The following is a 60,948-nucleotide window of genomic DNA, read 5'->3' as shown; positions in this document are numbered from 1 at the left end:
AAATATGAACTTTATCTAACAAGATTATTTAAACTAATGAATTAAAATCACAAATATACTTAAACTAAAAGATAGGTTAAAACTGAACTAATTTAGAATTAAAAAAATATAAACTTTATCTAACATGATTATTTAAACTAATAAATTAAAAATAAACTATTTTGGGATTAAAAACATGAACTTTATCTAACATAATTATTTAAACTTAAGAATTAAGATCAACTAATGCATTTAAACTAAAAACGAATTGAAATCAAACTAATTGAGATTAAAAACACAAACTTTATTTAACGTGATTATTTAAAGTAAAGAATTAAAATCAACAAAATACATTTAAACTAAAAACAAATTAAAATCAAATTAATTGGGATTAAAAATACAAAATTTATTCGATATGATTATTTAAACTTAAGAATTAAGATCAACAAAATGTATTTAAACTAAAAACGAATTGAAATCAAACTAATTGAGATTAAAAACACAAACTTTATTTAACGTGATTATTAAAAGTCAAGAATTAAGATCAACAAAATATATTTAAACTAAAAAACGAATTGAAATCAAATTAATTGGGATTAAAAATACAAGCTTTATTTAACGTGATTATTTAAAACAAAGAATTAAGATCAACTAATGCATTTAAATTAAAAATGAATTGAAATCAAACTAATTGGGATTAAAAATACAAACTTTATTCAATACAATTATTTAAACTTAAGAATTAAAATCAACAAAATACATTTAAACTAAAAAACAAGTTAAAATCAAACTAATTGGGATTAAAAATACAAACTTTATTCGATATGATTATTTAAACTTAAGAATTAAGATCAATAAAATGTATTTAAACTAAAAACGAATTGGAATCAAACTAATTGAGATTAAAAACATAAACTTTATTTAACGTGATTATTTAAAGTCAAGAATTAAGATCAACAAAATACATTTAAACTAAAAAACAAATTAAAATCAAACTAATTGGGATTAAAAATACAAACTTTATTCGATATGATTATTTAAACTTAAGAATTAAGATCAATAAAATGTATTTAAACTAAAAACGAATTGGAATCAAACTAATTGAGATTAAAAACATAAACTTTATTCAATACAATTATTTAAACTTAAGAATTAAAATCAACAAAATACATTTAAACTAAAAAACAAGTTAAAATCAAACTAATTGGGATTAAAAATACAAACTTTATTCGATATGATTATTTAAACTTAAGAATTAAAATCATTAACAAACTTAAACTAAAAGATAGATTAGAATTAAACTAATTGGGGATTTAAAAAAATAATATAAACTTTAACACAAAGAATTAATCAAAAACTAAAATTTCCAAAAAAAATCTAGGCTAAATAAAAGTACTATATAGAAAACTAACCTTTGAAGTGAAAGAGAAAATCCTCTCTTGATGATTAAATGATAGCCCGATCTCCGTCCGAAGTCCCTTGCTTTTTTCCAAAATTCCGTGTGCTCTGCCCCCCAAGAAAAATCTCTCCATTCTTTTCCTTTTCTCACCTATATATATCACCCCTCAAGACCTAAATTTGTTTCCAAAAAGGAAAATTCTCCTCCTTCCTTTCTTCTTCTCTTCTGTTTTTTAAATCCTCCAATCAAAAGCAATCTTCCCAATTTCAAATTCCCCTCCAAAACCTTCCAAGGAGAGTCCCATCTTCCTTAAACTCCAATGGTAAGTTTCCTTGCAAAAACATGAAATTTTTGAAGTTAAATAATTGCATGTATAGATAAATAAGTAAATAAATTAAAAAATGGTAAAAATAATAAATAAATAAATAAGTTAAGGAAAATAATATAAAGAGGAAGATAACCAATAAAAAGTGAATGATAATCATAAAATTAAAATTAAAAACAAAATAAATAAATAAATAAAATAAAATAAAATAAAATAAAAGTCTTCGTAGGCCTAGTGTGCCTAAATGGGCCTAAGGTGAGACTAAGTGAGCCTAGGGTAGTGCCTAATGGGCCAAGTGTATCTAAAAGCTATCCTAAAAAAACAAGAAAAGCCTAAGTCTAAGTTAGGGCTGCCAAGGGTCACAATAAGGGATCAAATAATCCCTCAACCAAAATCTCCGAGGTGACTCAGAAAAAGGTAAGTGGTATGAGTAGCCATGGGCCACCAAGGAACTATTGTGGAGCATTGAAAACGAATTTTAAAGACATGTGCTAAAGGGACAAAATTGAGGGTCTACAATAGACCCTCATCACTTCTCCTCAAAACTCACCGCCCGCACTTACATTGTTATTGAGTTAGGTTAGATGGAAAGTCGAAACTTATGTGATCCCATTGGAAAAACATAACAAAAAAGACATGCAAACTAGGTAATCTAAATTGGGGTTTTTGAGAATTAGGGCACCATTTATTGGTCAATTTGTTGGACGACTTTGCAACTACTTGTCACCACTTCACCATTATTTATAATATGCCCACTCGACCTTATATTGGAAGAGTGGACATGAATCTTAGTAGTTAGCAATTGAAATTCACCTTCTAGATAAGCAAGCTCCAATTTTTCTACTCATGTCTACTGTTTTTGGTAAAGACTCCACTAAGGAAATACAACAAAGTGCATGTTAAATTACTAACTTAAAAATTCAAGGTATTTTAATATGTTAATTGAAATTCATCTCTTTTGTTGTTTTGTTTTAGTTTTATTTTTGCACCTTTTTAGCAAAATTAAGTACAAAAATTAATAAATCTATACTATTAAAAAACAAAGAATATGTTCGTCCAAAAAATGTAAACTATTGATAAAATGTCAGAAGTTTGTGACTTATAGATAACTCAATGGTTTAGCTTAAGATAATTGAAAGGAAAAAGTGTGCTTTTATGCACACATCTAAAAATAATCATAAAATTAATATCATTTAGTCAATTACCATTCTTACATTCATATTCATGGATGAAAGATAATAATTGCATTATACCATATTGAATATTTTAGGGAAAAAAAAGAGAAAAAAATAGATACTATTGAACTTTGAAATATCTCCTATTTTCCTATTTTTTGTATCTATATCTTGAACTTCGAGCCGAGGCATCAAATATCTTCAATTCTTTCTCACATCTCTACTTACCATGTATGGTTATTACAAATTCAGATCTCCATCTTATAACCCTCTTTCCTCATAACCTAAAATATTTAAAGAGATATTTGTAGTGATTTTCCTTCCTCTACAGAGAATCCTATTATTACAATGATTCAATATAACAAATATTTTATATATAAAATGGTCTTTATAAAATGGAATATATACCAATAAGGAATTTGTCACTTCACTAAGGAGTTCCTTTGGATAAATAATTGTTAGAGATAGTAATTAGACAATTTAATTTACCCATGGACAATAGTGTCATTTCCAGAGTTTTATAAGAGAGATCTAAGTCTTCTAGGATGAGCATTCACTACAAGGAAAAAGATATATGGTGACATTTATAATAAGTCACTATAAACATAGGGTGTCACTACAACATAGCGTCACCTTATCCACTGACACCATAGAGGGTATCAATTGGTGACGTATTTGGAAGCGACACCAAAGCAGATAAATGGTGACACATTCAGAAGAGACACCATATATTTTTAGTAATGCTTAATTTGATATAGAGTTGTATGAGATATATAAGGTGTCATATTAAATGCATCATCTTTGAGTTATGATGTCACGTTAAATGTATCACCTTTAATTTATGGTGTCACATCATTGTAAATGATTATGGAAGATATGGTTGTTTTTTGTTGATTAGTTTGTAGATTTTTGTAATGCTTATTAATAAATAAGACTAACCTGTGTAAATTGTCCATAAATATAATAATCATATTACATTTAACTTATATTTTCATAATGCTTATGAATTAATTTGTAACATATTACATCATCCAATAATATTTGTATATCAAATGTTCACAAAATGATAGTACATCAAACACATCAAACCCACCAAAACTAAAAAAGAAAAGTGAATACACATTAAAACATGATTTAGAAATATTAAGCTTCCCAACATTCATGTATACTTGCATTTCATATGCATAAAACCGGCTAACCATAAAATGACACAAGAGTTGCATCCAAAAACCCAAAATTCTCAATTCCAAATAAAGTAACATTTATGTCCTATAATGTATGACATAAGAGTCATATCTAAAAACCTAAATCTTGTTGCCTCTTTCTCCTTTCTTTTTATTCTTCATATTGTCCTCCCAAGAGTGTATACCTGCATTTCATAGTTTAATTAGTTTTAGAGTTCTTATTGAAAATAAAAATGTGATGCTATAAACAATAAACAAATCTAAGTATTCTTTTTCTTTTTCCTTTTTCTCATTTTGGTATAAAAATAGTTCGTAAAGAATAAGTAATGTTATACAATATCAATGGAAAATTCAATCATATAACAACTAAGGGATTTACCATGAATGATCACAATACATCAATATGATTCATGATTAGTTATAACACAAAAGTAATCTATTTTTCTCTAATTTCATCAAATTCTACTTGAGAATATGTTTTATTTGTCATCAAACTGAAATCAAATGAGAATAACATTAATATCACAATAATTGAAAGTATGAAATTATGTACAATTCATTAAATGAGTAAAACCTTTGATGCAATAACTGTAAAATCAACAATTATTTCTTTAATGAATCTCATAACAAAGTAGTCATATTTGAACTCAGTATTATTTTTTGACTATTAAATTATTTTTAAACAAAATAACAATTATTAATATATTGGTTCATTTTTAAATACTTTCATAAGAATATATTTTAACTGCAAGTTATTTTAATTTATCAAAAGATTTTTAGGAAATGAGCTATTATCCATTTATTATTTTCTTATTTTTCAAAAAATATTTTCAGTCATTTCATACACGTTTTCAACTACTAAAATTATTGTTTTTATAGAATAAACAAAGAAGCATACACTTCTCCTCCACTCACTAAGTCAACTATTACAATCACCATAATATTTTATTCACCTACCAATATCTCATTCCATTTAGATAACTCTCTCAACAAAATCATTTCTACAATACTTTTTACTCTCCTATGATATTGAATATTTTATTCCATTTAGGTGACTCTCAACGCAAAGAAAAGTAGGAATGTCTTCTTAGGTTAACTAAACAAAGACTTTTTTTTACTTTACAATATGTATAAAAAAAATAATTATTTATTACAAGGAATGTGGTAGAAAGGTCATTTCATTTTTAAAGAATTTTTTAGAATTTCTTAAACATTTACAAAAAATAGAATCTAACAATTTTATTTCTAAAAAAATTGATCAATTCAAAAAAGAAAGAAGAATGTTATTTTTTAAGAAAAGTTAATAAACCACTTTATTCTTGAATTATCTAAACAAAACTTACTAAAAAATATTTTATCCCAAATTTATTTTCAAAACTTTCTTATTGAAAACTATCTCATATATAAATTATTTTATTATCTAGAGAAATTCTTATTTTATTCTTTTTTTAGAGAAAAATTCACTTGTTTATTAAATATCAAAGAAGTCTATTTTTATGTCTATTATATATATATATATATATATATATATATATATATATATATATATATATATATATAAATTCTCTTATTTTCATACAAGAAATTTCCATTTATGCCTAAAATACTTTTAGAAAAATCATTACCAACAAAATTTTATTTTTAAAATTATTTTCAACATTCTTATTTAAAAAAATTATCATTGGATTATTTTCAAAAAGGACAGTCCTAAAAAAATTAACCATTTATAACCCAATTTAAACTCAAAAATTATCCCCAATATTATTTTATATTCCTAAATTATTTTCAAACAAAATAACAATTATTAATATTTTGATTCATTTTTAAATACTTTAACAAAAATATATTTTAACCACATATTATTTTAATTTATCAAAATATTTTTAGGAAATGAGTTATTTTCCATTTATTACTATCCTATTTTTCAAAACATATTTTCAGGCATTTCATTCACATTTTAAAATTTCAAATACTAAAATTATTGTTTTTATAAAACAACAAAGCATGTAAATTTCAACTACTAAAATTATTGTTTTTATAGAATAAACAAAGCAACATACACTTATCTTCCATTTACTAATTCAACTATTACAATCACCTCAATATTTTGTTCACCTACCAATAATTCATTCCATGTAGGTGACTCTAAAAAAAAAAGTCATATTTATAATACCCTTTACGACTCTGATACCCAATATCCTATTCTATTTAGGTGACTCAATACAAAGAAAGTGGGAATGTTTTCTTAGGTTAATCGAAGAAAACCCTAAATAACTTAAGTGCTTTTGGATTAATTGAGTATCATCTTGTAGTAGATGTCAATCTCTATTGTTAGACTTCACCAAAAAGCTCCTAGCACGGTGGAAAAAAGTATCAAATATAGTCAAGTCTTCAATAAAATACTATTTCATGCGAAAAATTACTACAAACTAGTGTATCTCTCATTCTCAATTAGACAAAATTTTTAAAAATAATTCATTTTTCTTGTTTTCATTTGTTTTGGGGCTTATTAGCAATGAAACAAAAAATATGTTAGAATGTTAAACCTAGTTTTTACTTCCCTGGAACTCAATAAAAAACACCATTTACAAAACCCACATCATAGATATACTAAATCAAGAGATATAAAACAATTATACTAACAAAGTTTTTTGCATTAATAAAAAAAATGAAGATGGTAGATAAGAGATTTTGACTTACCGGAGATTTTACGAAGCAAAGAATATCAATTATGGGTTTGCCGACCATGGGTGTGAGAAGAAGGAGAAGAAAACGATGGTTAGGGTTAAGCAATAAGATCTTTTATATTAGTTAATGTATATATGGAAACAATGGACTTTTCATAAATTGTTCCTACTCACTATTTTTAAAAAGGGCCCATTAAGTTATAAAATTTAAAACTTTTTATTTCATATGGTGTCACTTCCAAAAAATGACACCGTAAATATGAAATTAGCATCATCTAACTATCCTAATTGAAGATTTTTTATATGATGTGTCACCTTTATAAATTTTAAGTTCAATGGTGTCATTATTTTAAATGCGACACCATAAATAGTGACATCATATATTATTTTTGTAGTAGTGATTCTTTCCCTCCGATCATGTCCTGAGGAATTGTTATAAAAAGCTAATTATTAGTCAAATATAGGGCACTCACATTAGATGGGAAAATCTGAAGAATACCCTTAAAATGGGTTCATTTTGGATAATCAGTGGACGAGTTATGGAAACAAAGAGAAAAGCATCAAAATTTTACAAGCACATCCATAACAATATCATCAAAGTGCTTATTGTAATGGAAGCCAATAGGACCTACTTTTTAAGCCTTTAAAGTCAAAGACGTAAATTGCAGCAAGACCTAGTTTTTTCCATATCCTATAATTTAGTCCATAAGGGTACTCATAATCTAGACAGGAAATGGAATGTCATTGCAAATTATTAGACTTCATTTCTCCTCGTACAATGAAAAGAAACCTTAGTGGTACCTTCCTTAATTCATTTTGGAATTTTAGGCCCTAAAACAGTAGATAAGTTATGTAAAAGTTGACCATAAGTTTGAATAATTAATATTTAAAAGAGAAGTTATCTTATGGCTGTGGCCCTTAGCATTGACCCCAAGTCAGTAGTGGACAGTGTCCCTCTTGCACTCAACTATCTTAGTGATAGAGGAGAAGAGTGTGGGGTAAAAAAAAATGGTAGAAGACCAGATTGAGTTCATTTGGATGTGATTTTAATCAAAAGAAATTGAGTTCAGTATTTTGCATACTACTTTGTGCTTCGTAATCTTGTGGATTTCTATTTATCGTTATCAAAAAAAGCTACCACTCATTCAGTGTTGGAAGCAATGATGAGTTTTGATTGGCCTGAACAAATTGTTTGAAAAATTGAGGACGTAGACTGGAGGAGGACGATGATTCAGCCACAAAAAAAAGTCTAAATCATGGCTCAGGATTCTGGGTGATCAGCTTGAACAATTGTGCCCATCTATACTTGCACCTTCTTTCTTTCTTGTAAATTTTCCATCATATCTTGTTGCCTCAGAGTTGTGTTGAAAAGATGATATATAGGACACACAAAACAATGCCGAAAATTGGACATTATCAATTCATTTATTTATTTTTGGCGAGTCTTTGAGATGTGAGTAAATATATATAGGTGTTTGTGTGAATTTGTAACAAAAAAGATGGAAAAATATGAAGAAGAATATAAAAGACAGAAGCTGATTAGATAAACTTGGAATCAGAACTTTATATTTCAGAAGGTTGTAAACTACATAGGAGCATTCATTTATTTAAGGAACTTGTAAAAAGCTTGTTCAAGTACGATGCTGGCTTCTTCCCAAATTCAGTTTCCTTTGGAGACGGGCTACATTCAGTTGGAAAACCAGAAGCAGCCACTCTTTGATGTCATAGACAAGCTTAAAATAGGCATGTCTCCATGACTCCTTTACTACTAAGGTGCCACAAACTCCCCAAAACCCCACCACAAATCCTGTTCCCATGTTCATGTAGAACCACTTCTTTTCAACCTCAGCTCCATCTTCATCGTCATCATCACCTTCTCCACTGGGAGGGTTAGGGGTTCCATCATCACCAGGGCACTTAGCTGTTATTAGATGCCCACATAGTGCAGGGTTGTCCCTGTATATTGATGGGTCATCCAGGGTTTGCAGCTGGTTGCCTGTTGGAATTCTACCTGACAGGTTGTTATAGGACAGGTTCAAGTGATTCAAGAGAGTCAAAGAAGCTATACCTGCTGGAATTGGACCAGAAAGCTGGTTTCTTGAGAGGTCCAGAGTTTCCAAGCGTTGTAAGCTCCCAATGTTGTCTGGTATTTTTCCTGTCAAATGGTTCATAGACAAGTTCAAAGTGCCCAACCTTGAAAGATTTGTTAGCCCTCCAGGCACATCTCCAGATAGGCTATTGTTCGACAGGTCTATGCTATTCACAAGATAGAGGATACTTTTATATCGATCTTCCCTTCCTTTCGTCAACACCATCAATTGTCCCTCATATCTCTCAGAGTCAATTTCAGATGCCATAGCACTCAAATTCCCCACACAAAAGGGAATATATCCTGACAGATTATTTTGTGCAAGATCCAATATATGAAGAGAAGAAAGAGTGCACAATTGCAACGGAATGCTTCCATTAAACAAATTTGAACGCAGACGTAGAATCAATAGCCTTGGCATTGTTTGTCCAATCCATTCTGGAATATTTCCTGAAAATCTGTTGCCTCCTAGATCAAGAGTATTGATGTTTGTGCAATTCCGCAAGGCAGAAGGAAGTTCCCCGGAAAGACGATTGTTGCTCAGCATTAAAATATAAGAAACGTTAGAGAACCCAGAGAACTTGGCAGCTTACCAGATAAGTTGTTGTTTGACAAGTCTACTTAATACACTAGATTAGGAAATGCGGGAATTTCTCCACACAAACGATTGTTTGAGATGTCCAGAGTCATTAAACCATTCAGTTTACCCATGGACGAGGGAATGGTGCCATTTAGAGAGTTATGAGAGAGATCTAACTCCGTCAGCATGGGCATTCTTTCCCCAATATCCCGAGGAATCGGTCCAGAAAATGAATTATTACTCAAAAATAGGGAACTCACGTTATATGACCAAAGTGGCAGAGAACCATTAAAATGGTTCCAGTTCAAATAAACGGTGGATTGGGGAGCAAACTTTAATGAGTTTGGAATTCTGCCACTTAATTTATTATAGCCCAAGTCCAGTTCAACCAACTGCAAGTCTAACTTCCAAAACCACTCTGGTATGGTGTCTGAAATTCGAGCATTCCTGAGTATTAGAGTGTTAAGCTCATTTTGATTTCTAAGCCAAACTGGAAACTTAGGACCCACTTGGCATGATCTCAACTTGATGTATTGGAGCTTAAAAGGAGGACTCCAGTCAGAACTGAAATTGATAACCAATTTTAGGTCTGGAGACAATGAATATTTAGTGATGGACAAGTCCTTTAAGTTTGTGAGATTTGACAAATGGGCTTCTGTAAGGACACCTTCCCATGAATTCTCAGAGACATCTATGGCAACCAACTCTGTTAGTTGCCCAAGAGTTTCTGGAATGGTCCCATTCATTTGATTATTGGAGAGGTACAGCTCTTTCAAATTAGACAAATTTCCTATTGAATCCGGAATTGAGCCTAGAAATAAATTCTCCCGGAGCAGAAGAGACAGCAAGTTGTACATGTTTCCTAGTGAATTAGGAAGAAAACCACCCAGATCATTGAATCCCAGATCCAGCTTCTCTAAGCTACTGTTGTTGCACCCAGAAAAAACGTCACTCAGTTCAGTTATTTCCCCATTGAAATTGTTCTCAGAAAGGATCAGTGTTTTCAAGTTGCAGAGACTACCCATCAGTCTTGTTCTTTCAAGAGAAGTCCTGTTTGCAAATGCTTCTAAAATTGACCCTTGAAGATTGTTGGAGCTGAGATCAAGATACACAAGATTTCTCATCCGGAATAACCAGTGGTGTAACGCCCAAGTTTTTTTTAAAGGGTAATTTAGGAAATTCATAATAGTGACATTAAATTAATTAATTAATTAATTTAATAAAATGGAAGAGGGTGAAAAGGTAATTTTACAAATAATACCCTAGGTATAAATAGAAAATTCTCTTTGTTCTTTTTTGAATCGCGTTCCTATTCGCAGAGAGTTTCCAGAGAACGTGAAGTTGAGGTAAAATTTCAAGGTTTGAAGAACAAACCTCTATAGGTAAAATTATAACCCCTAAATTATTATTTTAGATTCATTAGTTAATTTCAAGCACATTAGATATTTTTTGAATTTTTTTTATTCGTTTTAATATCAAATAGTGAAAATTTAAGATTTTGATTTATTTTTGGAATTTGGGAGATCTTAAGTTTTAAAAAAAAAAACGCGTGTGCATTGGTTGCATGCGTGTGGGAACTATGCATCCACTTTTTTTTTTATAAGGATTTCATGGTTGAAATCTAGTTGGTGGATTTTCACATACTCTATTATTAGACTTTGATGGATACTTGGGTATGTAATATTTAATAGAAGCAGGACTCCGTATTGTTAGACTTTGATGGGTACTTGACTATTGAGTACTGTATTATTTAATAATGACAGGGCTTTGTGTTATTAGAAACAAATTGGGAATTTATTAATTTATTTAAATAAAGAATATATTAGTTAAATTATAGATAAATAGTAATAGTTATTCCTCTTATATTTTGTTAGGTGAAGAGTAGATATTCAGGATTATTTTCTCTCTAAAGTTTTTAAGGACTTCTTTTGAGGTAAGGGAAATTAATGCAGTTGTTAAATTTTTTTGAAACTATTTTTTTATATAGATATATACATTATTTGAAAACATTTGAGTTATTTTCTATTTTATGCATAAATCAAACATGTTTTGCATGAAAATTATATTAGAATTTTATATTTTGTTTTTGACAAAGAAATGTGGAGATATTATATGTTGTAAATTTGAACAAATGAAATAAATATTTGACTCTGGTTTGTTTGGCCCTTGTCAACGGGATATAATAGTTGACTTTTGGCCTTTATCAATGAGATATAATAGTTGACCTTTACATTCCTTGGTGGGGAATGTAATTGATTTGAACCCCAACTTCTAGGGGTTTTGGTTAGAGGTTACTAGTACTAGTAGTGTTTGGTTCCGTCCACCTTAAAGGAACAATTTGAGGCTAGCCACCCATTTGAAAAGTCCCACGTAACTGGGCACTCTTTGATGTTTGATGACCAAAGTAAATAAATTATTGGAATGTTTTGATTGAATTTGATATGAAAATGTTTGAATCAGAAATAAATGCATACAGTTAGAAATTTTAAATGTATTGGCAAAAAAAAAAAAAAAAATGAACTCACAGGTTTATGAAAATGATTGATTACAATGTCTCCTATTTTGCAAGTGAATTTGAAATATTTGATCTATGGACTACATTAATGTTCCTTATTGGGCTGTGAGCTCATTCCTATTTGTTGACTACTTTTCAGGTACCTGATTCGTCCCTAGCAGCGGTAGTGGCAATGGCACCATCTGATTCGGGGTTCGATCCCCGGCAACGGCGCCATTTGATTCGTGCCCAATTGGTGTCTCAGCTGATTCATGTCCAACTGGTGCTCCTTGATTGAGGGAGTAATCAACAAAATTTATAACCTATTACACCATATACTAGGATAGCAAAGACAAAGCTACTATAGTATAGTGGCTCTAGGATCGTCCATTGGGATGGGTTTTCACTTCACAAATGATATCAATTCAAAGCTGAATTGGTGCCTTTTCATTTCAAGGTTAGCTTTAAAAGAAAACATAAAGATGTTTGAATGAAAAAGGTTGGTTTTAAGCTAACCAAAAATAGTAACTGATTTTAACTACAAAGAAAAATGTTTCTTGGAGTTCAGATCACTAGGCTCAGGTTCCTCATACAAAAAGGAGAGTTCCGGTCACTTGTTTCTTTTCCTCGCATTAGAGAATTAACATATAGTTCCTTCTCCAACCGGTGTTGTACAGATGCTTCCCATTAATGGGTTCAAACACTAAATCCCTCTCACTGATGCAACTTGCAATGGTTCATGCCTCTCACCTAGCACTTGCCATTCAAGGTGATCTTTAACCTTGGATTTCCCTTCTCAAGCTCGCAAAAGATAACTAATGGATGTCTCCTTAGAGTCCAAAAGCTTACCAAGTGTTGGCAATTCTAGAAAATCCTACCTTCAAGTCACCTTCCAGAGGCTCGCAAGGGGTAAACTAGTGCATTTCCATGGTTGGAAATCACTTGCCTTACCAAGTGTTGACCCAGGTGACTCTAAGGTGTTTTAAGTTAACTAAAAAGATAAAAACCATTAACGGGTCACACTTTCTCTTCATTAAAAACTAAAACAACAAAACTTCCAATTTATGCATTTGGAAACTTACCCGACTTTCCTCACTCCAAGAGACAAAAAGCTTAGCCTCTCATCCTCTGTGGAAAAATCCTCAGAGTTTGGTTGGCTAGAAAATGAAAATGAAAGAGAAAACAAGCATATATGAAAAACAGAGCAAGTGCTCTGTTCTCTGATTCTATATATGATATATCTATATTACATACTTCTCCCAGCGTCCTCTGAGAGTGTTTATAAGAGAGTTTATATAGGAAGGTAATTTACCCTTCCTTGGATACTTCCTAGCTAAGGAATTACATGAGTGGTTGAATACAAGGAGAAAATGGAAATTTAGACACAAAAATCTGAAGAAAAATATCTAAAAGAGTCGGTGCAAAAATATCGGGAAGCTCCATGAACATTTCGCAGGTGAAAAATGGTGTCTGCGAGATTTCGCAGACACTCAAGAGGTCTGCGAAATATTTTCGCATCAACAAGTTAAACTCGCAGGACTGCTAAGTTGGCTTCCACCTTGAGGTGTTTGGCTTCCATCGCGGCGTGAAACTTCAGGAGGAAATCCACAACACTGTACAAAAAGGCTGCGAAATTCTCGCAACAAAAGGTTGATTTCGCAATACTTTAGAGTGATTGACTTGCAGTGGCTATAACTTCTTCGTTTCAACTCCGAATCACTCACCGTTTGAAGAATTGGATTCTTGACTTCCTGAGATTTGAAATGGTATATAGAATGTAGAAAATGGACTTCGGGAAGTGCTCCAAAAGTGCAAAAGAAGACTGCAGCTAGCTTTCCTCTGTTTTCTTCACTCTGTTTTTCCTCTCTCCTTGCTTCTCTCCTTGCATACTTTGAACGACTTTGGCAAAGGGATATGGAGCTCCAAAGCTTGGTTCTTCATGAATTTGAGCTCTTCATTGCTTTTCCATGGATTCCAAATAACTCTCCTCAATCTTGGATTGTTTTGGTGATCAAATTACTAACAAAAACACCAAAACTTACACAATTTGATTAGAAATGATTGCAAGGGTCCTTAACATGTTAATTGAGTTAAAAGGCAATAACTAATACTCAAAAGTGTTTAAAAGGATTAATTACAAGCTACAAAATAGCACTTTTTGAGTAGTAATCACTCCCCCCAACCGACATATTGCTAGTCCCTTAGCAATAGAGGAGAGAAAAATAAAAGTAAACAATACTATAATTTACAACATCATGCTGATAAAAAAAAAAAAACAATTCTCAAGTGGCATGATGATCTAACTTTCACATGGAACATTAAAGAAATAAAACTCAAACTTCAACAAGAGTTATCAAATAACTTGTCTAATCACAATTCTTAAAGAGAAGGCATTATGCAAATTTAAGCTTTAAAATCATTTCCACTTCCAAAGGATCAAACCTTACTCTTCCACAAAAATCTAAGTGTTATTTATTAGCTTCCGAATATAGTATGTTAAACTAATCTCTCCCCCCAACCTAGTTCTTTTTCAAAGCTTAGCAAACTAATCAACCTCCAATAGGCTAAGAACGCACCTCTTTTTTCACAATTTTTTTCATTGTAGGAGTACAAGGCTTAAAGGTATTCTTTTCTAAATTGTCCATGTAATGGGGGTCCATCGATGACTCCCAACCAATTAAGGTTTAGGGCATCAAGTTTTAAGGATCTTTCAACCACTAACTCCTCGGATTTTACCCCGGACTTTTGAGAATGAATTTTAATACCCAAGCACCTACAGTATGTTAAACTCCACCTATCCACCCTTGTAACGAGCATTGAGGTCGGTGACTCCCAACCAATGAAGGCTTAGGGCACCAGGTTTTAAAGATTTTCACCATATACCCCTCAGACCTTGCTCGGGTTTCAAGGCAAGCAAACATTTTTCTTTCTTTCTTTTTTCTCTTCAAAGACTCATTGGCCTTTTATAAGGTGTCCCAACACTATTAAATGAGGTCAAAGGTACCAAGTCTAAAATTTTCCTAAGTCAAGAGGGAAATAGTTTTTCATCTTATACTCGGAACCTATTGTGCACAGTGTGTGGATAGCTTAAAGTGGAAGAACTAAGGTTGACTTCAATAGAAGTTTCAACAATTCATCAACTTTAATAAGCATAATACAAAATCTAAGTCAAGTAAAAAGACAAAAATTCAATTTCTCCAATTTTAGTTTGAAAATTTTTCCTTAATAATCATGGAGAGTAGAATAAAAGCTTTTAAAAATTTTAAAAATTAAGCAAAAAACAACTAAATTACCAAAATAACTTAGCATTATTAACAATACTTACTTCCTCAACTCTCCCCCCAACCGAGCTAAACATTGTCCTCAATGTGACAAAAGCGATTGAAAAATAGGGAGGAAGTGGTACCTCTTGAGTAACATGGAGTATGAGTCATATAAGAGAAACCACATGTTTCAAAAAAAACATAAGAGTTAGTGAGTAGAGGAAATAGAAAAATGACAAGTTTAAACAAAAATGATATCTATGTATGATGCATCATCAGTAATACATCCAATCCTAGAATATAAGACATTAAAACATGGAGCTATGTATACTAATATAATATGTAAAGACCAAAAAATAAAGAGATGATCAAGTAATGGTAAGGTCTTGTGGAACTGATGTGTCTGTGGTGGCCTCTTGAGTGGGTTGGATCAGGACTTTGGCCTCTATTCTGGTAGTCTCCTTAGGTGGCATAGTCTTCTCAGCTGGAGCTCTCAGCGGGAGCTATGGGCTCTGATGGTTTTAGGAGGTCAGAAATGGAATGAGAGGCTTAGTGTGTGTGATCCCAGGGTGCGCAGGGCTCTCCTCTTCATATGCATGGTTATAGGGCTCTATTGGCATTTTAGCAACTTCTCTTGGCTTTGCAAAGTGTTTTTGCAAATCACCCTCCACTTCACAAGTCAATTTCGCAATTTGCAGGCCATTTCTAAGCTTGGAGGTGATTTCGCAACCATTTCGAAGTTTGGAGATCATTTCGCAGCCATTTCAAAGCTCAAAAGTGATTTTGCAGCCCAAAGGTGATTTCGCAGCCGTATCGTAGCTTCAAAATGAGGAGAACTGTGCTGCAAAATGGCACTCGTGTGCCAAAAGTGGTTTCGCAGCTGCGAAATACCCTTCCAAATGGTGTCTCGGTTGCGAAATTCTCGCTCAACTTTGCGCGCTTGTCTTCAAACGACCATAACTTCTTCATTTCACCTCCAAATCGCATACCGTTTGAAGCGCTGGACTCCTGACTTCCCAAGCTTTGAAACGAGATATCGTATGCATAATTTGAGCTCCAGGAAGTGCTTCAAAAATGTGTCCAATAGTAGCAAAATGGAGTTGCGACATTTCCGCTCATGGTTTGCACAGTCATCTTCAAACGGCCATAACTTTTCCGTTTCAAATCCAAATCGAGCACCGTTTGAAGCTATGGACTCGTGACTTCCCAAGATTTCAAATGAAATATTGTATGCATAATTTTAACTTCGGGAAGTGATCGAGATGTGTCCAACAATTGCCGAAATGGGGGTGCGATTGTGAAATTGGGATTTTTCACTTTTTGGGACTTCGCAGCCATTTCGCAGCTGCGAAATGAGGGTCACTGTGCTGCAAAATGGCACTCGTGTGCCAAAAGTGCTTTCGCAGCCACGAAATCCTCTGCGGAATGGGACTTTTGTTGCCAAAAAAAATGAATTTTTTTTTTTTTTTTTGGGTTTCGCAGCCATTTTCGCAGCTGCGAAATGAGGGTACTGTGCTGCGAAATGGCACTCGTGTGCCAAAAGTTGGCTTCGCAGCTGCGAAACACCCTTCCAAATGGAGCTTTCCCTGCAAAATGGAGGATTTCATGCTTTGGTGGTTCGCAGCCGCTTTCGCAGCTGCGAAATGGGGGCTCCTGTGCTGCGAAGTGGCACTCGTGTGCCAAAATTTGCTTCGCAGCTGCGAAAATTTTCACAAAGAGGGCAATTGGGCTGCAAACTGGTTTCGCAGCAAAGTGCCGATTTCGTAGAGGCTGCGAAATTTCGCAGACCCCTGTTTTTCCCCTATTTTCACTCCGTTTGACTCCGATTTTGTTCCGAAAGACTTCCTTCAATTTCTTTACAATTCCTCTTGATTTTGATCATCCAAAAGCCTATATTACATCAAAACAAACTAGAATTAAAGCATTGAAATCAAAATTAAAGCATTGAAATCCAAATTAAAACATTGAAATCAAAATTAAAACAACTAAAAAGTAAAATAAAAAGATATGGACTAGCTAGTCTTTAGAAAGACTAAGTCCATCAAAAAATTTGATCCTTATTTAGCTTGCCCGGATCCCATATGAAGTTTGCATCCTTCAATTGAGACTTGGTTTGTATGATTTTCCCATACAAAGCTTGGAGAAAAGGCGGAGGCATGTGTTTCATCCTTTCTTCCTTGATGACTATCCTCTGTGGTTCTCTATGTACATTAACATCATAGCCATCGTTCTCTATGTTTTTCCCCTTTTTCTTTCCTTTGATTTCCTCCCTCTTTTCTTTCTCTGTTTCACTCTTTACCTTATGCTCTAACTTGCATGTGGGCAGATCAACCTCTTTACCACTCCTCAGAGTGATAACCGTTTTAACTTCCTTCACCATTGAAGATTCTTCCTCTTGAGCCTCCGGACTACATGGATGCCCTTGGAATTTTGATAAGGTTAAGAAGGAGAGTTTTCTTTCTCTTGTACTGTGTTGAGGTTGGCAAGCCTTGAGATTGAATCTTAGAGAATATCTAACTTCTGAGATAGATCATTTTGCATTTCATCCATCCTTTTATTCAAAGTACTCTCCACTCTGTCAATTCTTTGATTGATTTGAGCATTAATGGCTTCTTGCTTTCTAACAAAATCTCCCACGAACTTGCTAAGATTCACCATAGCTTGTTCAAGGCTTGAGGCTTGCTGTGGTGCTTGAGCAGGTTGCTGATACTGATGTGGCTGTGGTTTCCAAGAGAAATTTGGATGGTCCCTCCAATTGGAATTGTAGGTGTTGCAATCACCAAACATTTCCCTCTCGGCTGGAATGGTAGGGCACTCTTCTCCCAAGTGCTCATATGATCGACAAATGGCACAAGGCATAGGTAGCAATGGTGTTTGAGAGATGGCTTGCACTTCTTGCATCTGGTTCATTTCTAGCTCATCCAATCTCCTTTCCATAGCTGCAATCTCTGCCTTCATGTCCATGCCGTCATTCAAAATATACATCTCACCCTTAGCTTTAGGTTGAGACGTCATTCTTCCCATATCTCTAGCATTTGGTTCACCCCATTCTCTTGAAAATTCAGCCACATAACTCAAGAAGTTCATGGCTTCCTCTGCTATGGTATTCAATATGGCATGCACAACTAGCAATTTGTGAATTAAAAACAGAGAACACAAAAGAAAACAAAAGAATAACAATTCAAAGAAAGAAAATTAAGGTAAACTAAAAACTAAATAAAAGGTATACTAAAATATGAACAATAAAGAAATAAAAAGAGTTAGTTAAAGGAAAAGAAAAGTCACCAAACTTGTGATGAAGATCACAAGTACTCTAGAAAGGTGATATCATTGTAAAGTGGCACCATCCCCGGCAACGGCGCCATTTGATTCGTCCCTAGCAGCGGCAGTGGCAATGGCACCATCTGATTCGGGGTTCGATCCCCGGCAACATCGCCATTTGATTCGTGCCCAATTGGTGTCTCAGCTGATTCATGTCCAGCTGGTGCTCCTTGATTGAGGGAGTAATCAACAAAATTTATAACCTATTACACCATATACTAGGGTAGCAAAGACAAAGCTACTATAGCATAGTGGCTCTAGGATCGTCCACTGGGATGGGTTTTCACTTCACAAATGATATCAATTCAAAGCTGAATTGGTGCCTTTTCATTTCAAGGTTAGCTTTAAAAGAAAACATAAAGATGTTTGAATGAAAAAGGTTGGTTTTAAGCTAACCAAAAATAGTAACTGATTTTAACTACAAAGAAAAATGTTTCTTAGAGTTCAGATCACTAGGCTCAGGTTCCTCATACAAAAAGGAGAGTTCCGGTCACTTGTTTCTTTTCCTCGCATTAGAGAATTAACATATAGTTCCTTCTCCAACCGGTGTTGTACAGATGCTTCCCATTAATGGGTTCAAACACTAAATCCCTCTCACTGATGCAACTTGCAATGGTTCATGCCTCTCACCTAGCACTTGCCATTCAAGGTGATCTTTAACCTTGGATTTCCCTTCTCAAGCTCGCAAGAGATAACTAATGGATGTCTCCTTAGAGTCCAAAAGCTTACCAAGTGTTGGCAATTCTAGAAAATCCTACCTTCAAGTCACCTCCCAGAGGCTCGCAAGGGGTAAACTAGTGCATTTCCATGGTTGGAAATCACTTGCCTTACCAAGTGTTGACCCAGGTGACTCTAAGGTGTTTTAAGTTAACTAAAAAGATAAAAACCATTAACAGGTCACACTTTCTCTTCATTAAAAACTAAAACAACAAAACTTCCAATTTATGCATTTGGAAACTTACCCGGCTTTCCTCACTCCAAGAGACAAAAAGCTTAGCCTCTCATCCTCTGTGGAAAAATCCTCAGAGTTTGGTTGGCTAGAAAATGAAAATGAAAGAGAAAACAAGCATATATGAAAAACAGAGCAAGTGCTCTGTTCTCTGATTCTATATATGATATATCTATATTACATACTTCTCCCAGTGTCCTCTGAGAGTGTTTACAAGAGAGTTTATATAGGAAGGTAATTTACCCTTCCTTGGATACTTCCTAGCTAAGGAATTACATGAGTGGTTGAATACAAGGAGAAAATGGAAATTTAGACACAAAAATCTGAAGAAAAATATCTAAAAGAGTCGGTGCAAAAATATCGGGAAGCTCCAGGAACATTTCGCAGGTGAAAAATGATGTCTGCGAGATTTCGCAGACACTCAAGAGGTCTGCGAAATATTTTTGCATCAACAAGTTAAACTCGCAGGGCTGCTAAGTTGGCTTCCACCTTGTGGTGTTTGGCTTCCATCGCGGCATGAAACTTCAGGAGGAAATCCACAACACTGTACAAAAAGGCTGCGAAATTCTCGCAACAAAAGGTTGATTTCGCAATACTTTAGAGTGATTGACTTGCAGTGGCTGTAACTTCTTCGTTTCAACTCTGAATCATGCACCGTTTGAAGCATTGGATTCTTGACTTCCTGAGCTTTGAAATGGTATATATAATGTAGAAAATGGACTTCGGGAAGTGCTCCAAAAGTGCAAAATAATACTGTAGCTAGCTTTCCTCTGTTTTCTTCACTCTGTTTTTCCTCTCTCCTTGCTTCTCTCCTTGCATACTTTGAACGACTTTGGCAAAGGGATATGGAGCTCCAAAGCTTGGTTCTTCATGAATTTGAGCTCTTCATTGCTTTGCCATGGATTCTAAATAACTCTCCTCAATCTTGGATTGTTTTGGTGATCAAATTACTAACAAAAACACCAAAACTTACACAATTTGATTAGAAATGATTGCAAGGGTCCTTAACATGTTAATTGAGTTAAAAGGCAATAACTAATACTCAAAAGTGTTTAAAAGGATTAATTACAAGCTACAAAATAGCACTTTTTGAGTAGTAATCAGTACCCTTAGTTCGGGTGAGGAGTGATGGATAGGCTGAGGAATGATCATCATTAGGATTTGACTTAGGATTTTATGTTGGATTTTGTTTAACTTTTAGTTATGTTCATTTGGATCTTTTGGTATTTGGAAGTTATTTGGATATTGATCCTTCAAATTTTATGTTAGATCAAAGTTGAGTTTTGGAGATTTTGAAATTTGTTATAGTACTTGAATTGTTTAAGTTTGCAAATATTTGGATAATGGATTTTGGATAGTGGATGTTTTAGTATTGAAATTGAATTTTAAGGATTTAAGATTTTGTTCCGCTACTCTGAACAGGTATTTGGTAATTGGTAACTTCCGATTACAAGATAATTGTTTGGGTCAGGTTACACTGTAAGCCTTCGGGTTTGAAGTGTGAAATGACCGTCACGCCTTTGGAGTGGGTCTTGGGGCGTGACAAATGGGGTATTGTGGAGTTGAATCCATTGTTGGAGAGAACAAGTATTGAAAGGGATGAAAGATTGGAAGATGGGAGAGAACGAGGGAGGACGGAAAGTCCACAACTAGATAAATGCAACTCCGAAAGAGAAGGAAGCTTGCTAACAGCTTGAAGCCAATAAGCAGAAGCTCTACTTAGATTGATTCCTTCTAAATAAGGTGTCTTAAAGAAGAAAGACCCGATATCCATTGAAGATCATTCTGGCTTGACTCATCAGGGTATGTGTTGAAATCAAAGTATTCCCTGAGGTCAAGGTAGATTAACCTGGAAAGATTTCCAAGTTGTGGAGGAATTGGTCCACTAAAGGAGGCACCAGAGAGATTGAGATATCTCAGCCTTTCCAATGAACCAATGAACTTTGGGATTCGAGTCCCTTCAAAATTATTCATGCTGAGGTCTAAGTGATTCAAATATTTCAAATCAAGCAAAGAAAGACTGATCTCACCGCCCAACTTGCCAGATGTTCCATCATCATCAAGACTACACAGATTGAGTTTGATGACATGTCCACTCTTGTTGTTGCAGACGACGCCTCTCCATTTGCAGCAGTCTTCCCCTACCCAAGATGAGAGCCGATGAGAAGGATCTGTAAGGCCTTGTTTGAACTTGAGAAGAGCTACCTTCTCAGTTTCAATGCAGCCTCCATGGTGATCACCCTGGCAGGAGCCTGGTTGAAGAGTTACATGGAAAACAAAACCCGAGGACATAATGACAAGAAAAAGAAGTTGAACAGAGGCACTGGTATTAGCCATGTTTGTCTGCGAATTGCTTAGTGTTTCCCTTCAACGATGAAATGATATACCATGAAGCTCTGTATAAAATACAAAGTAAGAAAAAGAAGAATTGTCTCATTGTATTCAGAGTACATCGGTGTGGGTATTTATAAGCTAGGTGAGGTGGTTGGGTGAGTTGGTTTGAGAGTTGTTACATGGTTGTTCAGTTACAACTGTGGGAGAGGAGGTTAGGTTAGAATCTGTTTGGTTATCATCCCCCCTCAAGCTCATAGGCGGGGAGGTGACTGTGAGCTTGCTTCGTAAGCTACAAAATTGGGAAATAGACAAATGTTTGGTTAGAATATCAGCAAGTTGATCAGTGGACGACACATAGCAGATTTGAAGCTCTTGTCGCAACACCTTTTCCCTGATAAAGTGCAAGTCTAATTCGATATGTTTGGAACGAGAATGAAAGACCGGATTGGCAGCAAGATGAGCTGCGCTTTGATTATCACACCATAAGACTGGTGGAGAAGTGGGCAAGAAAAGCTCCTGAAGAAGAGACTGAATCCATACTAGCTTAGCCGTGAGAGAGACTAATCCTCGGTATTCAAATTCAACACTGCTCTTGGAGACTAAGCGTTGTTTAGAGGAGGACCATGAGATGAGATTTGAGCCGAGGAAGACACAATATCCACTGGTGCTTCGGCGATCATCTGGACAGGAGGCCCAGTCAGCATCACTATATCCCTGAAGCTCCATAGAAGTGGAAGTTTGAAAATGAAGACTAAGAGAAATGGTGCCCTTTAAATAACGAAGAATGCGTTTGACAGCCAACCAGTGAACATCAGAGGGCTTAGCCATGAACTGACAAGCTTTGTTCATGGCAAAAGCAATATCAGGCCGAGTGAGAGTGACATACTATAAAGCTCCCACTATACGACGATATTTTGAGGGATCTGGGAGAGGAACACCATCAGACTGAGATAATGTGCGTCCAAGGTTGCCGGGTGTAGGGGCTGGTTTAGAAGCCTCCATCTGAGTACGGTGGAGCAAGTCAGCAATATATTTTTGTTGATTGAGATGCAAAACCGAGCCCTGTTGTTGAGCCTGAATGCCCAAAAAATATGATAAAGGCCAAGATCTCTGAGGGCAAATTTGTCATGGAGATAGGAAATGAAATGGGAAACCAGCTTGGATTACTACCAGTAACCAAGATATCATCCACGTATACAAGAAGAATAAGAATGTCAGAAGCGGTATGATGAATGAAGAGAGAAGTGTCTGCCCGAGATAACTGAAAGCCATAATCAACCAATGCAACTCGAAGCTTCTGAAACCAAGCTCTAGGGGCCTGTTTCAGGCCATAAAGAGCCTTGTGTAATTTGCAAACATAGTGAGGATATTGGGGGTGGACAAACCCTTGAGGTTGAGCCATAAAAACCTCCTCTTGAAGGTCCCCATTAAGGAAGGCATTCTCCACATCTAATTGACAAATTGGCCATTGAAAGGAAACTGCCAAGGCAAGGATGAGGCGTATGGTGTAGGGCTTCACAACTGGACTAAAGGTGTCAAAGTAATCCACTCCTGGAGTCTGGGTGAAGCCTTGAGCAACCAGCCTAGCTTTTATGCCTTTCTACTGAGCCATTAGGGAGATATTTTAACTTGTATATCCAACAGTAACCAACAATGTGTGTTGAGGGCGGAGGAGAAACTAGACTCCAAGTGTGGTTGCGAAGAAGGGCTTGATATTCATGTTGCATAGCCTGAACCCAAGGTTCACTCTTAGAGGCCTGACTGTAAGTGTGAGACTCACTTGTTGTCTGCATAAGAAAGCTCTTTTTCTTATGAATTCCAGATTTTGCCCTGGTCACCATAGGGTGGGTGTTGAGAGGGGAAGGAGAAGAGGAAGGTGTAGGAGAAGGAGTGGGTGCAAATGGGACCTGAAGTAGTGGTGGAAGAGAATCTGAAGTGGAGGTGCAATCGGTACTTGAAGTAGGAACAGGAAATGACACAGTTGAGGGTGAAGATGTAGATAAGAGAGGTGGATTTATTAAGGCAGACGTGAGAGGAGTGTGTTGTGGTAAGGGTGAAGGAGCAGGTATTGACTGAAATGGAAAAGAGGATTCATGAAAGAGAACATCTTTGGATATGTGTAGACAACTAGTGGAGACATCAAGACAAATGTAACCTTTGTGAGCTGAGGCATAGCCAAGAAACACACAAGCAGTAGATCTACAGGAGAGTTTGTGGTGATTATAAGGTCTTAAGGAGGGAAAACATAAGCAGCTGAAAACTCTGAGATGATGATAGTTTGGAGTTTTATGAAAAAGAACTTGTAGAGGAGATTGAAAATTGAGGAGTTTAGCTGGTAGGAGATTGATGAGATAGACTGATGTTTGAAAGGCAAATGACCAATACTTTGAAGGTAGGAAGCTTTGAGCCAGAAGGGCCATGCCTGTTTCAATAAGATGGCGAATTTTCCTTTCTGCCCGACCATTTTGTTGGGGTGTATGTGGACACGAAAACTGATGAACAATTCCATGAGCTTCAAGGTAAGGTTTAAATGCTATGAATTCCCCACCATTGTCAGATTGAATGCATTTTATGGTGGAATTTAACTGGTTTTCAATCATTTTTCGAAAGGTAATGAAAGTGGAGAGGGCTTGGTCCTTGGTGGAGAGAAAATAAATCCAGGTATACTTGGAATAATCATCAATGAAAAGAAGAAAATACCGTGCACCTGATGTGGAAGGAGAAGGAGCAAGACCCCATAAGTCAGTGTGAATAAGAGCTAAGGGTTGGGATGCATGTGAAGATGACAAAGAAGAATGTAAAGAATGAGACTTAGCCAGTGGACAAATTTTACATGGAGCAATTTTATTAATCTGAAATGAAACAGAAGGATTACAAGAGGCTAAAGCCTTGGAAAGAATAGGAGTTGCTGGGTGTCCAAGTCTGGAATTCCAAATTGCACCAGGAGTGAGAGCAGGAACGGAGCTTGTAGACACAAAAGCATGAGTAGATGATGAAGAAGGAAACTCATACAGACCATCCCTAAGCCATCCCTTGAGAAGTGTCTGCTTGGTGACCTGATCTTTGACAAAGAAATGGGTTGAATGAAACTAAAAAAAGACAGCATTATCAGTGCAAATTTTGGAAACACTGATGAGGTTAGTGGAGAGTTAAGGAACATGAAGAACTTGATTTAAGCAAAAGACCTTGGAATGAAAGAAAAATGATTTGTTACCTGTGTTTAGGATGGGTAAGGAATGACCATCACCAATGGTGACCTGATCAGCACCTGAGTACGGTTGAACATGAGAGAGAGTTTGAGCAGAATGACTGAGATAGTGGGTAGCTCCAGTGTCAAAGAACCAAGAATCTTGATGATTTGGTGCTGCAACAAGCATGGCTTGTAATGGAGAAGAGTCTTGTGAAGAAGATACACCATTGGTTCCTTGATAGGTGATGTCAAAACGGTGATAACACTTTACAACGGTATGTCCAAATTTACCACACAATTGGCATTGAGGGCGAGTAGGGAGGTGAGGAGGTCTGTGAGGAGCAGATGAGGAAGATCTGTTAGCAGGTCTATTATGGGGTCTGGTATGAGAAAATGGGACATGCTGGTGATTTCTTGAGTAATGAGATTGGAATCGGGGTTGAGGAGATTGGAATCTGGGGTGATGAGGTCTAGGATGTTGGGTGAAAGGGGCAGCAGCTATGTGGGCAGCCACAAATGGCAGGTCTGCAGATGAGGTATGCTGATGGTTTAAGCGTTGCTCATGGGTAAGTAGAATGCTGTGGATTGAGTGGAGAGAAAGATCGTCTTCACGGGCTGTTAAGGAGGCCACAATAGAGTTGTATTCAGAACCCAGTCCTCCAAGAAGTTGCAAGATACGATCAGTTTCCTTAACAGGCTCCCCAATAGCAGCAAGATTATCAAAAATAGTCTTGATCTTGAGAATGTATTCTAGCATAGGATCAACCCCTTTCTTTGCTGTCTGAAACTCAAGACGAAGCTGTAGAATACGAGCCTTGGATGAGGCAGAAAAGATTTTGTGTAGAGCCATCCAAGCATCATGGGAGGTTTGAAACCCAACGATTTGGCCCATAATATCTGGTGTTAACGTGGAATACAACCAGCTAAGAACCATGCGATCGAAACGTCTCCATTGCACAAAATCAGGATTGAGTTCGCCAGTATGGAGCTCTTGAGGCGGGCATGGCTTGGTGCCGTCGATATATTCTTCAAAGCCATTAGCGTAAACTACATTTTCCATTTGGGTTTTCCAGAGAATGTAGTTGTTACGGTCAAGTTTGATTGGGAGGGCATGGTTGAGGGATAAAGAAACGGGGCTGGAGGCTGAAGAAGAAGGTAAATGAAGATCAGAAGAGTGAGTAGATGACGACATCTTTAAAAAAAAAAATCAAGAAAACAAAGCTGGCCCTGATACCATGATAGAAGTTGTTACACAGATCAGAAAATACAAAGTAAGAAGAAGAAGAATTGTCTCATTGTATTCAGAGTACATCGGTGTGGGTATTTATAAGCTAGGTGAGGTGGTTGGGTGAGTTGGTTTGAGAGTTGTTAAATGGTTGTGCAGTTACAACTGTGGGAGAGGAGGTTAGGTTAGAATCTGTTTGGTTATCAAGATCATCGTTATTGACCTTACTACACGCTTCAGACAATTTCAATAAGTTTTCTTTTTCGTATTTTAATCACGATCACCTTCATTGTTGTGATTTTGATTTCAACAGCTGCATTCTAAGTAGAGTGATCTTCTAGAAGATCAAAGACTTGTATTGGTTGAGGATAAAGCAAAAGCTTGGCTTCCATGTTTCTCTGGTTGGATGTTTGGTTCATAAGTCAGATATTATATGCCAAGTGAATATAAAATTTGAATGGAGATCAATTAGTTAACTGAGTCAAGTGACAATCCATAGACCTTAATATTAGCAGTACTAGTCCAGTTCACGCATTTGATTTTTTCCATTACCAACTGTCAATAATCTACTTATCTTTCAGGATTCACCCAATGAAAACGTCTCCTAAAGTCCATTGACTTATGATTCTGGAAAGGTCTGGATCAAGCAACGACGACTTGTACGACTTCCACAACCTTTCCGTGTGAAGTGAAGCCCTTTACAATTGTAAAGCTCTCGGTGCCTAACTTTCAAAGCTGTTTGAAAGTTTAACTCCCACCAACGGTGAACCCACTTGTGGGGGAGGTGTCAGGTTCAAACCCATTATTACTCATCACTCATAACATTGAAATGGTTGGTATGGTCGATGTGGGATATCTATGACTCATTGTTTTAGTCAAATTTATAGACTCTCAAGATTTCCTCCCACTTACATACTCAGGGTCGTAGGTGGTTTTGGTCTTGCTGCTGGTTTTAGAAACAGGGGTCAACTATAGGTGTTTTCTACAAAATAGAAGAGAACCGGACGCATATTTGGAACATATTGTCGATCCCATTTTTCGCATGCATGCGTCCCTATTTGATAACCAAATTTCGACTCAATGCAAAGTTTATTTTGATGATTTATGATTTTTAACGGTCACTTATTTTATTACTTCTTAAATAATACAATAAAAATAAAAATATTTATTTAAAAAGGACAATTCTGTAAATCAAGAATGGTTTCGAGTTCAAGTTATTTATTAAGAAGGTATAACAATAAACTGTAACATGCTGAACCCAAATAAATACAATCTCTAATAAACAATAATTAATTAATTTATGGATACAATATAATAACATCATTGCTAAGAAGAAAGTGGAAGTGTCTTTGGATTGCACAATTTTATTTGTATAAATAAGATCTAATTAAACAATAATTCTAAAATTTTTTATTTTATTTCTATAAGTTACAAAATAAAATTTGGGCTAAATTACAAAATATTGGAAAATTGATTAGTGAGGTAAATTTTGGTTTTTATTAACATTATGAAACAAATCAATAAATAATAAACAAACAAATAGGGTAATAAAATAAATAAAAAATAACAATTATAATGATAAAGAGGATTTTGATTTATTGTACACAATTACAAAGTTTATAAGACCTTTTTTATTTCATTAATTTTAATATACATGATAATAATAAATGTGATATAATTTATTTATAAAATTAATCTATAAAATAAAGTGATCTTTTTTTTATTAAAAAAAATTATCATAAAAAATAAATTAACATATGTCCAAAATCTGATTTAATTTCCATTGGCTTACAAAATTAATTGACAAAATGATTTTCTTGATTTTATTGATATGAATATACAAAATAATAAAATAAAAAACAATAATTTGATTTAATTTATGGTATATATATAAATATAAAGAAAATCAAATATAAGAATTATACAATTCCAATCTCACTCATACAAATTAAATATGCAACATTCATTGTGCTCTTTGATTAATTACAATACACGAACCGATATAACACAAATAAAAAATTAATTACAATACATTAATACTCTTTGATCAAGAGTATTAATGTTTATGCGACTGCAACTGGTGGAAGAAGGTTCCCACAAAGATGATTTTTGTTTAATTGGGTGTATCCTATCTTTCTTCACATCCCTTTCTATAACATACACTTTTAACCAACTTATTTCTATATATATTATAATGTTTTCCCCTCAGCCTAAAATATTAATACAAACATTTTTTTTTGTAAGTTAAATCTATATATGAACATAAGAAACATTTTCACTATGTTTGATTCCAAGGAAATTTGAGGAAAAATGTAAGAAAAAGAAAAGAAAATAAAAAAAAGTAGAAGGAAAGAAAAAGTGAAAAAAAAAAAAACTAGATTTAAAGTCAATAAATTATTTTTATATGCTATTTCAAATCCATTTCACTTATTTTAACTCTTTGATATAAAGAATAAATAGTTTGAAAATATATAAGTTTTTAACTAATTTTAATTATATTAGATTTTCGTTGACTTTTTTCATAGTACAACCAAACGTGAAAAAAAACATTTTCCTTAACATCTTTTTTCCTTAGTATTTTATGGGAATCGAATATAACCTTTATATGATATCTTTCCCAAAAAAAATATATATATATATATATATATATATATATATATATATATACCAATTAGGAATTTAAGATACTTTTTTATCAATCTTCACCTTGCATCAAATTCTATCAAGTTAATACTTCATTTCTCTATGATATATGTTTTTAAAACATAACTCTACTAATATGCTAATACGAAGGAAACTGCTCAATGCACTTTTGTTTGGAAACTAGTCTTAACCAGATCCTTACTCCTACCATGACTTCCTTATGCATCATGCTCTCCTCATATGTCAAGATCTCTTTTGTACATATATCACTCTCTTATCAAGTGCATGCTACAAACACTCCTTGTTTTCCTTCTAGTAGATCTCTAGGAATTCAAATTGTTTAATCATTTCCTTGCTTCTACATTTTAAGAAGCAATAAGTGTATAAAAGAAATTATACTTATTCCGAGTAATGAAATAAATGTTTCTTGTATTACCTTCCAATGGGAGAATAATTAACTCCACTTTCAACCAAAATTAATTTTGTAATCCTCTTATATGTTTTTGTTTTGTTCTATTTTAACTCTTCTAGAAATCTTTACCTAGCTTTGATGCCATATGTTATGCAAGCTTTAATCCCAACACATTAGTATAATAACACAAAAATAAAACAATCCACATATAAAGGTACAAGATGTTTTAATTTGGTTATGCTTTAATGCTAATATATTAGTGTAAAAAATTAAGGATAAAATAATCCACACATAAAGGTCTACCATATTTTAATGTGATTCAACCAATCATTTTGTATAAATAGATAAGAGAAAATCATTGCAATATATCAAAATATTTTAGAAAATAGAAGAAAAAAAGTACAAATACTATTGAGCTTTGAAACATCACATATTTTCCTGTTCCTTATATGTATACGTATCTTGAACTATAAGTCCTCAATTTACCGAGTATCTCCATGCAACTCTTTCCCATATTTCTATCTATGATGTATAGTTATTATAAACTCATTTCCATCTTATCATAATATTTTCCTTCATGACCTAAAATATTTATAGAGATAATTGTAGTGATTTTTCTTCCTTTATAAAGAAGTCTATTATTATAATGATATATTTTATACAAAATGGATTATAAACCAGTTAAGAAGTTGAGACACTCCTTAGTAAAGAGTTCCTTCATATAAATAATTGTTTGAGATAATTATTGGACCATTAAATTTACTCATGGACAAGGGAATAGTGTCATCTTGAGAGTTTTATCAGAGAGATCTAAGTCTGCTAGGATGAGCATTCATTCCTCCAAACGAGGATGGTACAGAAAAGCTAATTATTAGTCAAATATAGGGCACTCACTTTAGATGAGCAAAGTTCCACAATACCCTTAGAATGGGTTCATTATCTAATTGCTTATTTTAACGTGAGTACAAGGGCAATGGAAGTCACTAGGACTTACTTTTTAAGCCTTTTAAGTGAAGACCTAAATTGCAGCAAGACCTAGTTTTTTTCCATATCCTATAATTTAGTCAGACGGGAGAGGAAATGGAATGTCATTATAAATTATTAGACTTTGCCTTCTCCTCCTATTGGAATTTTAGACCCTAAGGCCAGTTGGTAAGTTGCGTAACATTGACTATAGGTTTGAACAATTAAGGATTAATTATCTTAAGCTGTGGTCCTTAGCATTGACCCCAAGTCAGTAGTGGAAACTGACCCTCTTCCATTTAGCTATCTTAGTCATAAGGGGAGAAAGACTGTGGAAGAAAAAGTAGTACAAGAATAGAAAAAAAAGATTGAGTTCATTTGGAAGCTATTTTAATTAAACCAATTTTATTATAAATTTTTTTAAATAATTTTTGGAAGAATTATTGATCAAATTATTGCACATGAATCACTCTAAATGATTCTCTATATTTTTATAAGTGATTTTAAAATTTTTACTAAACACATAATTTTTATAAGAAAGCTGTTTCCAGTGTAAAGAATAGGTTTTGAAACGTATAAGAAAGCTGTTTCAAGTGTTAAGCATGGCTTTTAACTCGTTTCAAAGTCATTTTCCAAGGAGCTCTACAAAGGTCTAGTCTCTGGATCTTTGTGCAAAACTTCATTATTTTGCATGGTGCTTGGAGTATAGAATGTGTCATAATGTGCTTGGCAGTCTCGTGGATTTCTGTTTCTCCTTTTGAAGCGAGCTTCCACCCATTCAGTGTTGGACGCAATGATTTCTTTTGTTTGACCTGTGTAAATTGTCTGAAAATTTGAGGATGCAGACTGGAGTAGTATGATATTCAGCCACAAAAAAAAGGCTAATCATGGCTCAGGATTGTGGGTGATTAGCTTGAACAATTGTGCCCATGATTCTATATTTGCATCCTATTTTGTTTCTTGTAATTAAATTTTCCATCATAATTTGCTGTCCTCTGAAGAGTTGTGTTGAAAAGATGATAGGACACAAAGCAATGCTGGGAATCGGTAACACATTTATTTATTTTTTGGCAAGTCTTCGAGATGTGAGTATATATATATATGGTGCGAATTTGTGACCAAAAAATAGACAAATAAGAGGCAAAGCGGATTAAAGAAACTTGGAATTCGAAGCCTCATATTTCAGAAGGTTGTACATGAAGCTGAAGTGCTAAACTACATAGAAGCATTCATTTATTTCAGGAACTTAATTTCAGAAGGTTGAGAATGTTGCTCAAGTGCTAGAGTACATAGAAGCATTCATTTATTCAAGGAACTTAATTTCAGAAGATTGTTCAAGTATGATGCTGGCTTCTTCCCAAATTCAGTTTCCTTTGGAGACGGCCTACATTCAGCTGAATGACTAGAAGCAGCCACTCTTTGATGTCATACACAAGCCTAAAATAGGCATGCCTCCATGACTGCTTTATTACTAAGGTGCCACAAACTCCCCAAAACCCCACCACAAATCCTGTTCCCATGCTCATGTAGAACCACTTCATTTCAGCCTCAGCTCCATCTTCGTTGTCATCTTCATCATCTCCACTGGGAGGATTGGGGGTTCCATTATCATCACCAGGACACTTAGCAGTTATTGGACGCCCACATAGTGCAGGGTTGTCCCTGTATATTGATGGATCATCCAGGGTTTGCAGCTGGTTGCCTGATGGAATTCTACCTGACAGGTTGTAATACGACAGGTTCAAGTGATTTATGAGAGTCAAAGAAACCATACCTGGTGGAATTGGACCGGAAAGCTGATTTCTTGAGAGGTCTAGAGTTTCCAACAATTGTAAGTCCCCAATGTTGTCTGGTATTTTTCCTGTCAAATGGTTCATAGACAAGTTCAAGGTGCCTAATCTTGAAAGATTTGTTAGCCCTCCAGGCACATCTCCAGATAGGCCATTGTTGGACAGGTCTATGCTATTCACAAGATAGAGAATGTTTCTATATGAATCTTCCCTTCCTTTCGTCAACACCGTCAACTCGGCCTCATATCTGAATGTTTCAATTTCGGACGCCATAGCACTTAAATTCCCAACGCAAGAGGGAATAGATCCTGACAGATTATTTTGTGCAAGATCCAATATGTGAAGAGAGGAAAGAGTGCAAAGTTGTAACGGAATGCTCCCATCAAACAAATTTGATCGTAGTCGTAGAATCCAAAGACTTGGCATTGTTTGTCCAATCCATGCTGGAATATTTCCTGAAAATCTGTTGCCTCCCAGATCAAGAGTACGGATGTTTGTGCAATTCTGTAAGGCAGAAGGAAGTTCCCCAGAAAGATGATTGTTGCTGAGCATTAAAAAGATAAGGTAGGACAGAGCACCCACAGAAGTTGGCAGCTCACCAGATAAGTTGTTGTTTGACAGGTCTACATGCGACACCAAATTGGGAACACCATTCCACAATGCAGGGATTTCTCCAGTCAAACTATTGTTTGAGATATCCAGAGTCACTAAACCAATCAGTTCACCAATGGACTCGGGAAGGGTTCCACTTAGAGAGTTATGAGAGAGATGTAACTCTGTCAGCATGGGCATTCTTTCCCCGATATCCCGAGGGATTGGTCCAGAAAATGAATTATTTCCCAAAAGTAGGCTACTCACATTTGATGACCAAAGGGGCAGAGAACCATTGAAATGGTTCCACATCAAACAAACCGAGGATTGAAGAGTGAACTTTAATGAGTTTGGAGTTCTGCCACTTAATTGATTATAGCCCAAGTCCAGTTGATCCAATTCCAAGTCTAACTTCCAAAACCACTCTGGTATGGTGTCTGAAATTCGAGCATTCCTGAGTATGAGAGTGTTAAGCTCATTTTGGTTTCTGAGCCAAACTGGAAATTTAGGACCCACTTGGCATGATCTCAGCTTAAGGTATTGGAGCTTAAAAGGGGGGATCCACTCAGAACTGATATTGATAACCAATGTTAGGTCTGGAAGTAACGAAAATTTAGCGATGGACAACTCCTTTAAGTTTGTGAGATTTGACAAATGGGCTTCTGTTAGAACACCTTCCCATGGATTCTCAGAGATATCTAACGCAACCAACTTATTAAGTTGTCCAAGTGTTTCTGGAATGGTCCCACTCATTTGATTATTAGAGAGGTACAGCTCTTCCAAATTCAACAAGTTTCCTATTGAATTCGGAATTGAGCCTACAAACGAGTTGTCCCAAAGCAGAACAGACTGCAAGTTGGACAGGTTTCCTAGTGAATAAGGAAGAAAACCACCCAGTTCATTCAATCCCAGATTCAGGTTCTCTAAACTACAGTTGTTGCACCCAGATACAACATCTATCATTTCAGTTATTTCCCCATTCAAATCGTTCTCAGAAAGGATCAGTGTTTTCAAGTTGCAGAGGCTACCCATCTTTCTTAAACTTTCAAGAGAAGTCCTGTTTGCAAATGCATCTAAAATTGAGCCTCGAAGATTGTTAAAGCTGAGATCAAGGTACACAAGATTCCTCAGCTGGAATATCCAGTGGGGTATTGTGGTGTTGAAACCATTGTTGGAGAGAACAAGCATTGAAAGGGATGTAAGATTGGAAGATGGGAGAGAACGAGGGAGGACAGAAAGTCCACAACTAGGTAGATGCAACTCGGAAAGAGGAAGCTTGCTAACAGCATGAAGCCAATAAGCAGAAGCTCTACTTAGATTGACTCCTTCTAAATTAAGGTGTCTTAAAGAAGAAAGACCCGATATCCACTGAAGATCATTCTGGCTTGACTCATCAGGGTATGTATTGAAATCGAAGTATTCCTTGAGGTCAAGGTAGATCAACCTGGAAAGATTTCCAAGTTGTGGAGGAATCGGTCCACTGAAGGAGGCACCGGAGAGATTGAGATATCTCAACTTTTCCAGTGAACCAATGAACTTGGGGATTCGAGTCCCTTCAAAATTATTCATGCTGAGGTCTAAGTGATTCAAATATTTCAAATCAAGCAAAGAATGACTGATCTCACCGCCCAACTTGCCATGTGTTCCGTCATCATCAAGACTACGCAGATTGAGTTTGATGACATGTCCACTCCTGTTGTTGCAGACGACGCCTCTCCATTTGCAGCAGTCTTCCCCTACCCAAGATGAGAGTCGATGAGAAGGATCTGTAAGGCCTTGTTTGAACTTGAGAAGAGCTACCCTCTCAGTTTCAAAGGAGGCTGCCCTGTGGTGATCACCATGGCAGCAGCCTGGTTTAAGGATTTCAGGGAAAAGAAACCCCGAGGACATAATGACAAGAAAAAGAAGTTGAAGTGAGGCATTGGTAGTAGCCATGTTTGTCTGCGAGTTGCTGAAGTAGTATACCCTAAAGCTCTATATATATAAGAAGAAATGCAATTTCCCCAAAGCTTGCCCGTTGGACGTTCACTGGAAGATGATTAAGTCGCTGACAGAGCATGATTTCACATATTGGAACCTTGGCTGTTGAATCTATTGATTCAAATAGCAAAATAGTATCGTCAAATAATTGCTTGAAATACAAATTTTTGTCGCTAGTCAATTGTTAAATAATTACCTGAAATAATTTTAATTTGATTATCATGACCTCTTTGACTAGTAATTGGACCATTTATTTTTCATCTTCGTATATAGGTGAAAAAGGGTTGGATAACAAGTCTGGAATGCCAAAAGACAAATGTCATGCAGAGTTGTGTTACAAATGTGATCAGAACACACAAGCAAAATGAAGGAAATGATTTTTAAAAACAATATTTTGTTTTTAAAATAGAAAACAATTTTTTAGTTTTTAAAATAGAAAACAATTTTTAGTTTTTAAAATAGAAAACAATTTTTACAAATTCATAATACCTTTTGATTATTGTTTTCTATTTCTAACTTTTAAAAACAAAGTGAAATAGAGAACAACTTTTAAAAAACAAATAAAAGTTTTTTCACAAGTTTTTAAAACTAATAAGTTTTTACACACTTAATGCATTGTATTAATTAATTAATAAGTCTATGAATTTTTAAAAATAATTTAAAACTTAAATAATAAACTCATTAATATAAGTATTTATGAATAAAAATGAGTTTAAAACAACTTTATTGTTGTGGACCCTGTATTTTGCTCGATGCGTTCCCACTCGATGGCGAAATTGACTTTTTTATTTATTTGGCGAAAATTTGATTTTTTGAAAAGACTTGGAGTCGCCACTTCTTTTTGTTTTATTTTTTAAGGAAAAAACAAAATAAGAAAGAAAAACCCTAAGTGTGACTCTTGAAGAAAAAAAAACAGGTCTGTAAAAAACTGAGTCTGGGTCCGGGGTTAGGTTACTTATTGGGAAGGTACGGTGGTGAGCCGTAGCACCCCTCTAAACCCGTATAGTTACGATCTCTACTAAATGAATTGAAGAAATAGTGACAATTAATTAATTAATTATGGATACAAAAAAAAAATCAGTGTACAAGTCATAATGGAAATTAATATACACAAAAATAATGATGAAATTTAATTACTAGAATATACAAAATAAATGACGAGGAATTATGGAAAATGATTTATTGAACTAAAAAAAATATTAAAAAAATAGTTTTCAAGAAATTTTAAAGGATTTTATAAAGAATGATTTTGAATTAATGATTTTAATTTATTTATTTACAAAAAAAGAAGTTTCAATTTATTTTCAATTAATGATTTGATTCAATTTCATTTGTATTTAATTTTCAAAAAAAAGTTATTTGTACTTATTGTATCAAAAAAAATTTATTACAAAATTTTAATTTGGCAACAAAAATTATTTTACGTGCTTTTTTTTATTTATAGAAAATAATGAATTTTTACAATTTTATTTACAAAAGTATTTTGATTCATTTTCATTTTTAAAAAAAGTGATTTTTACAAATTATTTAAAACGACATAACTTTATTTGCAAAAGAAATTTTAATTAAAAAGAAAAACAAAGATTTAAATCCTCTATTTCTAAAAAACACTTTTAATCTCATTTTAATTAAGGAAAAAGAATTTATTTAAAAAAAATATTTTTGGACAATTTTATTAAAAATTAATTTTTGGGACAACTTTATTTACAAAACAATTTTTAGATAATTTTTATTAAACAAAGAAATTTTTGGACAATGTTATTAAAAACAATTTTTCGAATTCTATTAAAAACAATTCTTTTGAATTTTTCTAAATGAATTTTTATAAATAAATTTTTTTTCTTTTATTACAAATAATATTTTAAAATTGTTGTTTTATCAAAACACATTTATTGACTTCTTCCTCTCATTTAAACAAAATTTCTAGTTTGTTCGATGTTCAATTCTGTACACACTCAATAAATATATACAAACAAATATTTATAAAACTTACAACAAGTTCTACGTGTCATAAATTCGTATTCAGCCAACAAGATTGCAAAATGGGCCCATACAAAAACAGAAATAACACAAATTCAAACTTCAAATTAGTCTAATAAATTTCACCAATTAAACAAATATAATTCAACAAAAATATTTCACATATAGTAGACCTTAATCTAAAATTCCCAAATTAATAGTCAAAATATAAACTCAATTAATCAAACTCAAAACATGATAAATTAAAATAAATCTCATTATGCCTAAATTTAATATTCCATAATCTAAGTCTAATTTAATATATACCACAATTGTCCCATGTCCAAATTAAATAATTCAAATTGGCCAAGCCCATATCAAATATTCAGATAATCCCACAAATCCTACTCACATTATGGGCCCCAAAATTCACATCAATTAACAAGCCCATATAAAAAATATACATGGTCAAGGGAAATAATATTTCAAGCCCAATCCAATAAGTCCAAACAAATAACAAATTAACAATAGGCCCAAGTCCAAATAAACAATATGCAATTGATATAATCCAAATATCCCAAATTAATCACTAAATGTAATATATACTAGAAAACCAAATTAACAAATTTCAAATTAATCCATCAATAATAAATTAATCTAAATTTCATATTAATTAACAAAGTCCAAACATAAGACCTACAAACAAACATAAATACACAAACTCAATTCCAACAACAATTACTATTAAAATCAAATTAAGAATAATAAAGAAATAGTAATAATAAAATAATAATGAAACGGGTGTGATGGGAAAGTTAGGGAATGAGATAAATGAGAAGGGGTCATTGGGCGGCAGTGACTCACCAGTGGCGACTGACCGACGATCCTACTGGCGACAAGGTTGATAGGAATAAAATAAAATAAAATAAAATAAAATAAAAGGAAGATAAATCAAAAAATGGGAGGAAGAAAATGGGAGAAAAGAAAATGGAAAAGGAATGGGGGTTGGCCGTGTGTGTGAGTTGAAGGAGGAAGAAGATGGAGAAAAAAAATGGAGAAGGAAAAAACTAGGGGTCGGCGTGTGAGAGTAGGGAGAAAGAAAAAGAGAAAAAAAGGAAGAGAGAGGATGGGGGAACCAGCAGTGTGGGTGTTTTGGGAAGGGAAAGTAGTTAAAAAAAGATGAATTAGGGGGGAGCTACTGCCGTGTGGGAAAGTTAAAATATGGGGAGGGGGGCGCGTGGGAGTAAGGGGAGGAGGAAGAAGATGGAGAGATTGAGAGGGAAAAAATGGGAGCCTCCCTTGGGAATTAGGGGAAGAGAGAGAGTATATAAAAAAAATTGGGGAAGGAAATGAGGGAAAAGGAGAAGAAAATAAAAAATAAAAATAAAAATAAAAAATAAAAAATAAAAAAGAGAGATGAGATGGTGATAGGTGGTGATGGTTATGGAAGAAGAGAGAAGCAGTGGGTGGGGTGGTTGGGGATAGGAAGAGAGAGGAGAGAGAAGAGAAAAAAAAGAAAAAGAAAAGAATATAATAATAATATTAATAATAATAATACTAATAATAATAATAAAATAAAAGTAATAGTAATAAAATAAAATAAAATAATATAAAAAATAATAGAAGTTATTAAATGGTGAGTGGGCGGCCAAAAAACACATATAAGTGGAATTTAAAATCTAAAGACAAAATTAGGCTCAAAGTTAATGTAAAAATAAAATCGGGACAAATTTTGGGGTCTACAATTGTTTTTCTTCTACATAAAATTATCTCTTCTACATAATTTTTATCTTTTAATAATACTTAACTTGAATTTGATTTCATATTATTATAAATTAAATTTATAAAATTTTTATAAAATAAAAATAAGGTGGTATTTATTTACTTTTACTTAATTCTAAATAAAAATTAAAACTAAATAGTGATTAATAGTGTTAAGTATTAGTGTAGACCCCCATTTAGGGCTTTTCTTCCATGCAGTTTTTTTTTACCAGGTGCCACAATCTCGAGAGAGCTGGCAGCAATTTTGGAAGAGTGGGGACTGGTTTCTGGAGGAGCCGAGCATGCTGGGACGTGTGGCCATAGACACCACCACCTTGCCATGGTGGTGGTTGAGGAGAGAGACGGGCTGATGGTTGGAACAGGTGAAGACTTGCAAGAGGGGATAAATAGAGAGCAGGTAAAGGCTGGCAGAGGCGTTTTCATTTTGAGGGGGAGAGGGTTTTTTTTTTTTTTGGGATAGAGGAGTGTGAGGTAGGAGTTAGGAAAAGGCATTGAGGAAAGAGGGAGTTGCAGAAAAATTGGTTTTGGAAGGGAACTGAAAGAGAGGAAAAACAAAGCAAAAGGAAGAGGAGGAACATAAGGTAAATATTAATCTTGATTTCATGTCTCTGTTTTTCTCGTCTGCTCTTTATTCTATTGATTTTTTTTTATGCAATATTTTATGCTCAGTTTTGGTGTGGATATTGAGCCACACATTTGGTCTTTTGGTCAGTCCTAAAGATGACTTTGGATTTGTTAACATTGCTTTGTCTGTCATTATTATCCTCACATTTACTTGCTATTTTTTATTTATTTATTTTTTCTTGCTGAAAAGTAACCTCAACTTGTTTTAACTTTGTTGTGAAATGCTCAAGAATCATTTTCCATTCATGTTTGATTTAATCTCCCCCACCCGATCAGCAAGTTCACTGATAATCTATGCAATGAAGTTTCCATTGATGTCTTGTGTTGTTTATTACGTTATACTCTGTTTCTGGAAATGTTTCCTTGCTATAATCTTCCTCTGTTTTCGGTTCTTACCCAAACGCATGAGCTGTAGAAAGGTATAAGGTGATGGGGTTTGTGGGGCAGCGGCGGTCGCTGAGGAAGTCGTGGACTCCCGCGGATCAGCAAAGACTACAACGCCTAGAAGATGCTACTGGTTCAACATTCATGTTTGTTATTGGTATTGCCAACAATAAAGCAAAGGTGGCAGAGCTCATAAAGGAGGTTGCACAATATGATGATTTCATGTTATTAAATATTGAAGAGTACAGTAAGCCTCCATACAAAATGTTAGCTTTCTTCAAAGTTTCCTATGCACTTTTTTGACTTTGTGTTCTGTGTTAAAGTTGATGTTGACATATAAATAAAATTCCAAGGATTGCATGTCATTGCTTTTGGAAAAAGAGTGTTCACACTCTCAAACTTACCTTGGACGCATGAAGAAAGGCCCGGTTTTCACTAACCCAAAAGCCATATCTCATTTTATTATTATTATTTTATTTTCTTCATCTTTTGATGCCAAAATTTAATTTTTCAAATAATTCTTCAAAATTCCAATTTTTAAATTTAATTTTCAAAACTTTAGTCTTCAAATAATTTTCCAAAACTCCCATTTCTTTAAATTTAATTTCCAAAATTCCATTTCCTAAATTTAATTTTTAAAACTCCAATTTCTATCAAATTTAATTTCCAAAATTCAAATTCTTAATTTTAATTTCCAAAATTCCAATTCTAAAATTTAATTTCCAAAATTCCGTTTCCTAAATTTAATTTTTAAAACTCCAATTTCTTTCAAATTTAATTTCCGGAATTCTGATTTCCTTCAAATTTAATTTCCAAAATTTAAATTCTTCAATTTAATTTCCAAAATTTCATTTCTTTCAAATTTAATTTCTTTTAAATTTAATATCCAAAATTCCAATTCTTAAATTTAATTTTCAAAACTTCGATTTTTAAGTATTCTTCGAGACTCTAATTTTTCAAATAAATTTCACAAATCCAATTTTCTCTCGAACAATTTTAATTCCACTCTGGTTTTCAAATAATCTTCTATCTCTCTTGATTTTAATAAGCAAGAATGTTTTTTTTCTCATAATTCTAAAACAATGGAATTTGTGAGACCAATTCATGCTAAAATAAATCTGGCTTTGGTAGGGGCCCAACATATGGAATTTCCTCATTGATTGGTTGATTGATTGCTATACATGATTGATTTATTCCACTCTAATACATGTGTGCGATTATTCTGTGTTTGTTTACTAACCTTTGTTTTCCATGAAGCAAATCAATTCATCGCTCAGGTACACTATTTGCCCCTCTTGTTCTTTCAATTATTATGTTTTAATTGACATTCATTTGGTATCCATGCTCGATTAATCAATTGTCATGATTGCTTCATTTTATTAGTAGAGACCCGTTTCTAGGGTCTTAGAGGGGTGTTACGGTCTTTACCGTACCTTCCCAGCAAGTAACCTGACCCTCGAGTCTGACACGGTTTTTCACAGACCACCTTTTCCAAATAAGGAGTCACACTTAGAGTTTTATTTCTTATTTTGTTTACCCTTTAAAAACAAAACAAAAATAAGTAGCAACTTCAAATCATTTTTCAAATAATAAAATCATTTTTCAAATAAAAATCGAGCTCGTCATCGAGTGGAAGTGCATGAGCCGAAATGCGAGGTCCACAAAATGGGTCCACAATTAGATTATTCATTTTTGTAATATTTTATTTCTATTAAGTATTAAAAAGTAAATAAAAAACAATATGTTACTTTTTTTATTTAGAAATAGTAAAATATTTTGACTTTTTCTATTTAGTTAAAAATTTATAATAAGTCATAAAAAAGTAAAAAAAAAAAAAAAAAAAACTTATAGTCTAAAAACAAATTATTTTCAACAAAAAGTAAAAAAAAATTAACACTTTTTAAGATATTGTTTTTAAAAACAATATAAATTCTTTCATCCAAATAAACTTTTTATTTTTTTTACACTTTTTTTTTAAAAAAAAAACATCTTGCCAAACACTCTTATCTTTATAAAAAAAAATTTAAAATTATTTTTTGTTCTTTATTTTGAAAATAAATTTTAAAAACCACCGGGTCCTAAATTTTTATTCTTTGTTTTCTATCACTTGGCAGTGTCCCTAGACGGTGTCTAATAATTAAAGGTGTTTACCAGAAGATAGAAGAAGAAAACCAGACACAGATGGATATTGGAAAAGCTTGGATTCAATACTTTATTATATTACAAGAATGTAAACGAAGCCAAACACCATTGCATACGAGCCTCCATTTCTTTCAAGAAACTGCTGAAAGTTATTCAAACACTACCCAGATTCAGTTTCCTCCGCAGACGAGCTACATTCAGTGAGATAACCATGAGCAGCCATTCTTTCACATCATACACAAGCCTAAAATAAGCATGCCTCCACGAATTTTTTACTATTAAGGTGCCACAAACTCCCCAAAATCCCACCGCAAACCCTGGCCCCATGCTCACGTAGAACCACTTAATTTCAAAGCCATCTCGGTTCTCATTCTCAGCCTCTTCGTTGTCCCCACTGCGTGGTTTAGGCGGCTCTTCATCACCAGGGCACTTGGCTGTTGTTGGAGGTCCACAGAGTGCAGGGTTATTCTCATATATGGATGGATCGTCCAGGGTTTGCAACTGGTTGCCTGTTGGAATTCTACCTGACAGGTTGTTATACGACAGGTTCAAGTGATTCAAGGAAGTCAAAGAAGCCATACCTGAGGGGATTACGCCTGAAAGCTGGTTCCTTGAGAGGTCAAGTGTTTAACCCCTGTAGGCTCCCAATATTGTCTGGTATTTTTCCTGTCAAATGGTTTACGGACAAGTTCAAGGTGCCAAGTCTTGTAAGATTGGTTACTCCTTCAGGCACCTCTCCAGATAGGTTGTTGTGTGACAAGTCCATACTATTAACCAGATAAAGAATACTATTGTACAAGTCTTCTCTTCCTTTCCTCAATACCATCAACTCGCCCTCATATCGTTGAGAGTCGATTTCAGAGGCCATGCCACTCAAATTCCCCACACAAGAGGGAATGAAACCCGATAGATTATTTTCTCCAAGATCCAGTATGTGGAGTGCAGAAAGAGTGCACAATTGTGATGGAATACTTCCATGGAACAAATTTGATCGTAAGCGTAGAATAAGCAAGTTAGGCATCCTTTCTCCTATCCATGCTGGAACATTTCCTGAAAATCTGTTGCCTCCAAGATCAAGAGTATGAATACCTGAGCAATTCTGCAAAGCTGAAGGAAGTTGGCCATAAAGATGATTGTTGCTTATCATCAGGAATCTAAGGAATCTTAGAGAACCCATAGAACTTGGCAGCTCACCAGATAAATTGTTGTTGTTCATGTCTATGGCATAGAGGTAAGGTAAACCATTCCAAAACTCTGGAATTCCTCCAAATGATTGTTTGAGATGACAAGGGTCAATAAATTATTTAGTTTCCCGAAGGAGAGGGGAATGGTGCCATTTAGATCATTACTGGAGAGATCTAGATCTGTCAGCATGGACATTCTTTCACCATACTCCAGAGGGATTGGGCCAGAAAAGAAATTGTCATTCAAATACAGTTTCGTCACGTTGGATGACCATAGTGGCAAAGGCCCCTGAAAGTTGTTTTCACTCAAATCAACGGTGGAGTCAGGAAGAAACTTCATTGAGTTTGGCACCCTGCCACCCAGGTTATTAGAACCGATGTCCAGCTCATCAAGATGCAAATCCAACTTCCAAAACCACTTTGGTATGCTGTCTGAGATCCCAGCATTATTGAGCACTACATCGGTGAGCTCAGTTTGATTTCTAAGCCATACGGGAAACTTGGGACCCAATTGGCATGATCTTATTCTGAGGAAGCTGAGTTTAAAGGGAGGAATCCACTCAGGATTGATATTAAAAACCAGGGAAACTCTTGGAGTCCCTCTGTAGTTTGAAAACTGCTTTAAACTTGTAAGATTTGAAAAATGAGCCTCTGTTACGACTCCCGTCAGAGGATTCTCAGATAGCTCTATCTCTACCAACTTGGAAAGTCGTCCAAGAGTTTCAGGGATGGTCCCATTCATTGAGTTATCTGAGAGGTACAGTTCTTCCAAATACGATAAGTTTCCAATTGAACTCGGAATGGAGCCTACAAAGGAGTTATCCCAAAGCGAAAGAGACTTCAAGTTATGGAGTTTTCCTAGGGAATTAGGAAGAAAACCACCTAGATCATTGAAGCCCAGATCCAGCGTCTCTAACCAACTGCTGTTGCACCCAGATAAAACATTAATCAGTTCAGTTATTTCCCCATTCAAATCGTTCTGAGAGAGGATCAATGTTTTCAAATTGCACAGACTACCCATGTTTCTTAATCTTTCAATAGAAGTCCCGTTTGCAAAAGCATCAAGAATTGAGCCTCGTAGATTGTTGGAACTGAGATCTAGATACACAAGATTCCTCATCTGGAATAACCAGTGGGGTATTGTGGAGTTGAAACCATTGTTGGAAAGATCGATGATTGAAAGAGATGTGATCAGATTGGAAAATGGAAGAGAGGGAGGAAGGTCTGCAAGTGCACAATCAGGTAGGTGCAACTCGGAAAGAGAAGGAAGCTTGCTAACAGCTTGAAGCCAATAAGCTGCAGCCTGGCTTAGATCTACACCTCCTAAATTAAGGTGTCTTAACGAAGTAAGACCCGATATCCAATGAAGATCATTCTGGTTTGACTCATCGAAGTATTCCTTGAGATCAAGGTAGTGCAGGCTGGAAAGATTTCCAAGTTGTGGAGGAATAGGTCCACCGAAGGATGCACCAGAGAGATTGAGATATCTCAACTTCTCCAACGAACCAATGAACTTGACGGCTCCTGTTGTTGCAGACCACGCCTCTCCATTTGCAGCAGTCTTCCCCGACCCAAGATGAGAGCCGATCCGATGTATCTGTGAGGCCTTGTTTGAACTTGAGAAGAGCCACCTTCTCTGTGTCAACGCAACCCCTTTGATGATCACCCTGGCAGGAGCCAACTTTAATGGTATCATGGAAAAGAAACCCTGAGGAGGTGATGATAAGAAAAAGAAGTTGAATGAAGACGTTGTTATTAGCCATGCTGTTCGGCCCGCCACTGGGAGATGCTGTGCTATTCAGAGGCCACATGTGGTGAAGCTCTCTCCCTATACATATATACCCCATAGTCTTCGTCCACGGACATATTCTAGAGGAATTGATTAACTTGCTGGGATTGTGGTGGTCACATGACTCGCATCCAAGTTTTCTGTTGCTCGGGGATCACGGACGGGTGAGGTGGGTGGGTTACAAATGTGAATGCGAGAAGAGGAAGGAATGGAAATGGAATTTTAGAAAATTAAACTTGAAGAATTTTTTTTTTAATTGGAAAAACATTTTTTAAAAAGAGAGAAATTATGTTTTAAACCAGAAAATCAATCTTCTTTGAAAAGGAGAATTAGTTTTTGCTGATTAGTAGAAGATTGATGATAGTGTCTTCCTTTAGTCCATGGCAGGACTGCCCTACCCAGATTGGCTATTATGGATAAACTCTTGTTGCAGTTGGAAGCAATAGCTTTTATGGACTTGCTGATAAAGATAAATTTGTCATAATACAAATAAATTAATATCTTAAAAAACAAAAAATTAAATATCTTAAATTAATAAATTATACAATTTTCAGATACAACTATTGGATTTTTGTATCCATACCCTATCACAAAAAATTATCGTATTCATACCCTATCACGAACCTTTTTGCTCTTTATTACATCTCTATCCATCTTGTATAATCTTTACAGACCTATCTCTATCTCATAATTTTTTCCCCTCATGACCTAGAATATTTATAAAGATATTTTCAATAACTTTCCTTATTCTATAAGAAAATATAATATTATAATAATATATTAACTTAGGAAATATTCTATAGAATATTCTTTACAAAAAGAAATTTGAAATAATTCCCAACAAAAACTTATCCCACCGGTATCCCTATATGTATTTTTTATGATATTTTTGTCAGTTGGGTTGGGTTAGAAAGAGTTGATTGAATAGTTTATGTATTAAGAGTTAAGATTCAATAATTTTTATGATATTTTTGTCAGTTGGGTTAGGTTAGAAAGAGTTGATTGAATAGTTTATGTATTAAGAGTTAAGATTCAATAATCATCTTTGATGTTTTTAATTCTTTAGTATTGTTGGCTGTCATTGGTTGAATTGGATCCATTGTTTTGTTAAATATAACTTTCAGTACATGTATTAAGACTGATCCATGCATAAACAGCAGTATGAGAAAATATGTTTTCATACATGCTCTTAAAGAAAATCATAAAATAAGAATCCAATTTTTTTAAAAATTCAAATTTAATATTTGTTTTTTTACATAATTAGGATTTTCAAAGGAATTATCTTTTACCAGTAGTATCTTTTAATAATACTCACTACCAAACTCAACAAAGCGTATAAAACTTGACGTACTTTTAGGTTATGTTTGGTATTGGAAAATATTAAGAAAAAAATGATAAAGAACAATGTTTTTCGTATGAAAAAATCAAATATAATTAAAATTAGTTAGAAGTTTATATACTTTTAAATTATTTAATATTTTGATAATAGAGAAAATTTATTTAATCTTTATATCAAAAATTAATTTGATATATTTTAATTTTTCTATTGACATATATTTGGAAGGAAAGTGATTAATGATTAACCTCTCCAAATCACTTCCGACAACCTCAAAACTTAATATCAAATTTAAGTATGTGTACTATCAATAAATCACTAATTAAATAAGATAATTCATTTTTAAAATAAAATGTATAACATATAGATTTGAAGGTTACACTTGAACAAGCAACCTTCTCTAAATTTATATTTTTGACGTAATTATTATTTACATTGGGTTTGAATTGAATTGAGTTATGTGAATATCTAAATTTTGACCCGACCCACCAACAAGAAATACTCATTGTGGAAACCAACTTGGATGGAGGGTCATAGGTGGGGCTGAAGGCCGGATCTAGGCTGACCGAAAGCTACCCATCTGAGGCCACAACTGTTGGTGGTCCAAGCTCTGCGTAGAAAATTCAGATTCTTACAATGAATCGGGGATCTACCCGTGTTTGGTACGCTAGAAACATGACCCACAAAGTCTAATTTACTTTTAATACAAAGACATGACCTGTCGCTTGGTCCCACATAGGGATGGCAATGGGGCGGGTCTTTTCGGGTACCCTCCCCGCCCCGCCCCTAATGGGATGGGATATTATTTTACTAAACGGGTACGGGACGAGTTTGGGATTTTTTTTTCAAACCCGGGCCGGGTTCGGGGCGGGTTCGGGTATTGCCCCGCCGCTCCCCACCCCGCCCCGCCCCGATTATATTTTATGTTTACCAATGATTTTCTACTCAAATAGGAATCCAACAGTTCTTTCTCTGGAGAAGAGTTAATTAACACCTGAAAAACAATCTAGAAACTATTAATAATTATATAGTGCACATGGTGTCTACAAATTATCATATTGAATTCTCAGGTGCCAAACACATGGATTATGCAATGATAAAGAAAAGAAGCAGGAAAAAAAAAAAACGCCTTACTATGGAATTATCTCTACTGCATTTGCTTTTGATTCCACATCCATTAGAAAAAGGGAAAAATCTTAATGCTAAAATTGATTAATCATGGGGAAAAAAATTAATGGGAAATTCAAATTAATGAATTAATTAAAGATTTAAAAAAAATTAGGGTTTGAGAAAAGGGGAAAAAAGGAAAGTAGATGAGGATGAGGAAGTGGGGGAGGGGCTGACCTCCGATGGCGATGTAGGGGATGCAATGCTGGCCTCCGATGTAGACGGCGTCGGAAACGACGCCGTATAGGGGTTTTCCGACCATGGGGAGATTGACAGAGTTTTGGAGGAGTTGGAGGGTGAAAGGAGCGGCGTTAAGGCCGTCCTTGAGGAAGAAGTTGATGGCAGTCCATGGGAAGCACCTGAACCCCTACACACAGAACCCTAGCCCCAGCAGTCCCCTGATCATGGGAGCCTCCGATGTAGACGGCGTCGGAAACGACGCCGTATAGGGGTTTTCCGACCATGGGGAGATTGGTGAAGTTCTGGAGAAGCTGGAGGGTGGAAGGAGCGGCGTTAAGGTCGTCCTTAGGAAGAAGTTGATGGCAGTCCATGGGAAGCACCTGAACCCCTACACACAGAACCCTAGCCCCAGCAATCCCCTGATCATGGGAATGTATATAAAGTTAAACGGGGCGGGTATGGGAATGTATCAAACCCGTCCACCCCGGCCCGCCCCGTCTAATTTTTTAAATGGGACGGGGATGGGAATTGCTTCAAATAAACGGGGCGGGGTTGGGAGGGGGCCGACCCATCCCGAACCCGCCTCGTTGCCATCCCTAGTCCCACATCCTAGTAGGCTTCTCGGTTCACATTGTATCTTGTAGAAAAGGAGAAAATTTTATGACATAATCCCTACATACCTGAACTTTCCAATCAGGACAGCCACATTGTATCTCAGTTCACATTGACCTCAGCAAGGCTGCAGCCTACCGGCGGCTTCTTTAAATGGACATCTCAATCATTTTTTTTCATCTTTTCTCGTATTTGAATAATTCAAGAGTGACGATGGAAATGAAATAAAATATGATTATAGTGAAAATGAATTTTCACTTACAAGTAAGATTTCAATTCATTTATTTTTTAAATAATTTTTTATTCTGATTTTGTAAAAATAAAATTGTAAAAGGAATTTATATAATATAAACTAAACTTAATTCAAGTTTTATTAAAAATAAAAAATAATTACAAGTAGATTAAAAAATAACTTTTAATAGAATATGAATAGTAATATTATAATAAAATTATAAATTATATTTTTTATAAATATTATAAAAATGGATATTAAAATCCCATAATAGCATAATTGATTTATTTTATTAAAAATAAATAAAAATAATTTTATATTTTTAAAATAGAACATTATTTTTAAATCACACAATCAAACACTTTTTTATCATTTACTTTAAAAAAAACTCCCAAATATGTTTTTTAAATGAAATTAAAGAATTATTTTAAACTATGTAGAACCTTGTTTAAATTATAAAATCTTTTCATCCCCCCGGTCAGGCTAATGTATTAAATTAATAACATCATTAATTGCATAAAATAATATTTTTTTTAAAAAATCATAAAGGTCCAATGAAATATGAATTAATAATGGATGAAGTACATTAAAAAATAACAAATAAAAATTATAATACAATATTGAGAAACATTTTACAAGTTCTATTTTTCTCAATTCAACTATTTTTTGGAATCATTGCATATTTGAAACTTTTTTTTTTATATCTTTTAGGGCATTAAATTTTAATACTATGTCTATTTCTTTTGAGAGACTTTTTATCTTCTATAATTAATAATTATCTCTTCCTTTTTTAAAGTATTTTAGACTTTTATATATTAACTTTTGATTATATCTATTGTTTTTGGATTTATAAGTACTATAAAGTAGAAACATAATACGGTATCTAAAGATAAATTAATTAATTATTCATTTATTGATAAATTAATAATCCCATTAAGATAATAATTTATCTTGATCCTAAGCATATTATTTTATTGAGGTTGTATTAGTATTCATATTATTATCAATATATTTCATTTCCAATTTTATTATCATTGTTGCCTAAAATTGAAACATAAATAAATAATCATTCTAACATTATATTTCCAGGTACATCCAAACACAAGAATTGAAATCACCAAACTCATTCCTACAAAAAGAAATAAGAATATAACAAAATATTTATTCTCCTTCCCTATTTCGATGTACCAAACATAGCCTTATGTGAATAAATAGAATGTAGCTCCAAAGCCTACCTCTAGAAATCCTATTTTTCGAAAATGAATGTAGCTCAATCATTTATAAATTTTTTGGTAACCCGAAGAAAAACTTAAAGCAAATATGTACAAAACAAAGCAATAATACTAAGGTTAAAAAAAAAATCTAAAATGAATAAGATAAAACAGGGAAATAAAATAAGTGGAGCAAAGTGGGATTGAGTAGTTCTTAGATATGAAATTATGAAAACTTTCCAAGATACCATAGTCTAAAATCAGATTGAACTTGTGAAATTGTGCTAGGTTGGTCAAGGGCAAATAGAATTCGATATTGAAAACCAACAAATACAACAATTCATTTTTCTTTCAATAGGTAATTGTTTTTTTTTTCCTTTTATTGTTATGACATAGAAGTGAACTTTATTTTGGATTGTAAAGAGAAAGGAAAATTTCCTTCAATAGATATTAGCGAAAATAGTGACCAACGGATCCCTTCTCTTGTACATCTTCTCTCAGTTATATGTGTTGTTCATAAGGCACAGTTAATTTTTAGCTTTGTGAGATAATGCATGATTAATATTAAAATAAAATTTTAATAAATAAATTAATGTTAATGATATTATCTTTAAATTCTATTTAACCGATAGTTAAAAATATAAAAATCGTTATCAAAATTTTATTAAAGATTTTTTTTTTTACATTTTTTATATATTAATTAAATCTATGAGAAATATAAATTTACAAATAAAATTTAAAAGATCATACTTATATCATGATTGTTTTTTTTATCATTGAATACATCCAAATTAGATATATTCATATATATATATATATATATGTATGTATGTATGTATGTATGCATGCATGTATATATGTATGTATATATGTATTATTGTTTCTTTCATTTTTTTAGTTTCTTTTTCAATATTTTTTATCAAAATTTTCATTAAATTTTTTTGATATATCTTAATATAACTATAACATCTAACTACTGATATTTTTGTAAAAACCAATATTTTAATCATTACATGTTACATTCTATTTTTTTACTTTTTGAAATATTTTTTGATATTGCTCTTGGTCCTTCAAAGTGGGTGGGAAAAGCTTCATTTATAGCATGTCTAGAGACAAATGTGCTTCATAGAAGGTCAATCAAATCTCTTCAACATCCTTAACATGAGTGTAAGGGCTTTGGTTCTCATGGCATCTAAAGATTGGGAGTAAGAGCACCAATTGAGTCTTGATGATCACCTAGTCCTATGATGTGACAAAACATGTGTTGGGAACCCTAGATTACTTCATTCTCATACCTTGGATCTCGTAAGGTGCATGCAAACTATCCTAGGCTTCTCTAAATCTATCGTAGTAAAAACATATAGCTATAAAAACCATATCAGAATAAAGATTTTGAGATGTAGTACTTATACCTAGATCTGGATGTTCCTATATCAATTCTAGTAGTGAAGATGCCTGGAGGCCTCGTACACCCAAGATCTTTAACCTAATGATTCAAACCACGATCTTGATACTTCAAAGTGTGGGCTTTGGAAGGGATAAAGCTATGACTCTCTCTTTCTCTTTCTTTCTCTATCTTTAGAGATGGAAAGTGGCTCTCACAAAAAAAGTGAAACCTTATTCTCTAAGAGGGTATTTATAAGGTTCTCCTACTTGGTTTAAGTGACTTAAGCCTACCAAGGCTTGGGTTACTTAATATAGTCAAAACCTAATTGATTAATTAACCGTACAAGGTCATCTAATTAACCAATTAACTCAATTCAAAGACCTTGTTCATTATCCCTTGTGCAACCTTACATAATTACCAAAACAACCATATGCACAAAAGTGAACTTAGAGGCAATTCAACTCTCATAAATTGTGTTATCATGATATATGAGCTCAAAGAGGAGACCATTGGGATCCATAGGAGTACTGACTCTCTCATAATTTAATTCTAAAGTTGATTCAACATTTCACTAAAGAGAATCAATTGCACTCCTATCCTATGTAAATAATAATGAGACAAAGTTTAGGATCTGTGACCTACTATTCATTACACGAAGACTCCCCATGAATTGGTATCCGTAATCTAATAAAGTAGTGCTATCACTTATCAAGATTGTCTCTTCAACCTTGAGTTACAAATCCTACTTATTATGTGATCAAATGACATACTCTACCTTAAAAAGAGCATATATATATGTCAAATTCCACTTAAAGAATTATTGTGATGCTATAGATTTCATGATCACATGTCCTTTTGATTAAAACCCTAACCAGTCTTCTCTTCATTCGTTTTTCTTCTTCTTCTCTCCACTTTTTCTCTCTCCTTCCTATTTCCATTGTGTTTTATTCTAGATAAGCATTTGGACATCTATTTTTCACCTATAAAAAGATACCCACCAAGGAAAAGTTTTGGTTTCGCTACGATTTTTGTCAAAAATTTGCAGAATTGTGTGATGTGAGTCTTCCAAATTCTTGATTTGGGTTTTTTCAAAAAACTTGGTTTTTTTGGATCTTTGGTTGTGATCGGTAATCATACCAAATTGAAGTGTTTCTTTCCTTCTTTTAATTCTATCTATTAAAGGGTTTGGAGCTTTGACATTGAAATTGGATTTTCAACTCCTTATAACCATAAACCTGATTATGTTGAATTGCAAGAGCTATCGATTTGAATAAAATGGAATCTAGGTTTGAAATTTAGGGTTTTTGTTGTTTTCATCACATCCTTCCTCAAAGCCCATCTCTAAATACTTACCATAGTTAGGTTTTAAGGCTGAAATTTCAAGAGATGCAATCATCGATTAGGGGAGGAGAGAGAAAGAGTGAAGAAAAAAGAAGAAAAACGAAGGAAGAGGAGGGCAGATTGGTTAGGGTTTTATAAATTGACCCATTTGCCCTTGGTCATGTGGAGAGCACATGCCTTTCTATAAAATAAAAAATAATATCGTCTCTTAAAAAATGCATATTGCACACAATTATAAAGGATGAATGGTATATTACTTGATTTTGAAACTCAATGGGGCAATGTGCAAAACCCATTATATGTTAGGGGGTAAAGTGTAATAAACCCAAAAAATTGACCATTTTGCCCTTGATCACGTGGAGAACACACGCCTTTCTATTAAAAAAAATTAACATTGTCTCTAAAAAAATGTAGATTGCATGCACTTATAAAGATTGGGGGTACATTACTCGATTTTGAACTCAAGAGGTCAATGTGTAAAACACGCTATAGGTTGGGGGGTAAAGTATATTAAACCCATTTAAAAAATTTTCTAGTTTGACTTTAATTTGGATTACTACTTTCAAAAAATTTAAATTTTATCCAAAAAAAGTCTATATTAAAAAGTCTAATAATATTACTAATTTTTTTTAGAAAAAAATTATGGTAAATTCCTTTAAAATATTTATATTCATTTGTTTCAAAAATTAAAAAAAAACATTAAATCATTTCTAAGATTTATATAAAATATTTTATTTGAGATTTAATTTCAAAAATTTTATTAAAAATTTGTGATGACAATTATTTGTTATGGACATTAATTTATTTAAATAATTAAAATTATTAAAAATTATATTAATAATTTATCTACTCAAATTAATTTCAATTTAAAATTATATATTTATAAAATGTTAGAACTTTATTTATTTATGTATTTATGTTTTAGTAATTTCTGAATAAGTTCATATTTTTAATATTTTAAAATAAAAACATTCAAAATTAAATAAAATTAAAAGGATAAATATGTAAAAAAAAAAATTAAAAGTGAAGTGAATGTAATTTTTTAAAATAGGGTTAATGTGTAAATATGAAAAATACTTAAAAATAAAATATAAATTTAAAATAAAAGATAAATTAAAAAATAATTAAAAAAATTCTGCCCACTCTTTAGGTATTATTTGAACTAAATATCCCGTAATTTTAATCATTGGATTTAATCTTGGCCTTAGATAAAACATTTAACCATTTGGATTAGATTTAAAAAACACAAGTGTGATCTTGGCCTTGAGATCAAGAATCTTTCATTTCAACCTTGATTGGAGGAAAGAAAACATGTAGATATATCGTCGATTTTTTTGGGCAGAAAATCATCATTTTTCGGCGAGATTTTGGTGATTTTTTTGATACGGCAAGGCTGGCTTCATTTTCTTCAACGATTATTTATGTCCAAGTTGATAAATTGGCGATTTTTGGACGATACATGACATTTTTTTCCAAAATTTCTCCCTCGTTCGAAGTTTCCATGCCATTTCTCACTTCAACCGTCACTAATCTATGATATTTTGTCGAAATATTGGTAAAATTTCAAACCATGGTTGGGATTAAAACTTGCATAATAAGTCGTATCAAAACTTAGGTAAAGATTTTTGTTAAAAGTTAAAAAAAAAACAAAACATACATACAAGGGCTTTATGTTTATATGGCAATTTCTTTTCTGGCCCAATTCTTCTGGAGTTTGGTGCAAGAATGCCCATGCATTCTTGGTATTGCATTGTGCTCCTACACAAAAATTGAGCTAGGGCTTTATGCATTTCATGGTACAGCCTCCCTAATGGCTGGTTGAATGAGGGTGTTGTTTCCTCTCTATCATATTCCTTGAACTCACAAACAATCTCCTCTTTCTACCCATAACAATGATTGTCCTCCTAATAGCCAAAAGTGTTGGTGATTGCATCAACCCAAGTAGTTACCTTTATGAGATAATATTGCACCTCAAAGGCCTGCCTTTCTTGGATGCGAATCTTGAGCCATGGATGAGAAATTTAACTATTGGGGAGTTTGCAGATGCCAAGCCACAAGTAGTTACCCTTCGTGAAGTGGAAAAGGTAGCCCGCATTGTAGATGTCCTGAGAAAACAACACGCACAATGGTTTCCCAATTGTAGATGAAATGGTGGAACCACCGGTCGGTCAGTTGAACTGCATGGAATTGTACTAAGAGACACCTTGTTAAAGTGCTGAAGAAGGGTTTCCCATTGATCATTTTTCAACTCCAACGCCAATGCCACATCAGTAACTTTTAGCATATTAGTTTTAGTTTTTTTTTTTTTTTGTTATAACCAATAGTTGGTTAGGTTGTTTTTTCTCTGCAGAGCTCTACAACTCCTTATGCGTGACTTCTATTATAAAAGGAATTTTGGCTACTTTGTTTTAGGGTTCTTTGTACAACTCATTTTTTTCAATCAATGAAAGGAGAATCTGTCATTTTTTCTCTCCATTTTCCCTTGTAATATGGTATCAGAGCTTTTTACCTCTGCCGCTCACTGAAATGGCTCGTGGTGGTCAGCATAACAATGATAATAGATTTCAACCCCTCACATCCCCTACCTCTGGTAGCACGATAACACAATCAGATCAATCTCTCATGGAGAACACTAATAACCCATTTTTCTTACATAGTGGTGATCATCCAGGCTTGGTGCTCGTTTTGCATCTCCTCACTGGTTCAAACGCAAAGAATACATGGAGTCGGGCCATGCTGATGGCTCTCAACGCAAAGAATAAGCTCAGATTCGTGGATGGCACTCTTTCGCAGCCCATAACCGACGACCCTACAGCCGGAATCTAGTCCCGATGCAACAACATGGTCACATTTTGGCTCCTTAACGCTATCTCAAAAGAGATAGTTGATAGTATTCTCTATCTCGAGAGTGCCCATGTTGTTTGGGCAGATTTGCATGAACACTTCCATCAGAGCAATGCTCCATGAATTTTCCAAATCAAGCAACAACTACATGGTCTCTCACAAGGCTCGCTCGATGTTAATACCTATTATACTTGATTGAAAATTCTCTGGGATGAACTAAAAAACTATCAACCAGTTCCCGTCTGCCACTATGGAGGTATGAAAGCTTGGATGGATTATCAACAACAGGAGTATGTGATGCAATTTTTAATGGGTTTGAATGAATCTTATGCTAGCACAAGAGGCCAAATTTTGATGCTTGATCTGCTCCCTCCTGTGGTGAAAGTATCCAATCTTGTTGTTCAAGAAGAACGCCAATGGTCTATTCGATCTAGGTCTTCCGCTCCATCGGATTCCATGGCGTTCAATGCCTCTTCTCCGGCTCATTCTGTAGCTACTGCATCATCTCACAACAAGCCTAGACATGAACGCCCAATTTGCACCCATTGTGGGCTCACAGGGCATACAGTAGATAGGTGTTATAAATTGCATGGGTTTCCACCAGGTTATAAGCCCAAAGGGAAAGCCCAAACACAAATGGCCCAGACAAGCCCCCTTCAATCCCAATCTACTTCACCAAGGTCCTTTACTGAACCATTGAAGGGCATTCATTATTTTCCTTCTGCTGCTGCTGCTACAGTGGGATCTTTCCCACCACTAGTCTCTCTCTCATCGAATCAAGTTCAACAACTCATTGCTTACCTTAGTACGCACCTTCAACAACAAACTATCGACCCATTTGAGTCTCCATCGACATCAGGACCTTCAATTTCTCAAATCTATGGTAACAATTGTTCTACTCAATTTTTTTCTCATCCTTTTGTTCCTTCTGATGCTTGGGTGATTGACACAGGGGCCACCCACCATGTTTGTTGCAATATTTCTCTATTTTCTCATTCCAGACTGGTTCATAATACCACAGTCACTCTTCCTAATGGTCATGTTGTTGCAATCAATCGTGTAGGTTCTGTGAGGTTGTTTGATACTTTGAACTTGGATAATGTCTTGTTTGTCCCCATGTTCACTTTCAATCTTCTCAGCATTAGTGCTCTTACTCTTAGCCATAATTGTAGTGTTAATTTCCTTTCAAATTCATCTGTCATTCAGGACCTCACTCGAGGCTTGATGATTAGGAAAGATAAAAGATGAAAGAACCTTTATTTTCTAGAATCAGGAAATGAATTTTGTAATTCTGTAATGTTGAAAAGTGATATTTGGCATTTTCGCCTTGGACATCCATCTCATGTAAAAATTCAAATTCTTCACAATGAATTACACATTCCCAATTCTTTATCCCATTTGTTTTCTCACTGTAAAATTTGTCATATGGCCAAGCAAAAACGTTTACCTTTTATTTCACATAATAATATGTCAACTAATCCATTTGATCTAGTTCACATTGACATTTGGGGACCATTTAATGTAAGTACACCGACTGGACACAGATATTACCTCACCATTGTTGATGACTGCACACGTGCTACTTGGGTATATCTTCTTTGTGCTAAAGCTGATGTTCTCACTGTCTTTCCTGAATTTTTCAATTTGACTTCTACTCAATATAACAATGCAATTTAATCTGTCCATTCCGATAATGCCCCTGAATTAGCTTTCCATGATTTTTTTTTCGTACCAAGGGTGTTATTCCTTATCATTCTTGTGTTGCTACACCTGAACAAAACTCAATTTTAGAGCGTAAACGTGAACACATACTTAATGTGGCACGAGCCTTATTGTTTCAATCTTGTGTTCCTCTTTGTTATTGGGGTGATTGTGTTTTGACAGCTATTTATTTAATCAATCATACACCCTCTCCATTACTATCCAATAAAACCCCATTTGAGCTGTTGAATAACAACAAACCCACCTACAACCATCTTCGCATTTTTAGGTGTCTATGTTATGCTTCCACGCTTTCTAACCAACGTACAAAGTTTGCCCCTTGTGCTCGAGCTTCTATTTTTCTTGGCTATCCTTTTGGTTATAAGGGTTACAAGTTACTTGACTTAGAAAGCAATAAGATCTACATTTCTCGGAATGTCATTTTTCATGAATCACTCTTTCCTTTTGCTCATTCTGCCGTGAGTAGCGATGTTGTTGATTTTTTTAATGATCATGTCCTTCCTAAGCCAATTCAGTCCATCTCCGAGCCTTCTTGCAGTCAACCCAACATGTCTTCTTCCTATAGTCCAAAGTGCATTTCCTCACCAGATTCAATTCAAACAGCCTTACGTCCACGTCGTGTCACCACAAAACCAACTTACTTGTCTGATTATCATTGTTACCTCACTAAACACGTTTCTTCTAAGCCTTCTCTATATCCTATTTCCTCTTGCTTGAGTTACCACAAGCTTTACAGGCCATATTGTGAATTTGTTCTTGCCATTAGTTCTCAAACTGAACCAACATCATTTTCTTAGGCCATTGAGTCTCAAGTGTGGTGCGATGCTATGAATATTGAATTGCAGGCATTGGAAAGTAATGACACTTGGTCCATTTGCTCTCTTCCCATTGGCAAACAGGCGGTTGGTTGTAAATGGGTGTACAAAGTTAAGTTTTGAGCAGATGGTACTGTGGATAGGTACAAAGCACGCTTTGTGGCTAAGGGATTTACACAACAAGAAGGTATTGATTATCTTGATACCTTCTCTCTTGTTGCCAAGCTAGTTACTGTTAAAATGTTGCTTTCTTTAGCTACAATTCATGGCTGGTCTCTCACTCAACTTGATGTCACTAATGCATTCCTTCATGGTGACCTTATGGAGGAAGTTTACATGAGTCTTCCCCCTGGATACACTTGCCATGAGGGGGAACATTTGCCTCCTAATGCTGTGTGCAGGCTGCATAAGTCTATCTATGGCTTGAAATAGGCCTCCCATAAATGGTTTCACAAGTTCTCTAATGCTCTCTTATCAGAAGGTTTTGTTCAATCAACCAGTGATCACACCTTGTTCACAAAACATCAAGATACTTCTTTCTTAGCTCTTTTGATCTACATTGATGGCATCATTATTGCTAGTAATGATCAACTTGCTGTGGATACTTTAAAGCATGCCCTCAACTGCAAGTATAAGATGAAGGACTTGGGGCCACTCAGATATTTTCTAGGCTTGGAAGTGGCTTGATCTATTGCTGGTATCTCTATTTGTCAATGCAAGTATGCGTTGGAATTGCTCTCAGACACTAGACATTTGGGTTGCAAACCTGCCACCATTCCCATGGATCCTAATTTGAAACTATCTCAAGATGACGGTGACTCATTGGTAAGCTACTATATCTTACTATTACTCAAAAAGTACTAAGGGAAAAAAACCATTTTCCTTGAGTTATATTTGAAAGAAAAAATATTTAAAAAAATTATTTCATTATTTTTACTATAAAAATAAATAAATAAAATCAAATACAATTACAATTAATTAGAAATTTATATATTTTTAAATTATTTACTTTTTGTATAAAATGGTTGATATAAGTGAAATGAGTTAAAAGTAATACATAAAAATAATTTATTTACTTTAAATTTGTATTGTAATTTCTTTTACTTTTTCTTTCTCTTTTATTGTTTCTTTTCCACTATTTTTCTTTCTCTTCCATTTTTATTCAAATATCTCAATAACTAAACATGGTCTAAAACATAATGGATGACAATTGAAAAGAAAATTTTTAAATAAATCATCTAATTTGAAATGTGATTTTAACCATGAATTTATCTCCTTTTTTTATTTTAAAAGATTTTCCAAATATTTGTCCGTCCATTTATTTAATGCAAAAAAAAAAAAAAAAAAAGAGTTTTACATGAGCCTGGTGAAACTTCAGACTTTACAGAACCTCTGAATCTTGTCCGACAAATCAGAATGGCAGCTCACCACCAGAAAAATACATACACAGTCCATCACATAAGTATGATATCATCAGGGTTAAGTATGATTTAGCAGTAATAGTCATTAGCTCTCTGGATATCATACATAGTTGATAGTTTAGCCACAAAAATTTACGAAGCATATAAGGTGTTTGTATCCCAAAATGCAGCTGGAGGTTCACACCTTACAATTCAACTTTCATCTGGGGTTGAGATTGTATATTGATGCAAGGTAGCAATCCACTTCTCCCACTGTTCAGCAAAGTTATCAGATTGCCTAGCAGGGGGCTAAGGTTCTGCTACTTCACTAAATCAAACGGAAGAAAAACCTGTAGAAGAAGAAGAAGAAGAAGAAGAATACCACAGATGCAAGCAGATATATCAGTCTATCAAGGTTGGAAGAAAAGCTCCTAATTAACCAATGTTTTATTGTGTTAGGAGGAAGCACATGAAGCAAATCACTGACACATAGACTGTTATTTTAGCTAGAAACCTTGTTGATGGATATCTGTTCAAGTTCGATGATGTTTTCTTTCCCATTTGCATTTCTTTTGCAGCCATGCTACATTCACTGTGATAACCACCATAACTCTATCTTTCATCTCATCCAGGAACCGGAAGTAGGCTCGCCTCCAAGACCTATTTATTATCAAAGGGCCAAAAACTCCCCAAAATCCCACTACAAATCCAGGCCCCATGCTCATGTAGAACCACTTCATTTCAAACGCATCTTCATGTTCATCGTCATGATCTTCATTATCCACACCTGAAGAATCAGTAGTAGCCTCATCATCGCCTGGGCACTTCATTGCCAGAGGCTCCCCACAGAGTGCAAGGTTATTCCTGTATATGGACGGGTCATTGAAGGTTTGGAACTGGTTGCTTGTTGGAATTTTACCAGATAGTCTGTTGTAAGATAGGTTCAAGTGATTCAAGGAAGTCATAGAAACCATGCTTGGTGGAATCAGGCCAGAGAGCTGGTTTCTTGAGAGGTCCAGAGTTTCTAATTGACTTAAGCTCCCAACGTCCTCTGGTATATTTCCTGTCAAATGGTTTCTGGACAAGTTCAAGGTGCCAAGTCTTGAAAGATTTCTTAGTTCAGGCAACTTCCCCGATATATTATTGTCTGAAAGATCAATGCTATTCACGAGATACAGAGTATTCTGATATATGAGTTCTCTTCCTTTCATCACAACTGACAATTGGCCCTCGTATCTCTCACTGCTGATTTCAGTAGCCATGCCACTCAAATTTCCCAAACAAGAAGGAACGGATCCTGACAGATTATTATGTGCGACGTCCAATATATGAAGATGGGAAAGACTGCACACTTGGGAGGGAATGTTTCCATCAAATAAGTTTGATCGCAGGCGTAGAATCAACAATGATTGCATCTCTCCTATCCATGATGGAAGGTTTCCTGATAATCTATTATCGCCAAGGTCAAAACTATCCATGTCCTTGCAATTCTGCAGTGAAGAAGGAATTTCCCCTGAAAGTTTGTTGCCACTCAGTATCAAGAACATAAGTGAATTCAGGGTGCCCATTGAGCTGGGAATCTCACCAGATAGGCTGTTATTTGCCATATCAACAATGTACAAATCTGGTTTATCATTCCAAATCAAAGGAATTTCACCAGATAAATGATTATTTGAGAGAACCAGACTTGTCAAACCCGTAATCTTACCTAGAGACAAGGGAATGGTACCATTTAGAGAGTTCCAAGAGACATCAAAATTTGTCAACCACGGCATGGTTTTTCCAACATCCCGAGGTATTGGTCCAGAAAATAAATTGTCTCTCAAATACAATGAACTCAGGTTAGAAGAAAAGTGTGGGAAAGGACCGTGAAAGCGGTTGGAGCCCAAATCCACAACAGCATTTTTGGGAAATTTCAATGAATTTGGGACCCTCCCACTCAATTGATTATTGGCAACATCCAGTAGTTCGAGCTGCAAGTCTAACTTCCAAAACCAATCAGGTATCGTGTCTGAAATCCTAGCATTGTTGAGCACTATTGTCTTCAGCTGGTTTTGGGTTCTCAGCCATGCAGGAAATTTGGGACCTAGTTGGCATGCTTGGAGTTCCAGGTAATTGAGTTTAAAAGGAGGAATCCATTTAGAATTCACATTGAAGACCAAGGTGATATTTAAAAATGACTTCTTGATTGCCAACTCAGTTAAGCTTGTGAGATTGGAGAAATGAGACTCAGTCACAACACCAACCCATGGATTCTCTGAGAG

The 60,948-nt window shown here is 34.4% G+C and overlaps 3 protein-coding genes and 1 pseudogene across 3 annotated transcripts in view; all 4 read right to left on the bottom strand.

Annotated features, from left to right (window-relative positions):
* Positions 1–8,259: 8,259 nt before the first annotated feature.
* Positions 8,260–21,842, bottom strand: LOC104878325 (receptor-like protein EIX1; annotated as a pseudogene).
* Positions 21,843–31,415: 9,573 nt separating this feature from the next.
* Positions 31,416–35,752, bottom strand: LOC100855333 (receptor-like protein EIX2). Its single transcript, XM_019224733.2, has one exon. The coding sequence runs from the start codon at positions 34,526–34,528 to the stop codon at positions 31,547–31,549; it is 2,982 nt and encodes a 993-aa protein (XP_019080278.2). The 5' UTR covers positions 34,529–35,752; the 3' UTR covers positions 31,416–31,546.
* Positions 35,753–42,682: 6,930 nt separating this feature from the next.
* LOC104878326 (receptor-like protein EIX2) lies at positions 42,683–47,491 on the bottom strand. The gene is made up of 2 exons (XM_059742733.1): positions 47,300–47,491; positions 42,683–44,356 (listed from the first exon to the last, which is right to left on the bottom strand). Exons 1-2 carry the CDS (start codon positions 47,489–47,491, stop codon positions 42,683–42,685), a joined length of 1,866 nt encoding a protein of 621 aa, XP_059598716.1.
* An 11,252-nt stretch (positions 47,492–58,743) lies between these two features.
* The window catches only part of LOC100854351 (receptor-like protein EIX2), a 3,662-nt gene continuing 1,457 nt past the window's right edge, over positions 58,744–60,948 (bottom strand). Inside the window, exon 1 of the mRNA XM_003635264.4 lies at positions 58,744–60,948. This exon is cut by the window's right edge and continues 1,457 nt beyond it. Coding sequence (XP_003635312.1) covers positions 59,218–60,948 — 1,731 coding nt within the window. The 3' untranslated portion in view covers positions 58,744–59,217.

Source organism: Vitis vinifera, chromosome 14 (genome assembly GCF_030704535.1).
Source record: "Vitis vinifera cultivar Pinot Noir 40024 chromosome 14, ASM3070453v1".
NCBI lineage: Eukaryota > Viridiplantae > Streptophyta > Magnoliopsida > Vitales > Vitaceae > Vitis > Vitis vinifera.
This window is presented reverse-complemented; position numbering and strand designations above follow the sequence as displayed.

Coding starts and splice junctions, on each gene's coding strand:
- LOC100855333 (XM_019224733.2), bottom strand. CDS start 34,528: ATGGCTACTACCAATGCCTCACTTCAACTTCTTTTTCTTGTCATTATG.
- LOC104878326 (XM_059742733.1), bottom strand. CDS start 47,491: ATGGACTGCCATCAACTTCTTCCTAAGGACGACCTTAACGCCGCTCCT. Junction 44,357..47,299: donor TTCTGTGTGTAGGGGTTCAG/GTGCTTCCCATG, acceptor TCACCTCCTCAG/GGTTTCTTTTCCATGATACC.